General features: G+C 39.1%; 2 protein-coding genes and 2 long non-coding RNA genes across 5 annotated transcripts; 1 reads left to right on the top strand and 3 right to left on the bottom strand.

The window, feature by feature from the left end:
* Positions 1-14026: 14026 nt before the first annotated feature.
* Positions 14027-30219, bottom strand: LOC121389039. Of its 2 annotated transcripts, none has more exons than XR_005960039.1 (3): positions 30058-30219; positions 14827-14920; positions 14027-14180 (listed from the first exon to the last, which is right to left on the bottom strand). It is a non-coding gene; the product is annotated as an uncharacterized LOC121389039 (long non-coding RNA). The 2 variants fall into 2 exon arrangements; XR_005960038.1 differs by lacking the exon at positions 30058-30219 and adding an exon at positions 17563-17695.
* On the top strand, positions 23241-27230 carry LOC121389038. The gene is made up of 4 exons (XM_041520647.1): positions 23241-24365; positions 24821-24938; positions 25862-26016; positions 26896-27230. The coding sequence occupies exons 1-4, from the start codon at positions 23377-23379 to the stop codon at positions 27008-27010; spliced, it is 1377 nt and encodes a 458-aa protein (XP_041376581.1). The 5' UTR covers positions 23241-23376; the 3' UTR covers positions 27011-27230.
* Positions 30220-39335: 9116 nt separating the features above from the next.
* LOC121389532 lies at positions 39336-40581 on the bottom strand. The gene is made up of 2 exons (XR_005960079.1): positions 40240-40581; positions 39336-40013 (listed from the first exon to the last, which is right to left on the bottom strand). It is a non-coding gene; the product is annotated as an uncharacterized LOC121389532 (long non-coding RNA).
* Positions 40582-41196: 615 nt separating this feature from the next.
* On the bottom strand, positions 41197-45213 carry LOC121389271. Its single transcript, XM_041520869.1, has 4 exons — positions 44522-45213; positions 43622-43739; positions 41707-41861; positions 41197-41350 (listed from the first exon to the last, which is right to left on the bottom strand). Exons 1-4 carry the CDS (start codon positions 45211-45213, stop codon positions 41197-41199), a joined length of 1119 nt encoding a protein of 372 aa, XP_041376803.1.
* Between the last annotated feature and the right edge of the window lie 26876 nt (positions 45214-72089).

The raw sequence follows: 72089 nt of genomic DNA, 5'->3' as shown, positions 1-72089 counted from the left end.
AGCTTCTATTGGTTAAGCATCTTAGCTATAGAAACGCTGAAAAAGGCGTATGGCGGGAAATTCGCTTGGCAGAAATATGACGCTTTTGATGAAGTCAACGATTGGATAATTGCTGTGGATTCAGACAACTGTCGGTCTAAGTCTAGGGACGAGCTGTTGTTAAGGAAGGACACGGTGACCCAGATCCCCAAATACAATCGTCTGCTCTCCACGGTGTGGTATAAAAACCGGACGTCGCTCGTGCACCTTCACAACATGGCGCTGAACCGCGCCTTCTTCTACAGCTACATCTTACAGAAAATGAACGACACCTACTCCTACCGTCTCAGCCCCAACTGGATGTACATGTACATGTCCACCACGGCAGACGTCAACGCCAACCCCAACATGATCAACGGCAGCGCCATCTACTTCGACACCAACTGCAGCTACCCCAACTGGTACACCACGATGACCTTTAACAGAACGCTCAACCTGTTTGCACCGAAGGCGTGGAGGTGGGATGATTACAACGACCAGGACAACTACCTTAGAGAAGCCACCAAAAAGGTCGTCATGGTAACGGATATGGGGGCGGGCCGTAGCTCCAATTACACACATCCGGGCTACAAGATGAATCCTTGGTATATAAAATGGCTTCCTGATCTGGCAGCTGATGCGGATTCGTTAACAAAATTCGCATACACTATCGGCATAAAGTATTCCAACGAAACGGGACGATTCACCCATCAAGCATTTCTCAATTCTCATTTCTTTGGTCCATCGTCTCCAAGCCAATCGGAGAAGGACGAGAGGATGCTTCCGGTTCAGTTCACGCAGCCGTACTTCGACTGCAGCGCCGCCCAGAAATGGGTGCTGAGTGCCGTGTCTCCAGTTGTAGACTACATGCCTCGCTACTCTAACTGGACGCATCTACGTCGACAGAGGTAAGTTACCAGACACCCGAGGTGAGGGGTAGATCATAACAAACTTGTATTATCAAATTCACTTCAAGAGGAATAGATGCTAGACCTCTTAATTAGCCTAAAATGTGGACACGGGGTGGGTGCAGTGAAAACAAAAGAATCATGTCACGGTAATATATTTTGTCTCATTCTCAGGTATATAGGACAGAGCTACCCCATGAAAGAAAGCTATTTAAGAAATTTCTATCATATGTATCATTAATATGATGTCGTTGGTAATATATGACGTCATATTAATGTGAGATGGTGACGTGAGGTCATTAGACACATTTATAAATTAATATTTTGTTATTAAAACCTTCATTTTAAAAGATATCTAGTTAATTTGTTGTGTTAAAGGGACATTCCCGAGTTTGCCGCATTGTAAGATGTTTCCGACTAATAAACTATTTCTACGATTAAACTTACATATTAAATATATTTTTCTTGTTTAGAATATCAGTGTCAGTATATTCAATGTGTTTCTGGTCCTCTCAATATTTGTAAGAAGCCTCAACTGGATTTTGTCTTCAAATAATTTCGTAGGTACTAAAAGATCTTGTTTAGGAAATAAAATGAAATTTAACCTAGTACAGATATTAGAACGATCAGAAACACTTTTAATATACAGCCAGTAATATATGTCATTACAGTCGTCAAATTACATCTTTAAAATTGCATCAAACTCAGGAATGTCCCTTTAAATTTTATTTCACACATAAAACAAACAGCAAATACGATAATGTAGTTTATCTATGATAAAATGGTCAAATAAAAAAGTTACTTGTTCAGCCATCTTTTTCTTTTTGTGTAAAATAATGTTTTATTTACTTGAAGTCTAATCATGAAAATTATATATATATATATATATATATATATATATATATATATATATGTTATTACCAGAGTGTTTTTCGGTATCGTCAATATCATATATTAGGAATAACAATTGGATTATGCGAGCCTCTGGCGAGCATAATACATTGTTTTTATTCCTAATATATGATATTGACGATACCAAAATACACGAGGGTAATAATCTCTTTATCATATAAGCTCAAGCTTAATACAACGTTTTTTGTAAACTGTACACGCAACTTTAATTCCAGTCTGCCATTACTAGATACTCAAATGACGTAAGAATATGTGGCGTGGTGTATTTTTGAATGGAAATGACGTCAAACTCGAATGACGTCATTTTGGATGTCCTTACATTAAAATATAATTATGCCTAACGTTTTTTGTTTTCTGAACGCTGGACAGCTTTCAGTGTCAAATTGCCTTTGAAATGTTTTTATTTGATGACTATGAATGCATACGTCAATCATGGAGTGTCACCCAAGTACGTTTGCTTAAATGTCAATAAACCTAGTGCCGATACCTCGACTGATTTACTTCTAATTTGCAAAGTTATCAAATTCTTAAAGTATGTGATCTGAAAAATATCACATACTTTGATTGCACTGAAAATGTAAGATATTATATCTACCCTATTTTCCGACGTTTATTTTCGCCACAGTTGCTCAGACTCCAGTTCATATTTTCTTGGTACTTGTCTGAATATATAGCTAGGCTTCTATGGGTTAACCCCTGCGCGTGCTGTAACCTCACCGTGGTGCAGGGGTGTAACATTATCTTTGAGAATGGCCAATACAGCACAAAATTGAAGTTTTGAGTAAAATTCAGTATCCGTAAAATTCTGTGATATTTGTGTTTTTGCACAGTTCTTTACACTGTTTTTATTTAAGTCTTGAATTTTTATATTGATGTTGATCATCACTTTATTTATTTGCATTACCATAGTTTGACACCCAATAGCCGATGTATTTTTCGTGCTGGGGTGTCGTTAAACATTCATTCATTCATATTCATTCTATGGGTTAATTTCCTCAGGAAAACTTTGAGTTTCCCTCGAATACAGTCCATTACTGCTCATTGCCTTTGTTTTTAAAATATATTTTGTTTTGATTCATGAGCACAGTAGACCCAGTGATTTTCCGCGATCGCGGAAAACGGACGGAATTCCCAATGTAAAACGGAATTTACATTTGGAAACGGAATTACGATTTTCCGCGAAGTTAAACAAATTAAAGGGACATTCCCGAATTTGCTGCATTGTAAGATGTTTCCGACTAATAAAATATTTCTACGATTAAACTTGCATATTAAACATATTTTCTTGTTTAGAATATCAGTTTCTGTATATTCAATGTGTTTCTGGTCGTCATAATATTTGTAGGAAGCCCAAACTGGATTTTGTCTTCAAATAATTTCATACGTACGAAAAAATAGTAGGAAATAAAATGAAATGTAACCTGGTACATATATTAGAACGATCAGAAACACGTTTAATATACAGCCACTAATATTGTATGCAGAAAAATATATTTGATATTTAATTACAGTCGTTAAAAAGTCTCTGTTAGTCGATAACATCTTAAACATTGCAGCAAACTCGGGAGTGTCCCTTTAATTACATACAGTAATCTGAAACGGAAATGAAATGGAATTTACAAAAACATGAAACTGAAAATAGTTTTTTTTTAAAAACGGAAAACCACCGTTCTTGGGCCAACAATTTCATCAACTTTATGCATTACAAGTGGACTACATTGCACACTTCTGTGGTAACAGACTCCGGCCCATATAGCCCCCCCCCCCCCCCCCCCCCGCGTGCCCCCATTATTGAGTGTCTGTAGCTCTCGATAAACCCCCCCCCCCCAACTCCTACTCTGTCAGTTCCAACGCCTACTAGTACTTCATTTTGCAACCGCTGATATACATATATATATACATATATATATATATATATACATATATATATATATATATATATATATATATATATATACATATATATATATATATATGTATATGTATATGTATATGTATATGTATATGTATATGTATATGTATCTGTATCTGTATCTGTATATATATATCTATATATATATATATATATATATATATATATATATACATATACATATACATATACATATACATATACATATACATATACATACATACATACATACATACATACATACATATATATATATGTATGTATGTATGTATGTATGTATGTATGTATGTATGTATGTATATGTATATGTATATGTATATGTATATGTATATGTATATATATATATATATATATATATATATATATATATATATATAGATACAGATACAGATACATATACATATACATATACATATACATATACATATATATATATATATATATATATATATATATATATATATATATATATATTGTGTAACCATTTCCTTCCATATTCCAGAGGTGTTCTGTCAGTTGTCAAGGTCAAGGTCAAAGGGTTTTACGTGCACATTCAGAGCAAGCTGTTGTAGCGCACGCCTGTCGTGGGCACAGGTGCCGGCCTCTCTGTCCAAGACAGGAAAGTGTCAGTTGTACGTGATATTCACGTTTTATACGCTCAGCTTCCGTGTGCGCATTTCGGGTCACGTGATCCTATTTGACGTCATTTTTCTTATCAAAACGATTGTATGGCTCCTCATCATTCAGAAAAAACACTTTTGGTAGTATCTGATTGTCATCAACGTGATGCCACGCCTCTCAGAAAATTTACATTTTAGAGCGTTGGTACGCTTGAAGTTGCAATGACGCAAAATATTGTTGTTAGACGATGTGGTGCTCGTTGATGATCATCAGAACGTCATACGGTGTCTGCGTAGATGTTATCAACGGTTAGGAGTACTAGAGGTCTTCTGTACTTAGGGAGCCTACGTGTGACGTCACGTTTGCACAATGCCTATACTAGGTCTGACATCCTGAAACATCCCTGAATTAAGACCAATTAGTGGAAGAACGGTACGCAACCGAGTACGTGATTACAAACCCCCCCCCCCCCCCCCCCCCCCATACATGGTGTAGACTACATTTTAAGGTTCTGAACTGACGACTGGTTCACAAATAATACATGTATTGCAAACAAAAGGTTTTGATTTGTTACTGAAGTCTTACTGAGATTTTAATGATGCACGGGAACCTTTTTTTCCGTTGGCATGTATTATTAAAATAAGCCAGACAACAGGTTCTAGGTGGAAAGTATTTCTTGTGGGTTTTGTGTTGTTGGGGCGAGCGAAGCGGGGGGAAGGAGATTGTTCACAATATACCCACAAGCTAAACCAACCAGATTTGTGTTATTGGTACCAACCGTATGTGCGTATGGGTGGAGGGGGGGGGGGGGGGGGGGACGGGGACTAAACAACATGGTGTATTCAAGAAGCTGAACATTTCAGTGATATATTCTAATATGATGGACATCCAAAAAGAGCCATTTTGATAAATTGTTATGGTCAAATAAAGGTCACCATTAGTGAAGACTTTTATGCCGTTAATCATACAAATCATTTGGGGTCATAAGTAGAACAATTAACTTTTACTCTTTATATCTCCAATTCTAGTTGTAAAAAATGTTTCAGTTCGTTTTCCTTTTCATTAACATATAATAAATAGATAATATATATTTTAATATATATGCAAATTATGGGGAATCCTCATTTTAAAAATCGAGTTTTTAATTTTAGAAAGGTGTTAATATACTAGTATTAATAAAAAATTATGGGGAATCCTGATTTTAAAAATCGATTTTTTAATTTAAAAAAGGTGTTAATTTACTAGTATTAATAAATATTATGGGGAATCCTGATTTTAAAAATCGATTTTTTAATTTAAAAAAGGTGTTAATATACTAGTATTAATAAAAATTATAGGGAATCCTGATTTTAAAAATCGATTTTTTAATTTAAAAAAGGTGTTAATATACTAGTATTAATAAAAATTGTCCAAAAGATTTCTAAAAACAAATTAGGTTAGTATTCAGATGTAGGTGGAGGGTTTGGTTTACTGTGATGGTAAATATTTATGCAATTTTTTATTCAATCGAGAGTATATAAGCAACATCCTAACGTCTTAGCGGATTCGCAATAGGTCCACTATCTAGAAATGACAAGGGCACTGTTGCATGAAATGTAAAAGAAACTGGTGCTCTACTTCTATTTATGGAATGCTATTTATATCAATAATTTGGCAAAATTATATTTTCTTTTTCCCTCCAGTTTTCCTTTTTATTAGTGCCTACATGAATATGCACTTCAACGATAGAAACTATATTGAGAAATGTGTGTGCAAGTTCCTCATCTATTTGGTTCGTTAAATGTTTGAATCAGAGCATGGCCATCAGACACGTACTATGGCCCACGTTTATCATTTTGGGTGTAAATAACAGTAATCTCGCTTTCTTGTCGATTCATACATTATGGAACAAAGGGTTAAATTAGTTTGTTAGTATGAGTTCTCAACTGGATGTGGCTTTGAGTATAAACATATGGCATATTCAAACAGACAAGTAATTGACATACCCTGAACCTACGAGAAAGTAGATATACACAATTTCCTTTATGCATGTGATGCAATTGAAAGATAGTATTTAAAGGAGGGGACAATTAAGGCATTTGGCCTGGTATGCATAGTCATCGATATATAATGCACATTATTGCTTAATATCAACAAGTATAATCGTATAGTTAATTAATAAAACGTTTAATGTGACGGCTATTATATATAACGGGCGCAGCCATTTTGTACCATCCCAGTGAATACGCCCTCTGGCGAGCTGGTGGTTACGTAATACCTAACGTGTCACGTCAAGAATTACTGAAGAAAAACACACCTGATCTTTGCGGATGCATCGCAATGTCCTGTAATAATGTCCATCCCAGGAAGCCAGCACACAGTATATATTATGTTTCAATACAAAATAAACCACCATTGTCAAAGTGTTGAAATAACTGTTATGTTTTATACATAAATTAACCCACGTACTGAAGTAATAATCGGAGTGTTTTCTTGGTGAACTGGTCTTTTCTTTCCGTGGCCTGTACCTGTGGTTCCTGATTGGCAGGTGTATATGTAGACGGTCCTCAGACACTGTGTCTAGACACACTAGAAATACGAGCTTCTTTTATTAAGATCGCAGGGTATTGTGTGATAACCGCGCGGACACCCCTCAAATCGTAATGGAAATTATCAGCCGTCCTGCTTTATTACTGTAAGTAATTCTGTACAACCCTTGATTAAGTAGACTTTTCCATCTAAAATCACAAAACTGACCAATTACTTAGTCCCAAAGAAACGAAAATTATCATTTAGGTATCGTGAGTGGTCGTTTTTTTTCGAACGAAAGAAAGAAAGAAATGTTTTATTTAACGATGCACTCAACACATTTTATGTACGGTTATATGGCATCAGACATATGGTTAAGGACCACACATATATTGAGAGAGGAAACCTGCTGTCGCCACTTCATGGGCTACTCTTTTCGATTAGCAGCAAGGGATCTTTTATATGCACCATCCCACAGACAGGGTAGTACATACCACGGCCATTGATATACCAGTCGTGGTGCACTGGCTGGAACGAGGAATAGCCCAATGGACACACCGACGGGGATCGATCCCACACCGACCGCGCATCGAGCGAGCGCTGTACCACTGGGCTACGTCCCGCCCCTTTGCTCGAACGTACCCTACCAACAGGCCTAATAATATGCATTGTTTTCTTTAGATTTTTTAAGAGTAAAATGCTATAATTCCAGTTAAATAGTTTATTATACTATCAATTCATTTATGTCAGGTTGATGAAAGCGAAGCGCCTTGTCGTAAATTAGAGCGTTTATTTACACTGGGCATATAGGCGTTGGACGGAGCTGACGTCACTTCGATTGATTGATTTGATTTGATTTCAACTTATTTTCGTGCTTATATCCAATTAAGGTTCAAGCACGCTGTCCTGGGCACACACCTCAGCTATTTGGGCTGCCTGTCCAGGACAGTGGGTTAGTTGTTAGTTTGTTAGTGGTTAGGGAGAGAAAAGAGGGTGTACCCCTACCAATTGAGCCCTTAAGAACTCGCTCTGGGTTGGAGCCGGTACCGGGCTGCGAACCCTGTACCTACCAGCCTGTAGTCCAGTGGCTTAACCACTGCGCCACTGAGGCCGGTAAATTATAAGATCACTTCGCCCGAAGCTATACCACCGGACGTCACAGAAACGAAAAAAAATGGCTGCCCCCAGTTAGCAGGAATAATCACGTTTTTTTATCAACTCTAAAATTACGCGTTTTTCATTTCTTAAGGTGTCAGTATGTGTTGGTCGCCCGGGTATGCATCTTTCCAACACATCAGGCTCATATTTGAGTTGATCCTCCCTTTAAAGAATTCTTGTGGAATGCAAACATATACATAATTCTATTGATGGAATTACTTGAAAGTTGTTACAGCATTTGGATTTTCATGATTTACTGACAACAAGATCAACTTGTCACACACTGTTCTACTTGAAAAAGAAAGAAATGTTTTATTTAACACATTTTATTTACGGTTATATGGCGTCAGACATATGGTTAAGGACCACACAGATTTTGAGAGGAAACCCGCTGTCGCCACTACATCGGCTACTCTTTACGATTAGCAGCAAGGGATCTTTTATTTGCGCTTCCCACAGGCAGGATAGCACAAACCATCGTCTTTGTTGAACCAGTTATGAATCACTGGTCGGTGCAAGTGGTTTACAGCTACCCATTGAGCCTTGCGGAGCACTCACTCAGGGTTTTGAGTCGGTATCTGGATTAAAAATCCCATGCCTCGACTGGGATCCGAACCCAGTACCTACCAGCCTGTAGACCGATGGCCTAACCACGACGCCACCGAGTCCGGTATGTTCTACTTGAAGGCATTGGACATTGTGGATCTCCTGAACCACCTTAGCGATTTGTATGTCGCTTGTTTGCTGTTACTCAATCACATAATCAAGGATTTATTATTTTATTTTTTTTCAAAGAAAGAAGAAAGAACTCATTGACAGGGATAGATTTATTAATCTGTCAAGGAGAATGGATCCTCTGTGTTTGTGTAATTTTTGTAATATGAAAGAATTCCAACCCACTTACCACCATTAAAAATCAATCCTTTGACATAAATGCTGTATTCATCTGAAAGTTAACTCGATTTATGTGTAATAGACACATCTTTAAAACAGTGTAATGTTAACTACTGCAGTTAACTCGATGTATGTGTAATAGACACATCTTTAAAACAGTGTAATGTAAACTATGTTGGTTGAAGGAATCTGAAGTGGAACTGATTTGTGTGATTAACAACATAAATGTCTTCACGGATGGTAATCTGTATTTGACCGTAAAAGTTTGGGTTATATGTCCATCATCATATTGGAATATATCAGTGGGATGGTCACCTTTGTGAAAAACACTACGACGTTTAGTCAATCTAATTAAAATTAGCTCCACTATTACATCTAACAGCAGCCCGTTGGAGCTCATGTTCAGTTGACCTTTCATTCGACCAATTAAAACCTTACTTGCAAAATCATGCCAGTGATTTGAATAGAATTTGAAAACATTCGGAATTATACCGAGGGTGTACGAAATGATTCGGGTGAATTACGAAGTATGCCGGAAACTAATTTCAATATAAAATGTTATATAAAATTCGTTTCAAGACGAAAAACAAAACCGTGATGGTATAGCCATAAGATCTGTTTATACTAGTATACAATCCAGAGTTTATTACTAAACATTTCCCCCTGTTTTTTCAATGTTGAAATAGACCAACAAGTTCGCCTATTGCATAAACAGTCTCGCCCGATATTTTTAGAATGTGTATGCTCCCGAATATCGCTATAAAAGGCGAAGTGTAATTGGTCGATATTTAAATTGTTATTTATAGATGAAATGTCACCTGAACATGGGAGTCTACGCAATGCTGTTAGATATACTGGTGAAGGAAACAGCTATCATTTTGGGGTTTTTGGAGGTGGGGGGGGGGGGGGGGGGGGGGGGGTGTCAAGTTCAAGTTTGGTATATATACATTACGTATAACGGGTATAATGTAATAGATGAACTTATTTAAACTCTAATAGGTAAGACATGTTAAATTGTGGTTTAAGCAGCTTTAAGATTGGTCAACTCGAGTTTCGTACTTGAAATAGTAAGTTACTTTTTTTGTGTGTACAACGGATACGACCACACAGATTAGTGACTATTACAAAAATGATTCATTATTGGTACACGTATATTTTGTAATGTTTTTATTTTGATGACTGTATTTGTCAGGTTTGTCGCGGTTATTGTGATGGACATCGATTTCGACATGATAGATTTCAACCCGTGTCGAGTGAGCGCGGGTAACCCTGGACCCAGCTACCTGGCGGGTATTGACAGGTGTAAGAAAGGAACCAGCGTGAGTTCTAATACCATGTCCATAGCATTGTCTTAAGCGTACTCTCGCCCTATTCGCTTTACGTTTGCGTATGGGGCTAGCGAACGTTTAGTGTTAAATAAACTGACAATTTCGAAATTTTCCATCAGTCGACAACTATGGGGCCGAAATTACAACGCCTGTTTGTGTCTTACACGCGTGTAACTACAGACATTTACATGAATGAATGAAGGAAGGAAGGAAGGAAGGAAGGAAGGAAGGAAGGAAGGAAGGAAGGAAGGAATGTTTAACAACACCCCAGCACGAAAAATACATCGGCTATTGGGAGTCAAAAGTACGGTAATTCAAAACATGAATCAGACATTTACCATGCTTAAACAGGTCTGCGTTTAAGAAAAGCAGGCTTCGTAAATTCGGCCCATCGTATTTAACCCTTTGACCAGTCATTCTGCCAGAAAGACATTTGTGGGTAATGCACTATGAAAATGAATGCAACCACAGTCAACAGGGGGTATGGGGGACCTCCCCAGAAAGAAAATGGGCTAGGGTTAAAAGGACATTGCTGACTTTGCTGCATTGTAAGATGTTTCTGACTAATAAAATAGTTCTACGATTAAACTTACAAATGAAATATATTTTGTTATTTAGAATATCAGTGTCTGTATATTCAATGTGTTTCTGGTCGTCTTAATATTTGTAAGAAGCCCAAACTGGATTTTGTCTTCAAATAATTTCGTAAATAAAATGAAATTTAACCTAATACAGATATTAGAACGATCAGAAACACGTTGAATATAAAGCCACTAATATTTTATACAGAAAAATATATTTGATATGTAATTACAATCGTTAAAAAGTCTCTGTTAGTCGACAACATCTTAAAAATTGCAGCAAACTCTGGAATGTCCCTTTAAGAAAATCATACAGTAACGATGAGAGTATTTAATTTTGTCAAAAGGTTAACTTAAAAAAAAATCAAAAAAATCTGCAAAGTTGTTTGGGTATGGCGCGATACCCGTTTTACTCTCTGGCAAAAACTCTGTTGACCCCCTAGGTTTCTTTACTGTGTTATGCATCGTGTTGAGGTTGTTTGGACAGAGTTGGTCTTACATGGTTGAGAGGGTTAACATCCACAAGCCATTATATGTCACCCTAGACCTTCAGTCTGTTTATTTATATAAGTTAAGTCGTGACGATAAACTTACATCCATGCATTCATTCAGTTAGTTATTTTCGTGTGTATATCCAATTGAAGTTCAAACACGCTGTCCTGGGCACACACAGTGACAGTGGGTTAGTGGTTAGTGAGAAAGAAATCAGTGCTGTGGCCTTATACCTACCCACTGAGTCGTTAAACTCGATCTGCCAGCCTGATATCTGCTGGCTTAACCACTACACCACCGAGGACGGTATACAATTGACCCCTCCGCATGACGAGTTAACCACGCCCCCCGTCACACGTGATGCAAGGTTAGACAGGTTAGACAAACTTTCAATAATGGATGCCGATTCGCATAGGTCGATAGCAAAATCAACCGATCTGCCGATTACGTTTTCGCCTTAATGTATTTAGAAATATCGTTTAATTAAAAAGCTGACAAGAGGAGACATTCAAGTTCACTACAGGGTACATTTACGATGACAACGTGATTTAAATCGACGAAAATTTTTTTACTTAAGTAAATCGAAGCACAAGAACCCGGAAGTGACGAACGTCGAATGCAAGCAAATGAAGATTTAAAACATCCTATGCTAACTTTTGTGAGGACTGACAAATTAAAATGTCTTGTTTGTTTCATTTTTATTCTTCTTTTTCATCTTAATTTTTGTTGTTGTTGTTGTTCGACTTTAATATTATGCTGAGGAACAAGAGAATAGAAGGCGCGGCGACGACCCGGTCTCGACTTGTTTAAAACCGTGGCGTCTTTATTTTCGGTCGGGTTGCGTTAAAATTAAAATGTTTGTTTTGTTTTTTTTTAAAGGGGGGTGGGGGGTGGGGGGGCGTGAGCAGTAACAATAAAATACAAGGCGTAGGGGAATGCTATCCGTGTATTATAATTTTATGTACGAAAAGTTAGAAAACTATAGCAGGATACAGTCGCATGTGCAAAAATTATGCAAGCAGTGGTTTAGATTGTGGGATTGCGAAGTTTATGGGGGTGTATTCTTACATAGCTGCACTGCTTGAACCAAATGATATACGGCACTTGCCCTTTTTATGAAACAAAGCCATACACGTAATTTAAAAATAAATAAATAATAAAAATAAAAAATCACAACTGGCATAGCCAGAGGGCGAGTTGGTGGGATCACATCTTTGGGCCTCCAGTTATGTATACTAACATATTGGCCCATCTTCGTTCTGACAAGACATATTAGGGCTGATTAGGTTTGGGTGCCCCATTCCCTCTATAAAATCAGGCTGTCCAGCCCACCCTTTTGAAAAAGTTGGACACAGTTAGGAATGAAAATATAGAAAAGTAGACAAAAGTAGGAAAACGTAAAACAAAAGTAGGACTGAAACAGTACGTAGCTACATTATTCATGCTCATATTGAGAAAACACCTTTTTATGTGGTGCTCAGTTTGTACATGCGTTTTGTGTTCTATCAAAAATAATGTAAATCTTATGTAACGGTCATGTTATACAGTTATTTCAAATTACTGTACACTATATAAATAAATATACATATTTACTTGCATAGGAATGCTGATGCACAGTAAAACCGAGTTAACATGATTATTTTAAGTTTTCCATAATGTATTATCGATTCTTAAGTCATACATACACATTGTACATTATAATCATGTTAATCATTGGAAAATATGTTGGCTTTGAGGGTGTAATTTTAATATGTTGAGATTATATGGTGCCACAAATGGGGAGATATATCTTGCTGCCAAGAAAAATAAAAATAATTCCCATAACTGATGAATTTTATAATAACACAAGGAATATGCACACTTTAACAGCAATTTGTGGCATTTTCAAACAAAAAATTAAGAAAAAGTAAGTATTTTGAAGAAAAAGTAGGAAAAATAGGACAAAGACCAAAATGTACGAAAAAGTAGGATCGTTGTACAGCCTGTAAAATATTTACCAATTAAGCCAGTACAACACAGTGTTTAAATAAATTATAAACTCATGACTTGTGGCAACAACTGCTGGGAATCAAACTTGAAGCTCCTGGCCCCCACAACCCAATCTCACCCCCACCATTAGTTATCCTACTGTCACACAAAATGTACTCGCAAAGATTTATCTGTTCTAGAAGCATAGGCAGATAAAAAATAGTACTAAATATTATAGGACAACCCATGCCTACAGAACAATGATAATAATACAAAATAATTTTTTTATTAAAAAAATGTATGTAAAAAAAAAGAAGAAAAAAAAGCAAAATGATATATTACACTAGTTTAACATGAAACTAAACCACAGATTGCAGTTCACACAATTTGTTCAATATTTATTATGAGAATACTTTCTAACATTTTCTTTTTTCTCTCAAAGAGAGGATCTTTACATATTAATCCCCATGCAGTCTGGTACCGGTAAATATATTTATTCAAAAATGTATCTTTCTGTGGCATCCATCTCCAAATCCTCAAAACTTGTACAGTCAACTGAGCAATCAAGGATTACCATTTGATGGGTGGTGTCAAACTGAATCCCAAGTCTTGGAAGTCTGAATTACTCCTTAGCAAGCAACATGTCAAACACAAAAAAACAATAAATATTGTATTAAATGAAATTGTTGAAAGTGTTTCATTTTCAGCAGCAATTTCACCCCCTGCCCCAGTTTTTCTTTAACATATCAGTTGAAACTGTTCTATTATTTCTATCATTCTGTTCTCAATATCAAGATGCAATGTAATTTGTTTAATAGTTTGTCTTCAGAATCTCATTTTCGACATCTAATCAATGACTCCACATCCGTTGGTTCAGTTGCTGAAATATATAAAAACAAACGTGAAGTATTTCACATCCATTTGAAGAAGTATATTGTCTGTAACTTAATTGCATATCATTGTATTAATGTAAAGTTTAATTTAATTTCATGAATTGTTTTTTTTAACAGGAAACAAAATCAGTTAAAATTAAAAGTATAGTAGTACATTAACAAAAGTAGTAAACAATGTATTTAACTTTGATGATGTTATTTGATTTCTATTAGAAAGTTACACAAAGCTACATATAAGATGACATGCAGAAGAATAAAAATGCCTATGCTTTGCTACAATTTGGGGTATAAAATAATGATGAAAAGCAAAACTACTGTCTCCAAAAGAAAATCATATTTAGGGTAGGTAATAAAAACAAAACAGATGGGTTTGAAATGTTTTGAAATTATGGTTAAGACATTACATTTCAAGCACATGACCATTTATAAACAGCAGTTCTTTTACTATCATTTATCTAAACATTAAAAAAATATATCTATTAATTTCCAAGATTTTAGGGTACGTAATTTTAACCTTGGTACCCTCTGGCAGAAACCATTAAGTTGAAAATTCTAAGAATATCAAAGGGCTGGTCAGAGATCACAAACACTTGAACATAATGCGATAACTGAGGAGCATGAAACAAGTCTTACCCATGAATGTCCAAATTTACTTTTGTTCTTTTGGTGTGGGGCTTCCTTGCAAATGTTAACAGAATAAGTGTGGGACTCTCTTGGTGACAATACACTGAAACAGAAAACCCCCCACACCAATACATGTAGTACCTGCTTAATTACCATAGTAAACAGAAATGTCATTAAGGTTAATAATACTTATACAATAAACAGAAGGTGCATGTAAATATTTTAGAATTTGTTCAAAATAAAATCCATTCTGTACAAATACAAACAATAAAGGAATAATAAAATGTCTTAGCAGTATTTATTATAAATCACCCAAGATTGGTAATTTATCTGCTGTTAGGCGAGGAATTGTTTTAATATATATTATGGTAAAATTGGGTTGTTTTAATTGAGGGATGGGGTGGAGGGGGACTAATGGATAAGTTAAGGTTTGTTTTGTTTAAAGACACCACTAGAGCACATTGAATTATTAATCATCAGCTATTGGATGTCAAACATTTTGTACTTTTGACATGTATAGTCTCGAGTGCTACCCTGCTACATTTTCCTATTAGTAGCCAGGTATCTTTTATATACACCACCCAATAGACAGAATAGCACATACTACAGCCTTTGATATGCTAGTCGTGATGCACTGGCTTAAATCAAATCAAACCGAGAAACAGATCTGTTCCGATTGCAAAAAATCACAAATCTTTTTTCTTTCTTTCTTTTTTGCTTCAAAACATTTCAGGGTCCCTACATAAAATTTGCCTAATTTATAACTTTCCAGACAATACTTCCTTATCCCCTAAAGCTCACAACCATATAGGTTACTCCCTCACCCCCCCCCCCCCCCCCCACCACACACACACAAGAACACTCACACACACGCCTACACACATGCAAACAAAACCAAAAAAAAGAAGAGAAAAAAGCTAAGACTTTCAAACGTTCCAGCATGCTTAATACTATCACCTAACCCTAAACCTAACTTAAGCCTGAATTAACTGAATGCTGGAACGATCGGAAGTCTTGCCTGCACTTTATTTGTTGGCCATTCCTCTGTATGCAGTTTAACGACAATATACACATCGAAGACTGATTAAATGAGTCAATAAATTCCATTACATTGGAGGGAAAGTGATTTTTAAACTCTTACCTTCGTAGAATTTATATATCATTTGAATTTTCATGGATTTCGGCAAAATTTCACTTTCAATACTATGTGACGGTTTCGCAGGAAAGAAAGAAATGTTTTATTTAACGACGCACTCAAAACATTTTATTTACGGTTATATGGCATCAGACATATGGTTAAGGACCACACAGATTTTGAGAGGAAACCCGCTGTCGCCACTACATGGGCTACTCTTTCCGATTAGCAGTAAGGGATCTTTTATTTGCGCTTCCCACAGGCAGGATAACACAAACCATGACCTTTGTTGAACCAGTTATGGATCACTGGTCGGTACAAGTGGTTTACACCTACCCATTGAGCCTTGCGGAGCACTCACTCAGGGTTTGGAGTTGGTATCTGGATTAAAAATCCGGTTACTAGTCATTTCGTACCATAGTTTATGGTCATTTCGTACCATAGTGTTTTGGTCATTTCGTACCACAGTCATTTCGCACCATAGCCATTTCGTACCTACGTTTTACCATCTCGTACCATAATGTTTGGTCATTTCGTACCATAGTGGTTTCGTACTCGGTATCTTATTTTTTTCATGGTATGCCACTTCTTATTTTTATTGTTGACGAATAAACGTTGACGTGTAAACATACCTTGTAAAGTATGCAAATGTTTAAATGAACATATGTATATTGCCACTGATGATCATTTCATATGAAACGAGACTCCCCCCACACCCCATCTTATATAGGCTTACGTCCTTAGCCCACTGTCGACAGATTCTCTACCTATGCTTGCCTTATTGTTGTTGGATAAACAATCGTTATAATCAACAGTCGCGTCAGTAGCGATGTAGAATATCACTGTGTGGTCTAGTCTATGATTAAGTATAGCAAAATATACACGATCTTGAAATCATTATAACTTTATTTCACATTTTATAACAAAAAAAAAACTAATCTCAAGCTACAGTTAAAACACTTTTGAAATCACTAGCGTTAAGGTGTCAGTCATCAGCGACATGCACCAATCTGGAACAGATTTTCAACAGGCGACCGACACTGATTTTCTCATCACTATAAAGTGCCCAATTTTCGAAGAGCACCTTTTGCGTGACTCTGGCAACCTTCCTCTTCGTGGGTAATTAAGGTTTTTCTGAGATCAGCTTGTCTTAGAAGATATTCTAACACAAAGTGCTAGCTGGTAATTAATATAATGATGAACGGAAACGTTTGAAGATAAAAGTAATAAAAGTAATATATCACCTTTTTCTTGTTATTTGTTTGTTTCTTTCTTTCTTAAGGGTGGGGATTCAATATAGCTGCATTAGCCTAATGTTTATTTTTTAAATCAGTAATTCGACATTTTACTATCAGTCAACTAAGCTGCACAATAAATGATTGAGGTACGAAATGACTTTGGTACGAAATGACCAGACAAACATGGTACGAAATAACCATGGTACGAAATGACTATGGTACGAAATGACCAAATAACTATGGTACGAAATGACCAGGGTACGAAATGACTTGGGTACGAAATGGTAAAATTGGGTACGAAATGACTATGGTACGAATTGACTGGTTACCAAAACTCCCATGCCTCGACTGGGATCCGAACCCAGTACCTACCAGCCTGTAGACCGATGGCCTAACCACGACGCCACCAAGGCCAGTTTCGCAGGAAAACACTGATTTTACGTCAATCGTAGGCTCCGCATAGCTGTCGTCGCTGTTAACACATGTCAACAGAAGTGTATGTTTACTGTGATTATAATTCAGTTGGAGGAGACAATTATTTTAACTAATTTTAATGCTAACTATACAAAAAAGTTACACACCGAAAACATTATGTTGTCTAACCTAATGGCGTCCAAGCAAAGTTGGGCAACGTGGTCTTTGAACCGCGAAACATGATTGGTCCAGCGAGGTTGTCAATCACGCCGTACGGAGGGGTCAATTACAAGCAGGTCAGGTCAGGTCATAGGTCTTTACGTGCACATTCAGAACAAGCTGTTGTAGCGCACGCCTGTCCTGGGCTCAAGAGCCGGACTCGGCCGGCTCCTCCATCCAGGACAGGAAAGATGGGGGGGGGGGGGGGGGAGAGAGGAGGGACCTCCTGCACTGGCAGGTACAAGGGAGCACCAGCAACCCGACCAAGGTCGGTAGCAGGTGGGGGTGGGGGTGATGGTGCTATGGAATTTTGAATGGCGCAAAGTATTATGCCAAAGAGAAAAAGTGCGCAAATTTGGTTGAGGAAATTGGGCGCACATTGATTTATTAATCATCGGCTATTGGATGTCAAACATTTAGTAACTATGACATCATAGTCCAAGAGAAGAAATCCGCTATATTTGTCCATCAGGAGCAAAGGATTTTTTATATCCATCATGACACAGACAGGATAGCATATACCACGTCCTTAGATAAATCATTCGTGGTGTACTGCCTGGTGTATGGAACGAGAGATATCCCAATGGGCCCACCGACGAGGATCGAGCACTTTACCACTGGTCTTCGTCCCGCCACGACAGAGACAGTAAAGTTTGTTTTATTTATCGACGCCACTAGAGCACATTGGGTTTTTTTATCTTATCACCGGCTATTGGACGTCAAACATATGGTCATTCTGATACTGTTGTTTTTTTTTAGAGGAAACCCGCTGTCGCCACATAGGCTACTCTTTTACGACAGGCAGCAAGGGATCTTTTATTTGCGCTTCCCACAGGCAGGATAGCACAAATCATGGCCTTTGTTACCAGTTATGGATCACTGGTCGGTGCAAGTGGTTTACACCTACCCATTGAGCCTTGCGGTACCTACCAGCCTTTAGACCGATGGCCTAACCACGACGCCACCGAGGCCGGTCGACAGAGACAGAGATAGACCTTCACAGTGTTTCTTCCAGAATATTTATTTATTTTTTTAGAGGGGGGGGGGGGGGGGGGTATGACGCTTTGGAATTGAATGCAACAGGGGATCAACATAGGGTATTGGGGGAGGGGGTGGGGGCTCTTCCAGACAGAAAATGGGTTACGTTTAGGGTTAGGGTTAAGAACATCATACAGTAATTAATTTTGTCAAAACTTAATAAAGGTGAACTTAAAAAATAAAATTGCTAAAACATTTTGGGTATGGCGCCATACCCGTTTCACGACTGGTATATCAAAAACCGTGGTATGTGCTATCCTGTCTGTGCGATGGTGCATATAAAATATCCCTTGCTGCTAATCGAAAAGAGTAGCCCATTAAGTGGCGTCAGCGGGTTTCCTCTCTCAATATCTTTGTGGTCCTTAACCATATGTCCGACGCTATATATCTGTAAATAAAATGTGTTGAGTGCGTCGTTAAATAAAACATTTCTTTCTGTGTTTTTTTCCATACCCGTTTTACCCTCTAGCAATATATTATCATAATACGTATTGTGTGCAAACAAACTGGATAGCCCTGTCGTAACAAACACCAGTAGCTGGCAGGAAATATGGGGTCGGGTTACCGTATTCCAGCGCCGCCGTGTAAAGTGTTATTTCACAGTGTGTGCGGTCGTTCCCTCAGTGGCAGTACACTGCACAGGTATGCTATTAACGTGAACACGACATCGATATGCGACATTCCGTGTCGAGATGACATGGCAGAACAGGATCGTACGATGTTGGTGTGTGTGTGTGGTGGGGGGGGGGGGGGGGCGGCGCTAATTTGCATTTGATATATTGAGTGGTAAAGCGCTCGCTTGATGCGCAGTCGATCTAGGATCGATCCCCGTCGGTGAGCCAGTTGGGCAATTTCTGGTTCCAGCCAGTGCACCACGATTGGTATATCAAAGGCCGTGGTATGTGCTATCCTGTCTGTGGGATGGTGCATATAAAATATCCCTTGCTGCTAATGGAAAAATGTAGCGGGTTTTCTCTTTAAGCTTAAATGTCAGAATTACCCAATGTTTGAAATCCAATAGCCGACGGTTAATGAATGAGTGTGATGTAGTAGTGTCGTTACCCCCTCCTCCCCCCAATGTAGAAATTATGTCGGAATGAATGCATGTTTAACCCCATCACAAAAATACACATCGCCTATTGGGTGTTCACAAATTGTGTTGGACTGCAATGCTAGCCTCAGAGGCCCGAAATTTAACTGTTCTTCTTAGGGGCGGAACGTAGCTCAGTAGTACAGTGCTCGCCTGATGCGCAATCGATCTAGGATCGATTCTCGTCGGTGGGTCCATTGGGCTATTTCTCAATAATCGCTATATTCGGTGCTTGTGGCCACCAAATAACTTCCGGTCGGGTCAAAGTTCGAAGTGCACCACTGTGTCAAGTAACCTTGTGCTAGAAACATGTATGGGGTACCGGTAAAAAAAAGGTACTCAAATTTTGTGCGGAACTAGGGTAGTCATAGACGCTACCCGTTATCTCAGAAATGAGCAGCTTGACCCCAATTTTTTTTATGATTCACTTTAAGGGTGAGGGGTGGTAGTATTTATATCCGTGACGTTTATGTCGATTGATACGCTTCAGGTAGGAGTTTTAGCCACATATGTTACTATTGTCGTCTAGGGGATTTGATTTGGTAGTATACACCCTAGATGCCATGTCCTACTTTACTGAAGTACTAGCGTAGTAGTGACGTTTTCCTTCCCGAATTTCTCCGAACTACATAACGTTGAACTTTCGGATATCGAAAATAAGCGATAAGTTGATTTTCGGTAGTTTCAATAGCGTAAATGGTAAAGGATTATTAACTAATAACATGCGCGTATGCAGCTATTTATTGCAGGAGGGGATCTAGACTGTGAAGGACGAACGAGGTTTATAGAGGGTCGAGTCATGCTTCCCTTGAAATTATATTTAAAACAAAAACATTGCTTGAGCGGGAGTGGGTTGGGTTCGACCCCCAAAACCTGCCCCTCACTCTACCCTAAAAACGCTCCTGGCTAGAACAGAATAAGAAACCAAAATATTTTTACCACCACGAAAATTAGTAAAACAAAAGTGTGGACATGAACCCTAGCCCCCCCCCCCCCCCCCCTTGCCTCCACGGGGTCCTGGGGTACGGAGTGGATCTATTACACTGACCACCTCGCTGTACGCTCGACCTCCCAGCGTGTATAGGGAGGATCTAGTAGCGGGTTTCCATTACACACCCCACTGCGTTGCACGAGCTCGGTGAATGAAGTGTCCGGGTAACACGGAGGTCGGGGTGACACGGAGTTCGGGGTGACATGAACTTGGCTAAACTTAGAGTTTGTTTTGTTTAACGACGCAGGAAACTCAAAATACCGCATACTAAGGCGTTACGGTCACAGTTTGTACTACTGTATTAAGACTGAAATAAAACATTTCATTTTGTTTAACGACAACACTGGAGTACAATCATTAGACTGGTCAATCATTGACATTTGGTAATGCTGACATATTGTTTAGAGTCTTAGAGGAAACGTGCACTACATTGTTCCATTAACAGGGGATCCTTTATATGCACCTTTCCCACAGACAGCACAGCACATACCACGGCCTTTGATATACCAATCGCGGGGCACTGAATTTGCAAGGACGAAATCTCCAGTAAAGGATCTCGGGAATGGCTGTCCTCTTATAGACGATTCAACCACTATTTTGCGAAATGCCCATTCGACCATAGGGTTTAACGAGCATATTCAGAACAAGCTGTTGTAGCGCACGCACGTCATGGGCGCAGGTGTCGGCATGGGTCGGCTCCTTTGTCCAGGACAGAAAAGGGGTTGGGGTAGGTGGGAGGAAGGGACCGCCCGCAATGGAAAGTTCAAGAGAGCACCAGCAGCGGGGGGGGGGGGGGGGGGGGGGGGGGTATGTTTTGATGCTAATGAACTTTGAATATTCCGTAGGAGTAAGTCAAACAGGTAAAGTTGTGCGCAAATTTCTTTAATTTTGGTGCATTTTGGAACGGTTCATCGAAAGAGATAGAGGAGCTACTACTTAATTTTGAATTCGATTGCCGAATGGTAGCTCATATAGGAACCTAGATGTCCTCTGGAATGGCTGTCCTCTTATAGACGAGACACAAGACCGAGATTCATAGAATCAACCCCTGTTTTGCCAAATACCCGTTCGACTCTGCATTGTGCAGATATATGGCTTTGATCACGCATTACAGTTTTGTCGCTGATATTAAATGTATTTTATGTTCCAGTGCAAGCAGGTAAGTGGGTTCGGTCTTACACGTGGTGGCTACAAGTGTAAGTGTAAGAGCCGCCACCACTACCCGAAATGGATCAAGCCGGTCTACCAGGGAGTCTACGTCGAACAGGCCACGGAGGACGAGTACAAGAATGGATTCAACTGCTTAAAAACTGGATGTAAGTTAGTTATACAGTTTCCAGGGCATACGAATTAAACATAAGTTAGTTGTACAGTTCCAGCGAATATGAACTGAACGTAAGTTAGTTATACAGTTTCCAAGGCATACGAACTGAACGTAAGTTAGTTATACAGTTGCCAGGGCATAAGAACTGAACGTAAGTTAGTTATACAGTTTCCAGCGCATACGCACTAGATGTAAGTTAGTTATACAGTTGACAGCACATACGCACTGGTTGTATGTTAGTTATACAGTGTTCAGCGAAAACGAACTGGTCGTACAATGTAGTCAGTAATACAGTTTCAGCACATACGTATGTTAGTTATATCAAAGTTTCCAGAGTAAATTCGTTTTATTGTTTCCGATGATACGCATTGCTAGTACGTTTTGCTATATAGTTTTCACGCACAGGTCGTAATTTAATTGTATGGTTTATCAGGTTTCGTAAGTTAGTTTTATGGCTTATAATGTGTACATACTCGTCAGTTGTCTTATATCTTCAGATCCATATTAAATGGTCGTAAGTTACGTTGTCGGTGTGGGTGTCACTGGGTAATGTGTGGCATGCATTCGTCAGAGAACTGTTTAATAGTGTGTATTTAATAGTGGATCATGAACGCAATCACGACTTTGTCTAACGTTCTTTCGACTGCCTTGTGCAGAGATGCGATTCTGACATGAGAATTCGGTTTTGTATTATAAAGTATCATGTCCACGTCTGCTCACCAGTAGTATGAATACTATATCGGCTTGCTAACCTCCTACGCGCGAGCAGATCCTGAGTTTTACATCAACACATTGTAAGATGTGCGAGTAGCAGATAACGAGATCTACAGCATGAGGTTAATAATAAGGGCTGCACATTGTCAAGCTACATATTGATATACTCTGTTATCAACTTGTCCTACATGTTTAAGTTAATTCATTTATTACACCTTATTTTCAGACCTTCAAGTGCACCCGCAGATAGATGCCCTAGATGGGGTCACGCTCGAGGGTGGATCCACAACACGTACGACTGGCGGAGGAGAAAGCAAACCCTTAACGAGAAATGCTCATTCCAGGAGGACACGCTCTGTAAATGCAACAGAGGAAGATGTTTATCCAACCAATCAGATGCACAGAGCCTTTATTCCACCCAATCGGAAAACAAGAAAGTTGGTTTCTCGGCTTCCAGATGACAAACACAAGACAGTGCTACGTCAGATGGTCGATTCGCCAAAGAAAGAAACACACAAACGTAAGAATAAAGATACGTGGGCTAAATACGTTCACGGTAAAGTAAAATACATCAGTAGGAGACAGATTAAAATTTTGAGGAAGAAGTGGCTTAAGGTGAAGAATGTGACAGAACACAGACGACAGAAGAGAGCTTTTAGAGGTCCATTTGACCAGGTGGCCTTCGACTCTATGAAGCGGATCTTCCGGCAAAAGACAAGCGTTACACCGCAGAACTGTCACACCAAACCAAAGACCTTGTTGTACTTGCCGGGAGACGTGGGTTACGGGTTCGACAACCAGTTTGAAGCAGAAGGAAGAACAGCTTTACGACTGGCTCACTTTGTGAGTAACTTTCTTCAGAACACGTCGCCAAACGATAACTTTGGGATTCTGCTGGGAGGTGGGCGTCTGCACATGGAACATCTGTTTGGAGAAGTGCTTGCTAACGTCATGGCCAACCACAAGATCCTCTCCAGCGGCATATTCTGGGACACACATCAGTTTGTAAACCAAGATGACTCTACCAGAGAATTCTTTGGTCCTTTGGCGTACAAGAAGCAAGGCAGCTTCTACGTCATCGACTCTGCAGGACTACCACTGCGCTACGCAGATGAAGACTGGTACAGCATATCAAAATCCAGATGGTCCACCAACGTGAATACTCTAGAAACGTACAAGATGAGACCCATGGTCAGGTCCAATCCAGAGGGAGCCAGTTCCGTCCAGTTTGAGTATTTTCCAATGAGCTACAAGGCCCCTGCATACAAAGATGGCTTCTGGACTCGGCCGACATTTAAATGTGATGGTCGCGTTGACGAGTGGGTTCTCACCTACGTCGTTCCCTTCTTTGGTCTGGATGGGCTGAGAAAGAAGATCCAGTTTAAGTACGAACAAAGTATTGCTTCTTTTACGTTTTAGGTGAAAACCATAGTAACTTAGAAAATAATCTAAATCAATATTTATGTAGCTTAAACTTCATTAACACTTTCATAGATATATCTCTGACTCGAAACAGGATAATGGTAATCATGTTTAGTTTGTCTATTTGTTGTTTGGAGTTATTGGTTATTGTTATTACAATGAATAAACATTCCAATATATATATTGGAGACAAAGAGTACCACATTCTACTAAAATACCATATCGAAACACTCAATCAATTAATATTAATAACTTTTTTGTTTAAAGACACCTCTTGAGCACATTGATTTATTAAACAGCGGCTATTGAAATGTGGGTTTTTGCTCTAAGACTTCAAGTAACAAAAATTACTTATAGCCAACGAATGAATGTTGAATGACCCAAAACACAGTTAATAAAGAGGACGTCTTATTTCTAGGGGTGTGGTAACGGTGGACGTCCCTCTGGACTTGTTGGAGATCGACCAGTGTCCGAGTCCATTCTACGTGGCAAACGCCTTCAAGAACACCGCAAGGTGCGACCAGATTTCTACATCGGTAAGCATCAATGTCTACATGGTGTGCGACATTTATTTTTTAATATTCAGTATATCATCTTACTTACTTTGTTCTTCAAGAACACCGCGAGATGCGACCAGATCTCTACAACGGTAAGCTTCTATGTCTACATTGTGCGTGGCATTGTTCTAACATTCAGCATATCATCTTTCTCACTTTGTTCTTCAAGAACACCGCGAGCTGCGACCAATCTCTACAACGGTAAGGATCTATGGCTACATGGTGCACGACATTGTTCTAATTTTCAATATATCATCTTTCTCACTTTGTTCTTCAAGAACACCGCAATATGTGACCAGATCTCTACAACAGTATTAATACCAATGTCTACATTGTGCGTGACATTGTTCTAATATTCAGTATATCATTACTCACTTTATTCTTCAAGAAATTCGTTCGAAGTTCTTACAACACGATTGATTGGCTATTGAAAATATTTTCTTTTTCACTTTTCAATTTTTCATTAAAGAAATCCATAATAATTTTGGTTTCGTATTTGTTTTGTTTTGTTTGTTGGTTTTTTTTTTTGTTCGTTTTTTTTTTTTTTTTTTTTTTTTTTCCTGGTCTGTTGTTTGTTTTTTGTTGGGTTTTTTCCTGGGGGGTTGGGGGGAGTTTGTTTGGTGTTGGGTTTTTTTTTTTCAGTCTTTGTTGTTGTTGGGGGGGTTGGGGGGGGGTCCCTTCTTTTTTTTAGGGTTGGGTTTTTTTCAGTTTGATTCTTGTTTGTTTTGTTGTTTTGAACTAAAAACAACTCTTTTATACTAAATTAAACTCCTTTTTCGTATTTTCGGATAGGGGTGTAACTGGCCCTGCCTTTCTTTCTGTAGATACCGTTTTGATGTAAAGAGATATTGTTCTGGGGATTCACGTTTCAAAACATTAATGTGGTTTTGAATCGTTCACAGTGCAGGAAGCAGAAAGGATTTCCGTTCCTGCGCGGTGCCTATCGCTGCACGTGTCGTCAGGGCTTCGAGTTCCCACACAAATACGGCAAGTTCCGGTTCGATGGCTCGTTAATGGAGTTGGAATGGGAAAAGAAAGAAAAGGGTTTATTCAGCAGGTAAGCGCTACATGTAGTTTGATTGTGGACGGTACACTTTCACAAAGTGTCGCTGTTTAAACCATGTGCGCTGACTGGCGCGTAGCCAGAGAGGAAAAAAATCGCCAAGGCCTGTAAAATAAATAGCAGTGTCATGGGAAAAATAAAATAAATCTGGGGAAATTCCGTTGGCAGATGCCAGTTTTGATTGTTGTATCATTATCAATGTCTGAATTTGGTTATTGTTGTTGTTTATTTGGTTGAGTTATTGCTGTTGTAGTACCTTTGGGGTTGCTCTTTTTTTTTAAAGTTGTTTTCGCTTGTTTTTATTTCATTTGGTTTGGGGGTGGGGGGACGGCGTAGGGGGGTGGACGTTGGAAGGAGGTTTGTGCTTGTTTCTTTGGGGTTTCTGTGGTCTTTTGTCTGTTGTTTTGGGAGGCATTATTGGGTGGGGTGTTTATTTTCTTGTTGGGTTTTGTTTTTGTTTTGTGGGGGTTTTCTTTTTCGATTGGGTGGAAGGCTCGTTTTTGTCAGTTGTTTAGTGTACGTGCGTGCGCGTGTGGAGAAGATTGTTTGTTTGTAGTTTATTTATTTATTTTACATTTTTGGTTGTTGTTATTTATTGTCGTTGTTCAACACAAAGTAGATATTATTAAAGATTTTATTATTTGCAGATAGTGGTCTTTTCTTAGGATGGTTTCCGTTATGGTGCAATGATCCGTTTTCAAAATATATAACATAATAATAACTACCTGTCTCGCACACTAGACGAATTGCGGTCTTTCTTATTATTTTTAATGGGTGGAAGGTTTATGAACAGTAAGTGTTTACTTTGGATGCGATGTTTTGTCTGGAATTTTCTCCATGATTTTAGCATTAATTTGTATTTTTCTTTTTCAGATTCGACCAGCTGAAATGTCGCATAGCTGGTTCTGAAACGGTTGTTATTCATCGGATGCTCCTAATACTGAGCACAGGAATTTCCTTCGCGTTCAGATACGTTCTGACACCATAGATGTCATCTTTTATAATTCAGAATTCAGAATTCGATTCTGAATCGAGTACTAGCGATTGTTTCACCTCCTGAACATGCTAAAATGTAAATTCCATTTGTTTTGTATGTTTTGGGGGTTTTTCTTCTGATCTTATTTTATGTTTTATATTTGTGAACATCTGTAAATATGATTTTTCAGTTATACGGAAATATTTTAGGAAAATTGTGATTGTAGTGTAGCAGGCCAGTAGCCAGGAATTTTAGAGGGGGGCTTTTAGGCTTATGGTGAGGCACGAAGTTGCTTGGGGGGGGTGGGGGAGGGGGGGATCGGGGTCATATTGAGAAAAAAATTCACCGGTCCCCCATTGGCTACGGGCCTGTGTAGTGTGACACTATTCCTGATGACGTGTTAACATGAACTGCAACGTCACTGTTCTTGCCAGGTGCGCTGTCTGCTATAGCAACCAGAGGATTGTGTTGCAAGAGAACCTGATGAAAATATACAGTTGAAATCAGCCATCACAAACAGATGGTCATTCTGCACTCGCTCGAAGTCAATGTGGCTTTTGTTCTGAATCGTGTACCTGGAGGAGGCCACCGCATCAAGAATATATTTTATAATCATTTTTAATATGCGGAGACAACATTAAAACGTGAATGGCGTGTAGATGAGAACATATAGACAATCATTGTGTTTAATTAAAATGTTTAAGTTGATGTTATGCTAGTGTATTTCTGGACTTTGTAGTCACAGCGTGGGTTTACGGCGAGCGTATCTGTTCTTATCTTGAACGCACAAAAATTGTTAATGCCAGGTTAGCAGCTTTTTGGTTTCCGTACGTTGGTTCTGTTTATTTCTTATTGAATTTTATTTATTCCCAGCTTTGTTAAACATACAGTTAAGTTTTGGTTTGGTTTATTTTGGGGGTTGTGGGGGTTGCAGGATTTGGTTGGTGTGTGTGTTGATTGTTTTTTGTTGTGCTATTTTTTCTCCCTTTTTCGGGATGTGTGTGTGTGTGTGTGTGTGTGTGTTTGTTTTGGTTTTGGGTGTTTTTTTTTTGGGGGGGTGGGTTTTGTTTGTGGGGTGGGTGGGTGGGTGGGGGGGGGGGGGCTTGCTATTACAATGAATATAGGCTTAATCTAACATTATCTATATGTTGTAGTGGAAAGTAAAAATATATATCTGCTTGCTTCTGTTTTGATTTAATTAGATCACATAATCATACTGATTCGTGTATAAACATAAATTAGTGACCCATAGGAATACGTGACACACAAACCCACAAACACATCCGTCCGTCCGTCCGTCCGTCCGTCCGTCCGCTCGTCCGTCCGCCCATAACTGCATCTATGCATCTCTGAATGTCCGTCTAGCTCTTGATGGCAGAGTAATCGGGCTAACATCCACCCATGCATACATGCATTCATGCGTGCATATGTACGTACATGCAGGATGCAGGCAAGAATGAGTGAATGAATGAATGAATGTTTAACGACACCCCAGCACGAAAAATACATCGGCTATTGGGTGTCAAACTATGGTAATGCAAACAAATACAGTGATGATCAACATCAATATACAAATTCAAGATTTAAATAAAAAATAGTGTAAAGAACTGCAAAAATACAAATATCACAGATAGATACTGACTTTTACTCAAAATTTCAATTGCATCTGGAAGAAAACAAGGGGATTTGTGCTGTATTGGCCATTCTCAAAGAGAATGTTACACCCCTGCACCACGGTGAGGTGACAGCACGCGCAGGGGAATGCAGGCAGGAAGGCATGTGTCATACAGCATGCATCATACAGTATGCATACAAACAAGAACACACACACACACACACACACACACACACACATTCACACATACACACACTCACACAGACACGCACACACACACACACACACTCACATACACCCAGAAACATACACACACACACACTCACACACAGATACAGACACATACCCACAGACACAAACACACTCACAAACACGCACAGACGCATTCACAGACACACACACTCACACAGACACACACAGACAGACAGACACTCACATACACACTCACAGACACATACTCACAAAGACACACACAGAGACACACTCACAGAGACACACTCACAAAGACACTCACACAGACACACACACACTCACACAGACAGACACACATTCACACGCACACACTCACACACTCACACACGCATACAGAGAGAGAGAGAGAGAGAGAGAGAGAGAGAGAGAGAGAGAGAGAGAGAGAGAGAGAGAGAGAGAGAGAGAGAGAGAGAGAGAGAGAGAGAGAGAGAGAGAGAGAGAGAGAGAGAGAAACACATATATATCTATATAGTGAGATTGAGCGACATAGCGAGTGACATGATGTATACCTATAGGTGTAAAACTTTTGTTTTGTTTGCATTTGTCTGTGCTTTCCTTTTCAGTTTATATTGAAATAATCGACAGAAAAATAATGATACAGTTTACAATAACTTTCAAAATGCGGGAAAAGTATTTTAAGACTGGTTTTAACATCCTTAATATCAATAAGGCTGACCTACTTCGCGTTTATATACACGAAAGCAAGTGAATGATTTATTTTGAAATTATGATATAATTATTGATAATTCGAATTTGTTTTTTAATTGCAGCCTAAACAATAAATATGTTGATACTTGATTAACCATTGAAAAAGGAATTGAACTTCAATTCGCTAAAAACACCGACAACATGACAACTTCCTAAGCATACTTAAGCATAATACCAAGTGCGCCGAATCACCGGACGCGCCGATACACCGAACACTGCTGTATTTTAAACATATGAATCCAGGCTCTGTGTGTGTGTTTTGTGTGTGTGTGTGTGTGTGTGTGTGTGTACCTAGGCCTATTCGTGTTTTTTTTCCGTTAGCAGTTTGGGACGTCGATGGTACTTGTAGATCAGTAGACTGATAGACAAAATAAGCGAAATATTAGTAATACCCCCCTCTCCCCCTAATAAAAAGCACACAAATAACACAAAATCAAACAAACAGACAAAATGATAAACAAAGGTTGTTTTGTGATCGATTTACCTGTTAGATACTCGCACTTTCCAAAGAACACGACACTGTTGAAAATTAGCTTTTATAAAACTTCGCAATTCATGAACCATATCATTCCACTCGAATATACATCGCAGAAATACAACAGTATGCAACAGAACACAAATAAAGACCGTACGCAAAATAAGTATGCAAATGTTCCGAAGGGCCAATGCAGACGACAACTCGACTTCCCCCAAGGGAAACAACTCGTATACTCTTTACGCACGGTTACCGAGTATAGCCTAAATAAATATACAGTTATCGTAGTGAGATCGGTTTCAGTGAGCATTTAGCATTCGGTTCTAAAGCATATCAATATTTATAAACAGACAGTTGTTCTTCAAATATCTACCTTTTTATTAGTATGTTTAGGCTTCAAATGAGCATTAAACTGGTCGCTATGTAACAAAGTTTACCGCACGTGCATCAAAAACTGTAGTTTGCATAAGCCGTAAATATTATTAACTACGTAATCTGTTTCGATGAGTGAAACGTTTAGTGGTATAGCTTATAGCCAAAACGTTCCAACACAAACCTTTTCAGTGTTTTATCAAAACAGATATGTTGTTCAACAAAACATGTACTTATAATATATATATATATATATAGATAGATAGATAGATAGATAGATAGATAGATAGATAGATAGATAGACATACATACATACATACATACATACATACATACATACATACATACATACATACATACATATATATATAGTTTTAATATTTTAAGGCAAATTACAAAATGGAGACCTCGAGAACCAGTGTTAGGTCTCACTACACAGATGTCATCTGCCATTGAAACCCATGTTAAATTGCCCAATTTCAAATGAAGTTTGCCAATAGAACGGGTTCTCGTTGGCACTAAGAACAAACATAATCTAATTAAAATTAGGTCCACTATTACATGTGGATCTAACAGCAGCCCATTGGAGCTCATGTCCAGTTGACCTTTCATTCGACCAATCAAACAAAACCTTACTTGCAAAATCATGCCAGTGATTTGAAAAGAAATTGAATACACTCGGGATTATGCCGAGGGTATACGAAATGATTCGGATGAATTACGAAGTATGCCGGAAACTAATTGCAATATAAAATTTTATATAAAATTCGTTTCAAGACGAAAAAAAAAACGTGATGGTATAGCCATAAAATCTGTTTATACTAGCATACAATCCAGAGTTTATTACTACACTTTTCTCCCTGTTTTTTCAATGTGGAAATAAACCAACAAGTTCACCTATTGCATAAATAGTCTCGCCCGATATTTTTAGAATTTGTATGCTCCCAAGTAACGCTATAAAAGGCGAAGTGTAATTGGTCGATATTTAAATTGTTATTTATAGATGAAATGTCACCTGGCCGCACAATGCTGTTAGATCTACTGGTAGACCCAGTAGAGCTAATTTTAATCAGAATTGCAACAAACACCACTGCGAATATACATTATATAAGCATTTATTTTCACTCCAAAATTGAGAACATTTCCGTCTCAGTTTGTGTGCTATATGACCGCATCCGGCTGTAGTACCGGTTCGAACAGGTGGTTGATTAACCGATTCACTTCGGCTGTCTCTTGCGCTATACACCCATGTTCCAAAAGGTCAATGCACAATATTTAAGAATTGAACGTTATATTTTTGACGTTCATGCGATGATAAACACCAAAACCGTTTTACACACTGTATGAATGGCGTATTAATATGGCCATTATACAAAACTATATTAAAAATACCCAATCGAACTCTATTCCACAATAATTTACAACTGTATCAATACACAAATAAGGGAATTCCCTTAGAAAGTTACATTCGTTTTTCCCCGTCAAATCTCCGATTCATTATAATGATTTAGGTTTTATAAATTTTAATTAAAGTTGAATTAGTGAAAAGTGAATGTGAACACTGACTTGAAAGGGATAATGTAGTTTCAGTGTTACTGTGTGTGGATTTCAGAGGAAGTTTGTGATTGTGTGATATTATTCTCGGAAAGGACAGGTCGCGTAATTGTGCACGAAGGCGTATGGGTTTTCGCGCGTGTAAGTTGTCGATTTGGTGTTTTTATCAAATGTGACAGAGCTACGCTCATGTCTCTCTTTTGATTTGTTGAGCATTTTCTGCTATAACTTCTAATAAGAAGCTTCGTTTTTGTGGCCTGTCATATACATTACGTGTCTCAGTTCAAAACCGGAGTCGTTTAAAGCCTTAATTGTCACTATCAGTTACAGTGCAGACGATATTGGGATAAAAATAGAAATCAGCGGGGATTCCGTTGTTGACGTAATTGATAAAAAGTAGTTACGGTAATAACATTGTGTTTTTATTTGTCTACCGAAAAAGTGCAGCTTTCGCGTTCATGGAAGAATGAACGGGTTTTTTTTTTAGATCACGTGATAACGTTTTAACCAATCCAGACGCCTATTACAAAACAGTAATTATAAAATTGAATTATTACAAAATAACATTAGGCAAAATACAGCCAGAAGGCTTACCATTAAACATAGATATTGTTTTAATTCTTCACCATTTCCTAAAAGTGAATATGTGACCCATAACATGTGTCACAATTAGGAACTGAAGTGATGAATGAACTCTCACCCGGAAGTGAACTGTGTAGTGAGACCTTAACAGACAACATTTTAGGCAAACGAATATAATGATTCTGATGTCTTGCAATCGTATTATCAGTTGAGCAAATAAATGGTTATAATGGTAAAATTGTTTGGTTAAAAACATATATGCTGCATTCTGAGTTTTAATAAATATATATACAGATATCCAGAAAGATATTTATATTAAAACATACAAGTACCAGACCTTCGTCTTTGACGGGCGCGAGCACTATCACGCCCGTGAACCCCCGTCATCTTAATCTGACGGGCGCGAAATCACGCGCCCCTAAATTGAACAAATCACGCTTGTATGTTTTTTACCTCTGCCATTTTAATTGTTTATTGAATCCAATCCACAACGTCACAAACCTTTCCATTCTGTTCACAATGAACTTCATAGAATACTTTTTATAAACTGAAACATGATTGGTTGGTTATCTTTACACTGAGTCAATCAGCTAGGAGTTCACTTATTATTAAGATCTCGTCGGTTTTGTTTTGTTTAATTTCGTACAATGCAGGTAATGGTCGCGAAATTTATTTTACACTGTCGTCGTTTTGATCACGTACAGAAAAAATAATAGGTGCGTTGTCCAATAATTCTATGATGTGTATAATGTTTATACATGTTGATATCACAGTAAACGCGTACACCAACAAAAGACTAATTTAGTAAAGCAGGTTTTGTTATCGTTAATAGCATAGCAACATACTCCAGATATTTCTACTTTCTGTTTCACGATCCTGCCACGTGATTTAAAGGCAAGGATATTGACCTTGGTAGAATCAGATTTCTAGAATATGTGATCGATTGACATACACTGATTTAATTTCAACTCAGTAATTTGAATTTACCGAGTGTAAATCAAATATATTTTAAAATTAAATTTACAGTAGGGTGGGTTTTTGTGTGTTTGTTTTGAATGGGTTGCTATGATTCGAGTTAATAGTATAATACATGACGTGTTAACTACAGTACACCATATATTTATAAAGATAGTAAGATATATTTGGGTAGAAAACAATAGATGTTGACATTTTCTCTGTTATGACATTATTATTAATTTGTTTTAATAGAGAATTTGCAGATACATACTATGAATATAATGATATCATGATAAATGTGATAACCCTGTGCCATGTGGTTGTTACACTTAATTTCTTTTTAGTTTAAATGATTTAAAAATAGGCCTACTGACATTATTTTTTGTGAGAGTTTTATTAAACCTTTCACAGTTAGAATTGTTAATAACACTACCATAGTTGTTACAATGTCATTTCACATTCAGTTCACAGGTTTGTGTCCATGAAGAAAACATATTATTCTGCGATGAAGACTAAATTATTGTATTTGTTTTAAATAAAGCAGAATAAGCACAGACAAATCAGTTTCAATTCTTTATTCATAAATAGTCAACAGATTATCATGATTCAAAGTTTTAATGCAACATGATACGCATATAATACATACGAAATCGATAAATGTTGTGTTCATGGTGTTTCGTTTTCTTGTGTAAGACTGCAATAGCCCATTCCTTCATATTTGAGAACAACCATCATATTAGTTAAATTAGGATATTTATTTTGAAAGCACAAAACATTAACTCTTAAGATATTTAATTTTGAAATCATTACTCCTCAAAGTTAATCATGTTCATGGGTGCAATATCTCTCGGTCTCTTGCCTCTAATTCTGATTATTTTGAGGGTTGCGATTTTTCCCTCCTCTGCATTTTGAGAAGTGCGATTTCCACCCCCTTCGTAAGCATTTTGAGCACTCCTAGGTTTTCCAAAACGAAGATCTGTTATACCCCACTTCCGGTCTCGTTGTCATGGTTTCTTTTGTTAAAAGTGTAGGTGTATTGTAATATCCTTGAATGTATACATGTAGTTTATATTTACAGCTATGTAATACAGGTCGCCAAGTATATTGTATGCATATAGAAGAGGGCCTCGTAAGTTGTCAAACTTGTGCCCAATTCTTTTGTTCTTTGTAAAATAAAATATGTTTGCAAATAAAATAAAAAGACACATACACTTTTCATTTAACTACACCTGTATTTATAACAAAACAAAAAACAAACAATAATTATGAATAATACAATGAACTTTTATTGTCATAATTTACATTGAAATCCGGAAGATTTTTCGTTGTTTCTCTTATATTTTGATGAGCACGTTCACATTTGGAGAAGCGCACGACTGCGCGACCGTTACTAACACTTTCCATCTCGTTCACACTTGCGATGTTCGGTTGCGACGCATTGTCTTTCAAATCCTTCAAGACTTGACTAAAGTCTTTAGGTAACCATATTGGGGGGGGGGGGGGGGGGGAGGGGGGGGGGGGTAGACGAATTTTCCCCTTGTGGTACACGTCCTGCGGTCATAACCAGTATTATACAACACCAAATGTTCTTAGACGTTCCTGAGGGAATCAGCAGCGTAACTGTCTCCAAAAACATTTCTCCTCCTGCAGTTAGAATTTAAAATCTTCTTGATTGTCCAAATTAAAATACACAGAAATTGAAATCCATTTAACTAAACAAAAACATCTCCATTCTGGCCTTCTTTTTGTACTCGCTGGCTTATTTTCATATGCACGACAGCGTGTTTCACAATTCGCCGTTACAAAATAAGACAAAAATGGTTTTGCTTGGTGACACTTATCACTTGCACATAATAAAGTTCAAATTATGTTTTCGTAATATTTCAACCAATAGAAAGAGCCTTCTAATTACACATGCGGACTTATTCACAATAGTTCCCTTAAGATATTTACAGCACTATACGCCTGTTAAAATCATTAAATACTATTTCTAGTTCTTCATATCATAAAAGGGTTTTTTAGACGATCTAAATATAAAAATGTTCTCGGAAATAGCATTATAGTACTTAGTTCTGCATACTATTCCCATCTCGAGACATATAAACTACGTCCCAGAGTTTTAATATATCCCGATACCAGTGTAGCCCTACCGACACGAACAACCGAAATAGACAGTTTCACTGCTCCAGAACAAAATGTGAGGCTCACGACGTCTGGTCCACGTTATTTTTATTTCGTTATTTACTACTTTCTAGTTATTGATTTTATTTGCCATAGAACTAATATAATAATTAACTCGACCTTAAGTGGGGTATAAGTCAGTTATCCCAACAGTTTTGGTCGTGATAATATATATATATATATATACTCTTCAAAAGAAGAAACGCAAAACCACATTGTCGTAACATTTGGAGAATTGATTTAATTATTGAATGGTGAGTCCGATAATTACCAAATGTTGCAGGATTGTTCACAATTCACTCTAGTCCATTGTGGGTAAGTGATAGGACACACCACCAAGGTCAAGGTCATCTGGAGTCAATACCGGGTGTGGCCTCCGCGTGTGTTGACAACTGCCTGGCACCGCCTGCCCATTGAAGCAACCAGAGTACGGATGACGTCCCGGGGGATGGTGGCCCACTCGGCCTGCAAGGCTGCTGCCAGCTCGGGCAGGGTCTGGGGCTGTGGTTGTCGCTGTCGGAGGCGTCGGTCCAACTCGTCCCATAGATGCTCAATTGGGTTCAAATCCGGTGATATCGATGGCCAAGGAAGGACATTAATGTTGTTGTTCTGTAGGAAAGCCGTTGTGAGACGTGCTGTGTGAGGCCTGGCGTTGTCATGTTGGAACACTGCGTTGGCGTTGGCCATAACTGGAACGATGTGTGGCCGGAGGATCTGGTCAATGTAGCCCTGTGCATTCAGGTTGCCCTGCACGTGGACCAGGTCAGTTCTGCCAGTGTGTGAGATGGCTGCCCACACCATGACACTACCCCCCGCCGAATCTGTCCACTTCCTGCACGCAGTTTGCCGCATAACGTTCACCACGACGCCTATACACGCGACATCTTCCATCATGACGTCGGAGCAGAAATCGGGACTCGTCACTGAACCACACCTGTCTCCATCGCAGTTGAGGCCATTGTCGATGAATCTGGCACCACTGCAGTCGGAGTCGACGGTGTTGTGGTGTTAAGATGACACCTCTAACTGGACGTCTGGCACGAATTCCTACCTCACGTAGGCGGTTCCGTACGGTCTGGTCGGATATCCTGCGCAAACTTGGTATTGCTGCGGCTGTGGAGGTGGCAGTAGTCAATCGTTCCCGAAGGTGGCGTACCCGGATGTAGCGGTCCTGCCCGGGGGTAGTGACCCGTGGTCGACCGGATCTAGGGAGGTCACGTGTTGATCCATGTTGCTGGTAACGGTCCCACAGTCTGGAGATGGTGCTTGGGGACACATGGAATGCCCTGGCAACGGCCGTTCTGGATTCGCCTGCGTCTAGTCGGCCGATGGCATTGTTTCTCTGCGGTTCACTGAGACGTGGCATGTCCTGGATTGTCAACTGTCGGCCAGATACAGAGGCCAGGCAAGCGAACACCCTGCACTTTTATACTGTCGGTGTTCATGTTGCACGTGCAGACAACGCACGTGCAGTGTTGACATGGTTTGCACGTGGCTGCGTTTTTGCGAATATTCACATTTTGGAACTTTATTGTACAGTAGCTGCGTTTTATCGAATGTAACCGTGGGAATGTGTTTGGGACATGCAATGACCTTATATTCACAAAGCATGAACCGGTAGGAAACATAAAATCGGAGTTATAACCCATTTGTACCCTTTTGCGTTTCTTTTTTTGAAGAGTATATATATATATATATATATATATATATATATATATATATATATATATATATATATATACTCTGTGAAAAAAGAAACGCATAGGTAATAGGGAAAGAAGAAAAGTGTTTGATTTTACAAAATATCGCGGTTTTTTTTTTACAATGTTGCAGAATGACCATGTTTGTTAATGTTCTTGGAATGGGGCAGCATGTCCAAATGCAACCTAAAACAAATTTAACGCACGTAGTGGCACGTTATGCAACAATTGCAGGAAATCGGCGTGAAATGGTCAGATTTTGGCGAATGCACGTGAAACTCGAGGAAAAGATTGGGGTAGTGATGGGTATTTAAAGCTACAATGCTCGCAATAATGCCTCATTTCCATTTCAACGTTGATGAGTTATAAGATGCCAAGACTAAGCCTACCAAATCGAAACATTGCAATAATCCGTCTCCAGTTAGGTGAATCGCAGTCAGAAGTCGCACGCCACATGAACGTCCATCAGAGCACCATTTCACGTCTCTGGGACAGATACCAGCAGTTTCAATCAGCTGAAGACCGGCCCAGAAATGGAAGACCTCGCATAGCAACTGCAGCATAAGATCGCTACATCCGGGTTCTGCACTTGAGTCACCGAACTGCCACAGCAACCAATACTGCTGGACGCATACCTCGTTTGAGAAGTGTGTCTGCACAAACCATTCGGAACCGACTTCGAGAAGCTGGTTTACGGGCTAGGAGCCGTATGTTGGCCCCGTCCTGCGACGTCAACATCGATATTTACGTGTTCGCTGGTGCACGAATGTACATGGGTGGAACTTGGGGAAACTGGCGTCGAGTATGGTTCAGCGACGAGTCACGTTTCCTTCTACAACGACGTGATGGACGACAACGTGTTTACAGACGCCGCAATGAACGTTTTGCCAACAACTGCGTCGCCCAAGTTGACAGATTCGGTGGAGGGAGTGTCATGATGTGGGGATCCATCTCATGCACCGGCAGAAGTGAGCTTGTGTTCGTACAAGGCAACCTGGCAGTTGTACACTACCGTGATGAAATTCTTCGCGGTCACATGCTTCCCATTTTGGATCGACAGAGGGAACTCTTTTAGCAGGACAATGACGTGTAACAATGGATTTCCTACATAATGAGAACATTAATGTGCTGCCATGGCCATCAAGCTCGCCAGATCTCAACCCCATTGAACATCTATGGGACGAACTGGACAGACATGTACGCCAGTGTGATCCGGAGCCTCAGACGCTCACGCAACTGTCACATGCACTGCAGAAAGAATGGGCTAGGATTCCACGTGCCCTGATTCAGAGACTCATTCAGTCTATGCCAAGGAGATGTCGCGCAGCGATTGCTGCTGCTGGTGGTCACAAGGTACTGATTTCAGCGCCTCGTGCGACGCTGTTTGGTGACGAAAACGCTTCCACTGCCGTCAGTCCATAGGAAGAACATTATCACATATCCATGTCAAATTTGACTTTGATACGATCATAAATAACGAAATTATGCCACTTTGTATTAAAGAGATAATTCCATGACTATTTCGCCTATGCGTTTCTTTTTTGACAGAGTATATATATATACACGCACGCACACATACACTCACACACACACAGATATATACACATATATGTGTGTGTGTGTGTGTGTGTGTGTGTGTGTGTGTGTGTGTGTAACATAGCATTCAGATGAAGAGCAACAGTTTCTGGGATCGAACCCATCATTATACCCAACAGGCCATTTTCCCTCTCGCCGGTGGTATGTGAAGCTCTGTTTGGAAGTGCATATAAACACTGCTAGCAATCGAAAAGTGTAACATGTGTGGTGATATCGTGTTTCCTTTGTAAACGACTCTCGAATTCCATAGGACCGGCCTCAGTGGCGTCGTGGTTAGGCCATCGGTCAACAGGCTGGTAGGTACTGGGTTCGGATCCCAAAAGAAACAAGACGACAACTCAGGAATCATTCATACACATTTATTTACATAACACTTCCCTCCCAACCAATACATATTGCACTATCACGCATGTAACATATATCACATGTAAATTAAACTATGAATCAATATTAAATAGAGTAAAAATCTTTTAACCACAAAATAATACTAAAATGTCTGTCTTCCACTATTCATCACATTTCACAATTCATCATCATAAGTCACCCTCATCGTCATCCTTGTCATGATCATTCACTGATCATCTTCACCATTCCCCATTATCATTATTATCATTCACTAGAATCATCACACCTCATAATGATCATTCACTGATCACCGTTGTCGTTTACTATTAATACCCCTGTCGTTCACCAGAATCACTAACCCCCTCGTCACGGTCATTCACTGATCATCTCAGTTCACCATAATCATTGGTACCCTCATCACGATCCTTCACTGATCATCTCCTCCATTCACCAGTATTACCACCATCATTCACCCGAATCATCAACACTCTTTGTCAGGATCATTCACAGATCACCTTCGTCGTTCGCCAAAATCATTGACACCGTCGTCACGATCATTCACTGATCATCTTCTCTGTTCACCATTATCACCACCGCCATTCACCAGACTCACTCTTCGCCAACTCCCAGAATACATCATCTACGTTCGTCATCACCAGGACCCAATACACAAATACACTGAAATACAATATACCCTAATCAAAACCATGTAATATTTATATTACCATATCAGATGTTAGACAAGTTTCTCTTAATATAATGTCCGCACTTCACAAGTGTCTTAAATATTACATAAATCAGATTTACTTAAGACTTTTGTTTTGCAATGACGTTACATACAACTACTAACACATATACACAATAGTATACCACAGTTATACAACAAACAAACAAATCTACTTACGGTTGTCATCAACCCAGAGTTATACAGAATAAAATATTTCACAATATCTTAACACACAGTTTCTCTCTCAAGAACGTTATGTGACTGCCCACAACTCATTACATCTCCCAACTATATCCCCACTATGCATTCTTCACTCACAACCAAAAGTGTTCACCAATGTAAGCCCAAGCCCAAGTTCTTTACAAACACCTCTGCTAGTGATTACAGTATAAAAATATAGTTTGCCTTAGCAAGCTATGACACACAGTTCAACAATATATTCTCAATTACCCAAGTATTTACAATAAATGTTCTAAAATATAATATGGTTCTTATTTTAGTACCCTTGACTTGTGACACACCCCCGTACTTAAAATTTTACTTCACCGAATCCAGATACCGACACCAAACCCTGAGTGAGTGCTCCGCAAGGCTCAATGGGTAGGTGTAAACCACTTGCACCGACCAGTCATCCATAACTGGTTCAACAAAGGTCATGGTTTGTGCTATCCTGGCTGTGGGAAGCGCAAATAAAAGATCCCTTGCTGCTAATCGGAAATAGTAGCCCATGTGGCGACAGCGGGTTTCCTCTCAAAATCTGTGTGGTCCTTAACCATATGTCTGACGCCATATAACAATAAATAAAATGTGTTGAGTGCGTCGTTAAATAAAACATTTCTTTCTTTCTTTCTCAAATTCCACAGAGAAATACCATATGCCCGTTTGGGAATTGACTATCTGTTACCTATGTTTGAAACCCAGTAGCCGAATCGAGAGAAATACAACGCTACTCACTGCGGTGAGTTCAAATCCCATCAGTTGACACATTGAGTTTTTATTGCACCTAATGGATGCTGATGTGGTGAAATGGTGTAAAACTGACATCCCTTTGTTTTATTCAGGATAGACTTTATTAAACGTAAAATCAAAGATTACAATTCAGGACACTACATATCGACATGCATTATGAGATCTTCAAAACGTCCACGTTTGCCAGGTGATATAAAGTAACACTGGTGACGTCATAACGTAGGGCAACGTTAACGAAATCCACGTGCTTAATAACATGATAATCAGATGTACGGAAGGACTTCCAGCACCAGATATCCGACATTTTAATAAGTCAAATCTGCAAATATAAAGCAAAGCATAATAATTATTATATTATTATTATTATTAATAGAGACCGCACAGGAAGACATATAAACAAAATAAAAAACAAACAACCCCAACCTACCCTACCTAGTTTTTTCAGCACGTTGCCGGAAACAGACAGGATTAATGATAATAGCAAACGGTTGTTTCCTAGATATTAATGTGCTTATGTCTCAATGATTCAAAGCACTGCCTACGACTCTACGCCAATAATTGTTTCCATAATAATTAGAAATAACTTTTATACTAGTTTGAACTCACTTTGTGAGGTCAGGTTTGCAGTTTATTACTGAAGGATCTAGGTGCGTAATATCAACGAAATGTACTGACCTGCTGTATAAACCTCTTTGCTGTTTTTCCCATTCCAACTCTAACAGAGATCCCTCGATCCAGAACTTGCCGTCTGCGTGTGGATACTCAAACCCCTGACGACAGTCGCAGCGATACGCACCGCGCATGAACAGGAAACCGTTCTGCTTCCGGCACTGAAAATCAATTCAGAACTGTATTTATATTTTGATGTGGAATACTCTATAATCATTCGTGGGGCGGGACGTAGCCCAGTGGCAAAGCGCTCGCCCGATGCGCGGTCGGTCTGGGATCGATCCCCGTCGGTGGGTCCATTGGGCTATTTCTCGTTCCAGCCACTGCACCACGACTGGTATATAAAAGGCCGTGGTATGTACTACCCTGTCTGTGGGATGGTGCATATAAAAGAGCCCTTGCTGCTAATCGAAAAGAGTAGCCCATGAAGTGGCGACAGCGGGTTTCCTCTCTTAATATTTATGTGATCCATAACCATATGTCTGACGCCATATAACCAGTAAATAAAATGTGTTGAGTGCGTTGTTAAATAAAACATTTCTTTCTTTCTTTCCATATAACCGTAAATAAAAAAAATTGAGTTTGTCGTTAAATAAAACACTTCTTTCTTTCTATAATCATTCACCCAGGGAGCGCTCGCTCGATGCTCGGTCGGTGTGGGATCGATCCCCGTCGGTGGGCCCATTGGGCTATTTCTCGTTCCAGCCAGTGCACCACGACTTGTGTAACAAAGGCCGTGGTATGTACGAACCTGTCTGCGGGATGATGCATATAAAAGATCCCATGCTGCTAATCGAAACAGAGTAACCCATGAAGTGACGACAGCGGGTTTCCTCTCTCAATATCTGTGTGGTTCTTAACCATATGTCCGACGCCATATAACCGTAAATGAAACGTGTTGAGTGCGTCGTTAAATTAAACCTTTCTTTCTGTAAAGTTTGCTGCATTGTAAGATATTTCCGACTAATAAAATAGTTCTACGATTAAACTTACATATTAAATATATTTTCTTGTTTAGAATATCAGTGTCTGTATATTCAATGTGTTTCTGGTCGTCTTAATATTTCTCAGAAGCCCAAACTAGATTTTGTCATCAAATAATTTCGTACGTACGAAAAAACAATATTTTAGGAAATAAAATAAAATTTAACCTAGCAGAAATATTATTACGATCAGAAACACATTTTATATACAGCGACTAATATTTTACGCAGAAAAATATATTTGATATGTAATTACAAGCGTTAAAAAGTCTGTTAGTCGATACTATCTTAAAAATTGCAGCAAACTCAGGAATGTCCCTTTAAGAAGACTGCGGATTAATAAATCAATGTTACATTGTAAATACAGCCCGTAATTAACGGGTATATCTGGAGAAACACTCTGTTTTACTGCCTACCAATTGTCTAATCATTTCCGACTAGATACGGTCTTGGAATTCAACAATTATTTGCTGACAACGAAAATGTGACACACGTTTTAGCGCACATTTCAATGTTACATTTTAAACATACGTTTATAAGTATATCTTTTTGATGTGTGTGGAATTTAATGTTAAACTGAAACGTTTTATATATTCTGATATACATCTGTATTTGATCTGAAAGCCGTGGTGTAAAGACTTTATTTATGGAGGGCGGGGTTTAGTGCAAAGGACATAGCGCATGCGTGAGGTGTGTGGGCCCCGTTATCACCTATGTCCCACGACTGGTATATCAAATGTCTAGGTATATGTTGTCCTACCTGTGGGAGTGTGGATATAATTAAGCACCTTGGTGCTAATGAAACAAAATTGACCGGGTTTTAATCAAGGACTAGATCAATGTGTTCTAGTTGAGTCATTAAACAAAACAAAACAAAACGAACTTTCCACGTATATGTAAAGGGATAATCTAAATCTCAAAGTTATTCATTGTTTCACCTTTGTGGAGAGCTGGTCGCACCTCGCGGTGTTCTTGAAGGCGTTTGCCATGTAGAAGGGACTCGGACACTGGTCAATCTCCAACAAGTTCAGAGGAACATCCACCGTTACCACACCCCTAGAAATAAGATGAATGCATGAATGGATGAATGTTTAACGACACCCCAGCACAAACTTACACATCGGCTACTGGGTGTCAAAAAAGGTAAGTACATGAATATGATTATTTATAATAAAAAGTATATAATTATGTGAAACCACAGTGTAAGGAGATGTGGAAAAAAGTACAATACAACATAAAAATCAAGGTAAATATATTTTAAAACTGTATAGAAATCAATTTTTTTTTTTTAAATTTTTAATTAATTCTGGGTGGAATATAAAAGACTCCACCACACTTTTGTCACCAAAATATATATTTTGTCGTCGACTCCAGATGATTACATAGAAATATGACGAAGACTAAGAATAAGTATCTGTGTTATTTATGTTTATTGTATTAGTGTTTATACCGATGTAATCCCCAAAATTCACAAGTATTTCACTAGTCCCTCTCTGGTAAGAAATAGAATAACAAACGTATGTTCATTCTGATGGTAAGCACGCGTGACTGAAAAACAGAATGACAGGGTTTACAAACATACGGAGTCATCCATGTACATATTGCTAAGCATGCTTCTTGAAAACATCAGTGTCTTTTTACATTTATATCGTCTTGTTATTTGTTATACATTTATTTTTGTGCGTTTGTTTTTTCGGGGTTTTTGGGGGGATTTTGCTGTTGTTTTTTAATTTCTAATTATTATTTTTCAGTTTATCGGTTACTTATTGTCGAATAATATAGTAAAGCTACTTAACACAAAAAGGTAATAACGTGCAACAAAAAATGTGTAGCCATACTTAAACTGGATCTTCTTTTTGAGCCCATCCAGACCAAAGAAGGGAACGACGTAGGTGAGAACCCACTCGTCCACGCGACCATCACATTTAAATGTCGGTCGAGTCCAGAAGCCATCTTTGTATGCTGGTGCCTTGTAGCTCATTGGGAAATACTCAAACTGGACGGAACTGGTTCCTTCTGGATTAGACCTAACTAGAGGTCTCAGCTTGTAAGTATCCAGCTTTTCAATGTTTGTGGACCATCTGGATTTAGACCTTGTATACCAATCTTCATCTATATAACGAGAGGATAGTCCAGCAGAATCTATGGTGTAGAAACTGCCTTTTTGTTTATAAGCCAAAGGACCAAAGAATTCCCTGGTAGAATCATCTTGGTTTACAAACTGATGAGTGTCCCAGAATATGCCGCTAGATACAATCTTGTGGTTGGCCATGACATTAGCGAGCACTTCTCCAAACAGATGTTCCATATGCAGACGCCCACCTCCCCGCAGAGTCCCAAAGTTGTCATTTGGCGACGTATTCTGAAGAAAGTTACTCACAAAGTGAGCCAGTCGTAAAGCTGTTCTTCCTTCTGCCTCAAACTGGCTGTCGAACCCGTAACCCACATCTCCCGCCAGGTACAACAAGTTCTTTGGTTTGGTGAGGCAGTTCTGCGCCGTAACGCTTGCCTTGTGCCGGAATATCCGCATTATGGAATCAAAGGAAACCTGATCATATGGACCCTTAATCGGAGATCTCTTTAGTCGTTTCTGTTTGGATATATTCTTTATTCTAAGCCAGTTTTTCTTTAACCTCTTAATTGTTTTTCTGTTAATATATTTTACTTGACCATGAGCATATTTAGCCCACGTGAGTGTATTTGCACGTTCATAGTTTTTTGGTTTAGGCGAGGCAAGCATAGGCTGAAGTTTTGGTTTTTGCTGATCCTTCGGCATTCGAGAAATCAACTTTCTCCCACTTCGATTGGTTGGATACGTAATTCCCTGTGTCGCGTTAGCAGAACGTTTTTTCCTGGAACTGAAATGTCTTGCTAATAATCCACTGTCTGCACCTCCACTTGTTCGAGTTGTGGACCCTCCTTCAATAGTCACCCCTTCCAGTTGATCCACCTGTGGCAGCACTTGGCGGTCTAATAAAAAAACAAGATTTAAGAATTTGGAATTATCCGAAGTCGAAACAAGACTTAAGAATCAATTCGTTTAAGTATGTAATAAAACATAAGTCGAATACTTTAAACAAGCCTGCCCTTTTATTTCCTTCCCAACCAATTCCTATGTCCCACGACTTGTTCATCAAAGACCGTGGTATGTGCTGCTCTATTTTTAGGAAAATACATATAAAATATCCCATGCTACTATTTGATAAGAGTAGCCTGTGAGGTGACAGGGAGGTTTCTCTCAATCTCTCTACGAAGTGTCAAAATAACTATATGTTTGTCGGAAAACAGCAAAAGTTTAATCTATGATGAGATATCGTTAAACACAGATTCCTGTTTCATGTTAAAAAGCTTAACACTGCAATTAGTGGAATGTTTTACTGAAAATGTTTTCTCTGTTTAATTAGAAAACACTGATATATCAGTCATCTGTTTGGATGTTAAACATAAATGTGACAGATAATCGTGAAAGAAGGTTGCTAGAGTAACGTCCCTTACTATGCAATATACTGCACATTATGTCGGAATGTTTTGATTTCAGATATTAGATAAAGCATATCCTACCTTGTAATTAACACAATACTTTCTTATGCAAACAAAACAAACAACTATAAAAACATCAATAACAACTATAAAGGAGAACAAAAAAACCCACACACCTCCCTTCACAAAACACACACACACCAAAACTACAAAACAACTACAAAACAAAAACAACAACAAACAAAAGCAAATAAAATCCCCAACAAACAATGCATTTAAGATAGTAGTTGTCTTTAAAGAAAACATGTTATCTTGTATAACCCAAGACACTACAACTTTTCTACTTCATCGTTACGTGGACTGCCACTGTACAACATTATCCACCTTAGTTCATCTTTAGAAAGAATGTGAAACCCCAGGACGATACATCGTAATTCAGCAATAGAAAGACTGTCATTGCACAAGACAGAGCACTCTACCTCGTCTACAACTCTCCAGGACAATATAATTATTTCCCCCACTGCCGTAGAGGCATAATGATTTTGCCAAAACGTGAACAATGATGTAAAATTCGTAGTCAAACAGTGAGAATATATTTATAATGTGGAACTCACGATCAGTGCGCGTGCACTCGAATCCATTCTTGTATTCGTCGACTGTCGCCCTCTCAATGTCGTCTCCTTGGTAGGGCGGGTCGATCCACTTCGGGTAGTGGTAGCCACTCTTACACACACACACGTACCCTCCTCTTCTGAACCCATAGCCCATTTTGTGTTTGCACTGAAACGAAATATCATGTTCAGACAGTCAAAGCAGTATTTGGAGTTATAAGTTGAAATTATTAAATTATGCCACCAATTAACATAACAGAACTAGCAACAATTTACCACAAACTAAACATTTTAGAAACGATAAAGATTATAATTAATGCTTAAATAAATTATTGTATCATTTCTAAGAGATACCAGAGAATGTGTAAGAGAAAACATTGAGAATATTGCCAGACATTCACCCCACTGAAAACCACAGGAAGGGTGAATCATGAAACAAATATGCTGAAATACGAATGGTCCCTTCTGCAAGGCTATAAAGAGCCAATGGAATGATATGATTTTAATCACGGCCCAGTTTATCATCACTGGATATTTGGTGAGATGAGCTTTTATAAATCTAAGTACATGTACATTAAAAAAATATCTCTTACATCTTTATTTATTATTTCAAAGATGTTTCATATGGACAGAATACACTCTTTGACATAAAGTACTCCCTGTAATTTGACGGACACGTGAATTACTTATATACCTAAGGCTATTATATTTAATAACGTTAAAGGTATTGCAATTTAAAGGGACATTCCTGAGTTTGCTGCACGTTTTAAGATCTTACCGACTAACAGAGACTTTTTAACAATTATAATTATATATCAAATATATTTTTCTGCATAAAATATTAGTGGCTGTATATTAAACGTGTTTCTGATCGTTCAAATATTTATATTAGGTTAAATTTCGTTTTAGTTCCTAAAAAAATTTTTTTTTCGTACGTACGATATTATTGGAAGACAAAATTCAGTTTGGGCTTCTTACAAATATTACGATGACCAGAAACACATTGAATATGCAGACACTGATATTCTAAACAAGAAAATTTATTTAATATGTAAGTTTAATCGTAGAACTATTTCATTAGTCGGAAACATCTTATAATGCAGAAAACTCAGGAATGTCCCTTTAAACTTGCACCTGAATTACTTATCTAAGTCTATATTTAATAACGTTAAGGGTATTGCAATTTAAACTGGCATCTGAATTACTTTTCTAAGTCTATATTTAATAACGTTAAGGATATTGCATTTTGAACTGGCACTTGAATTACTTATCTACGTCTATATTTAATAACGTTAAGTGCATTGCAATTTAAACTGGTACTTGAATTACTTAACTAAGTCTATATTTAATGACGTAAAAGGTATTGCAATTTGAACTGGCACTTGAATTGCTTATCATGTGGAATACTTATCTAAATTTATATCCAACAAAGTACAGGTTATTGCATTTTAAACTGGCACCTGGATTGCTTGACTAAGTCTATATTTAATGACGTAAAAGGTATTGCAATTTAAACTGGCACTGTATTTACTTATCTAAGTCTATATTTAATAACGTTAAGGGCATTGCAATTTCAACTGGCATCTGAATTACTTAACTAAGTCTATATTTAATAACGTTAAAGGTATTGCAATTTCAACTGGCACTTGAATTACTTATCATGTGGAATACTTATCTAAATGTATATCCAATAAAGTACAGGTTATTGCAATTTGAACTAGAACATACATCCATTTGCAATTTGAACTAGAACATACATCTATTTGCAATTTGAACTAGAACATACATCCATTTGCAATTTGAACTAGAACATACATCTATTTGCAATTTGAACTAGAACATACATCCATTTGCAATTTTAACTAGAACATACATCCATTTGCAATTTGAACTAGAACATACATCTATTTGCAATTTGAACTTACACGTAAGGGTTTTACTATATTTAACTTTATATTTAATGACGTAAATATTATAGAACTTTGAACTGACACACAAAGTACTTATCTAACTCCATGGCCAACAAGCAAAATGTTAATGTAATTCAAAATGGTTCGTGATACACTTATCTAAATGCAAATTCAGTACAATGAAAACCATTATAATTTGAACTCACTCCTGTAGTTTTGGGTTTGAGAACCATTATAATTTGAACTCACTCCTGTAGTCTTGGGTTTGAAAACCAATATAATTTGAACTCACCCCTGTAGTTTTGGACTTGCACCTGGCAACACCTGACAGGTAACTTGGACCAGGGTTTCCCATGCTGACACCACACGCGTTGTAATCTATTTGGTTGAAATCAATGTCCATCACAATAGCAGCGACAAATCTTGAACAATAGAAACACATTACAACATTTCGCATAAAATGCATTTTGATCTACTACAAAAATATAATAATAATAATAATAATAATATAATAATAATAATAATAAACAAAAGAAACACACACACACACACACACACACACACACACCCCTGGATTTGCCCAAATTGTTAACGAGAGAGAGAGAGAGAGAGAGAGAGAGAGAGAGAGAGAGAGAGAGAGAGAGAGAGAGAGAGAGAGAGACAGACAGACAGACAGGCAGAGACAGAGAGACAGAAAGACAGAGTGTGTATTTTTAACATGCCCATATACCACTAAGGTTTCATGCAAGTCTGTCGCGGGCCAAATATCTGGATAGCCAGTACCTACCAGCCTGTTGACCGATGGCCTAACCACGACGCCACCGAGGCCGGTCTGAGAAGACAAATGCAGCATCATAAAATAAGTTACACCAGCAATTGTTTCGTGAAAACGTTTAAACCTTTTACTGCTATATCTTGTAAACGTAGTTAAAGTAGAAAACAATATACTAAAGGCCAAAGACATCAGTAAAACAAGTAAAAACCAAGTAAAATGAACTTGATTATTAAATGACTTTAGTCTTAATTCCAGCGGTAAGTACATTTTCTGTATGGCACAAAATGCAATTCCAGTTATTATAGCCATGAGGACAACCACTGAATTTGCCCAAATTATGACAATTAACCAACAATTAAATAATGTGTATTGTGACCGTATTATGGCGGTGAAAGCTTGCAATAGTTTACTTTGTGTAATAGGCCTACCCAGAGGCAATGCTTTCGTATCATTTACTTCAACAACAGCGTTTTTACCTCTGTCGACGGAGATGCGTCCAGTTGGAGTAGCGAGGCATGTAGTCTACAACTGGAGACACGGCACTCAGCACCCATTTCTTGGCGGCGCTGCAGTCGAAGTACGGCTGCGTGAACTGAACCGGAAGCATCCGCTCGTCCTTTTCTGATTGGCTTGGAGACGATGGACCAAAGAAATGAGAATGCAGAAATTCTTTACGGGTGAATCGTCCAGTTTCGTTGGAATACTTTATGCCGATTGTATACGTAAATTTTGTTAATGAGTCCGCATCGCCTGCGATATCTGGAAGCCATTTTGTGTACCAAGGATTCATCTTATAACCCGAGTGGGTGTAATTGGCGCTACGTCCTGCCCCCATATCCGTTACCATGACGACCTTTTTGGTGGGTTCTCTAAGGTAGTTGTCCTGGTCGTTGTAATCATCCCACCGCCACGCCTTCGGTGCAAACAGGTTGAGTGTTTTGTTAAAGGGCATCGTCGTGTACCAGTTGGGGTAGCTGCAGTTAGTGTCGAAATAGATGGCGCTGCCGTTGATCATGTTGGGGTTGGCGTTGACATCTGCCGTGGTGGACATGTACATGTACATCCAGTTGGGGCTGACGTGGTAGGAGTGGGTGTCGTTCATCTTCTGTAAGATGTAGCTATAGAAGAAGGCGCGGTTCAGCGCCATGTTGTGAAGGTGCACGAGCGACGTCCGGTTTTTATACCACACCGTGGAGAGCAGACGATTGTATTTGGGGATCTGGGACACAGAGTCTTTTCTGAAAACCATTTCGTCTTTTGGCTTCGACTGGCAGTTACCGGCTTGGATGGCGATGAATCGATCATCGATGTCATCAAAGGCGTCATACTTTTGCCAGTCGTATTTTCCACCGTAGATGGTCCTCTCCTGAGAGGACTCCCGTAGCCAGAAGAAGCTGCAGGTGGTGGCTATAAATACGACGTATATGTTGTGCATCTTGGAGTGACTAGATGTCTGAGATGTTACTTGATAATTTCACTGGAGTTTGGTTTCTTGTGTGTGTTCATATTGCTATACCCACCATGTTCGTAACTGCTGCGCGAGAATAGCTGAAATGACAAAGACCGAAAAAACTAGCGTTAAAGGGACAGACCCTAGTTTGAACCCGTGAAAATTAACACTAAGTTTAGTTAATCTACAAACCTGTAACACATTTGGATAAAGTTACAATTGAGTGAAACATGAGTCTGTGACTTTGAAAATGGTGAAATACCCTCTAAAAATAGACTAAAACTAGACTCCATAACTGTTACTTCTCAGACGCACGTGCGTTTTTAAAAATATGATAAATGCATTTTGTGATATCAAAAACACCCGGATTACCCGAAACACTTCGAATGCACGGAAAGGGATAATCTAAACAATAAAATCTAAGTAAAGTATGAATTCAGTTATCAAAAACGGCTATAATAGTTTTAAAAATATTCCTTAGTGTTAAAAACTAGGGTATGTCCCTTTGAAGGAAAGGAATGTGTCTTTAGCGACATCAAAGTACATTTTAAGCTACAGGTATTTGATGTATGACAAAGATAAATAATTGAAACTCGCTAATACCACATAGGTTACACCTACTCTCAAATAGCAAGGGATCTTTTATATGCACTTTCCCCCAGATAGGACAGTACATACCACGGCCTTTGATATACCATTCGCGGAGCACTGGCTGGGACAGGAAAACACCAAGTCCCTCGAGGGCTATCGATCCCGCGACCCATCGCATCTCAGACAAGTAAGGAAGGAAGGAAGGAAATGTTTTATTTAACGACGCACTAAACACATTTTATATGGCGTCAGACATATGGTTAAGGACCACACAAATATTGAGAGAGGAAACCCGCTGTCGCCACTTCATGGGCTACTCATTTTCGATTAGCAGCAAGGGATCTTTTATACGCACCATCCCACAGACAGGGTAGTACATTCCACGGCCTTTGTGGTGCCCTGGCTGGAAAGAGAAATAGCCCAATGGGCCCACCAACGGGGATCGATCCCAGACTGATCGCGCATCGAGCGAGCGCTTTACCACTGGGACAGACAGACAGACAGATAGACAGAGATACAGACATAGATACGGAGACAGGAGGCGCACTACAGGCGCACGTGCATGAATTTTAACGGAGGGGGGAGGTCTAGACTGTGGCAAGCCAAGTTTATAGGAAGAACAAGTCTTGCTCCCCCCAAAAATAACATGAACAAAATTGCTTGAACTGGAGGGGGGTTTTCGACCCTCCCTACATCCCCTCCCCTTGACATGTACACGAGCCTGCACTACGGGAGTAATTTTCGTGCAAAACAGGCCTACGTGTCATAAATACGAGAAGAATGAGAGTAGTAACTGTGTGACAGAGGAACGCAATATGTCACAACAACGTAAACATTGCCAGCTTTTTATGACGGCAGTTGGCAATATATAAACAACTTCCTAGGTAACTGTGACGACAAACACGGTTATTAATTACCGACAATTCAGTATTTACTCAAATCACAAAACTACGCTAATCTCTATGTGAGAGTTGTCCCCAAACATATAAAGAAGAAATAAAGATATTTTTGTTGTCTCATAAACATGGATGATTATAGCATAGTATGTATGTATGTATGTATGTATGTATGTATGTATGTATGTATGTATATATATATATATATATATATATATATATATATATATATATAAATATATATTGTTACACTAAATAGTAAGAGTAACGTGTATATTAATTTAGCTTTCTGTAACTTATTATCAGTTATTCAGTTTGAATTTCCATTAATTGTTGAGTCTGTTAAATCTATCAATGCTTTGTGAATATTTAAGGCACATTTTTACGGTCTATTTTGATAATTAATTATTTTATCTTCAAGAAACAATTATATATAGTTATATACTCCTAAAAACAAGTAGGGAAACCTGAAATATTAATGTTAATATCAACTATTTGACCGAACATACGTTTTGACCACAGACATCTTAGTAAAGAACGTTCAGATCTGTTTATCAACACACTGAAACACATTCCATGTTTGCACGTACATCACGCAGTTGTCCCGAACACGTGCGTAAGGTGTCATTCTCGATTTTGACCATTTTCAGGAAGGTCGATTAATCACTGTGGAACATTATTTCTGTCAATCGTTTTCATTCTGTTGATCATACAGTTGTTATTGTTTTGTTTTTAGTCCTTTTTATTGTTTGAATTTGCGATTTATTGATAAAAAAAAATCAAATTTCAAATTTCACTTCTGACCTCAATCGTCCTTCAATATCTTTGGTGGTCATAAAACCTACTGTAATACTGAACTACCGGTTGTAATGTTAGCCCAATTAATTCACTATTATCATATAACGATTCCCCACAGCTAACATACCTTACAATTTTGCCAATTATAAATTCTTATTAGAGTTCCCCTCCTTTTTTTAAAGAATATAATATTACTCTTCAAAAAAAGAAACGCAAAAGGGTACAAATGGGTTATAACTCCGATTTTATGTTTCCTACCGGTTCATGCTTTGTGAATATAAGGTCATTGCATGTCCCAAACACATTCCCACGGTTACATTCGATAAAACGCAGCTACTGTACAATAAAGTTCCAAAATGTGAATATTCGCAAAAACGCAGCCACGTGCAAACCATGTCACCACTGCACGTGCGTTGTCTGCACGTGCAACATGAACACCGACAGTATAAAAGTGCAGGGTGTTCGCTTGCCTGGCCTCTGTATCTGGCCGACAGTTGACAATCCAGGACATGCCACGTCTCAGTGAACCGCAGAGAAACAATGCCATCGGCCGACTAGACGCAGGCGAATCCAGAACGGCCGTTGCCAGGGCATTCCATGTGTCCCCAAGCACCATATCCAGACTGTGGGACCGTTACCAGCAACATGGATCAACACGTGACCTCCCTAGATCCGGTCGACCACGGGTCACTACCCCCGGGCAGGACCGCTACATCCGGGTACGCCACCTTCGGGAACGATTGACTACTGCCACCTCCACAGCCGCAGCAATACCAGGTTTGCGCAGGATATCCGACCAGACCGTACGGAACCGCCTACGTGAGGTAGGAATTCGTGTCAGACGTCCAGTTCGAGGTGTCATCTTAACACCACAACACCGTCGACTCCGACTGCAGTGGTGCCAGATTCATCGACAATGGCCTCAACTGCGATGGAGACAGGTGTGGTTCAGTGACGAGTCCCGATTTCTGCTCCGACGTCATGATGGAAGATGTCGCGTGTATAGGCGTCGTGGTGAACGTTATGCGGCAAACTGCGTGCAGGAAGTGGACAGATTCGGCGGGGGTAGTGTCATGGTGTGGGCAGCCATCTCACACACTGGCAGAACTGACCTGGTCCACGTGCAGGGCAACCTGAATGCACAGGGCTACATTGACCAGATCCTTCGGCCACACATCGTTCCAGTTATGGCCAACGCCAACGCAGTGTTCCAACATGACAACGCCAGGCCTCACACAGCACGTCTCACAACGGCTTTCCTACAGAACAACAACATTAATGTCCTTCCTTGGCCATCGATATCACCGGATTTGAACCCAATTGAGCATCTATGGGACGAGTTGGACCGACGCCTCCGACAGCGACAACCATAGCCCCAGACCCTGCCCGAGCTGGCAGCAGCCTTGCAGGCCGAGTGGGCCACCATCCCCCGGGACGTCATCCGTACTCTGGTTGCTTCAATGGGCAGGCGGTGCCAGGCAGTTGTCAACACACGCGGAGGCCACACCCGGTATTGACTCCAGATGACCTTGACCTTGGTGGTGTGTCCTATCACTTACTCACAATGGACTAGAGTGAATTGTGAACAATCCTGCAACATTTGGTAATTATCGGACTCACCATTCAATAATTAAATCAATTCTCCAAATGTTACGACAATGTGGTTTTGCGTTTCTTCTTTTGAAGAGTATATATATGAATACACTGGCGTATATTTTGTTCAGCATATTTCCGTGTTCGTATGGATGCACCTAACAGTAGTATGACGTCCGCACTCCAGTATTAATTACTTGCAGATCTTGATATCACCCAGGGATATCAGGGCCGTACCTAGCCTAACATAACCGGGGGTCGTGGGTGGGGATGAGTTAGGGAATCAACAAAAAACAAGTTTTTTCCAGCTACAAAAAATAACACGAACTAAGCGGTGCATATTTTTCTTTCTGTTCACTGGTTGCAACAGGTGGTTCCACCTAGAAGGCTCGATTCTATGTGCTAACATCTATAAGACACAGACGGGGGCCCATGAGAGAGGCGGGTTTGCGCTCAGTCGGTTGAGTGCTCGCTTGGGGTGCTTTCGTCACAGGATCGAACCACATCGGTGGATCCATTCAGCTGATTGGGCTTCTTTTCTTTCTCGTTCCAATCAGTGCACCACAACTGGACAGAGTCCGTAGTGTGTGTTTAACTGGCTGTGGGGAAAGTACATATAAAAGACCCCTTGCTGCATTAGGAAAAATGTAGCGGGTTTCCTCTGATGACTATGAGTCAGAATTACCAAATGTTTGACATCCGATGTTTAATTAATCAATGTGCTCCAGTGGTGTCGTTAAACAAAACAAACAAACTTTTAATTGTGGCCACTGGGCTACGTCTCATCGTATGGCTCGCGGAGTGTACTTGAAAGGGGTGGAAGGAAGGCACTGTCAATGCAATGGTTCCAGGTGATGTAAATTTGAGGTCTGAACCTTCCAAGGAGCGGGACATACAATAGCCCAGTGATAAAGCGCTCGCTTGATGCGCGTTCGGTCTGGGATCGACCCTCGTCGATGAGCCCTTTGGGCTATTTCTCGTTCCAAACAGTGCACTACAACTGGTGTATCAAAGGCCGTGGTATATGCTATCCTGTCTGAGGGATGGTGCATAAATAAATTCCTTGCTACTAATGGAAGAAATGTAGCGGGTTTCGTCTCTAAGACTAATTGTCAAAATTACCAAATGTTTGACATAGCATAGCCTGAAAAAGCATTTGAATTTCAGGTGTTCAAATAAGGGACATCCAGCCTTCTGAGCACAACAGAAAAAACAGGGGCGTAGCGTTATCTGGACCTGGGGGATTCTGATATGAACCAAGTAGACTCATTTTCTATTTTGGTTTTGCACCACCAGAAACTCAATATGTATAAACCTGTATGTTTTTGTTCTGAAAGCGGACCATTTGCTTCAGCGGGGTGTTCGGACGAATCCGCCGAACCCCCCGCCCCCCCCCCCCCCACCCTTGAAAAAAAGGGAGCATGTGGGGGCATTTCTTCCGCCTCTTCCCCTGTTCCGCAGTCCCTGATTTAAATTGAAATAGTACTCAAACACTCGCGTACGTGTCCACACACGGAAGTCTTAGCAACACATTCCATCAGACAGGCCCTCACGTGGTCGCATACTTCACGTTCTTCCCGCCAGTCGTTGGACCGCGAACTCATCAAACGTTACGGCTTTACAGACGCCATACCGTCTTTCCGCTAATTCTGTAATCCTTAAAACTTAAAAAACAAATTAACGACTTGAAACGGAGTTGACCTCTCTAAACCAAGAAGACGCTAACCATTTTCATCACAGCCAGGTTTAGTCCCATGGTTTATTGGTCAGTCTGAGGCGTAGAGTTAAAAGTTTTTGTTTTGTTTAACGACACCACTAGAGCATTGTGATTTATTAATCATCAGCTATTGGATTTCAAACATTTTGGTAATTCTAACATATAGTCTTAGAGAGGAAACCTGCTACACTTTTCCATTAATATTAAGGGATCTTTTATATGCACCATCCCACAGACAGGATAACACATACCACGGATTTTGATATACCAGACATGGTGCACTGGGTCCACTGAGGTGGTTTGATCCTACAACGCCAGCACCCCACGCGTGCGCGTTATCGACTGATCCAGATCCCGCTCCGTGTCCCAACCAGTGCATGAATAAATGAATGAATGAATGTTTAACGACACCCCAGCACGAAAAATACATCGGCTATTGGGTGTCAAACTATGGTAAATGCAAATAAATAAAGTGATGATCAATATCAATATAAAAATTCAAGACTTAAACAAAAACAATGAATGAATGAATGAATGTTTAACGACACCCCAGCACGAAAAATACATCGGCTATTGGGTGTCAAACTATGGTAATGCAAATAAATAAAGTGATGATCAACATCAATATAAAAATTCAAGACTTAAACAAAAACAGTGTAAATAACTGTGCAAAAACACAAATATCACAGAATTTTACGGATACTGAATTTTACTCAAAACTGTATTGTGCTGTATTGGCCATTCTCAAAGAGAATGTTACACCCCTGCACCACGGTGAGGTTACAGCACACGCAGGGGCCCAACCAGTGCATGTTAGAATGTATTATTCCCGACTATAACAAAGCTTTATGTATTCATTCTTAAATGCAATATAACATCGGTGACATGTCTAATTCAAGGTGCATTTATTTTCTCTCTTGTATCCAAGTAAGGTTCAAGAAGGCTGTCCTGGACAAACACATCAGGGCCGTACCCAGATCAAAATCCTAGGGGGGGGGGGGGGCACATCTTTTTAAAAACAAATGAAACACAATACAAATTAAACCCTGAGATTGTTATGCTATTTTCTGAAGTAAAACAAAAAACGACAGAGAAAAAGTGACATTCTCCGGGGGCAATGACGTAAAAGGAAAGGAAAAAATATATAAAATAATGTGCTACCTGTTTGTCTCTAAGTGAAAGCGAAATAGATGCTTGTAACATAACTGAATTTATTTCTATGTCAAAAAGGTAAACGTTCTTAATAAAAAAGATTTTTTTTTTTCGGGAAATGTTATTTAAATTAAATTAAATTAAATGAGTACTTAATGAATTTACTTAATAACTTTAATAATAGTAAGTACTTTATTTATATATATACAATAGCTTCCTTAAGATGTCGGTAGCAAACATGTACCTGTAAATGTTATACTAGTAACTAGTGTTATTAATTAGACATTCCTGAGTTTACTGCATTGTAAGATATTTCCGACTAATAAAATAGTTCTACGATTAAACTTACGTGTTAAATATATTTTCTTTTTTAGAATATTAGTGTCTGTATATTCAATGTGTTTCTGGTCGTCTTAATATATTTGTAAGAAGCCCAAAAAATATTTTAGAAAATAAAATGAAATTTAACCTAGTACAAATATTAGAACGATCAGAAACACGTTTAGTGTACAGCCACTAATATTTTATTTAGAAAGATATATTTGATATGTAATTACAATCGTTAAAAAGTCTCTGTTAGTCAAACTCCTGAATGTCCCTTTAACAAATCTCACCTTTAACTGTTTCTTCTTTGTCGTGTAATTCCAACCCGACACGATCTCTAATGGCCGGGAACCCGTCTGGTGACGCCTGACCCAAACACCCGGTTTCAAAATGTCTCGCTTCTGCTTCGGTCAATATTCATGATGATTCAAAGGTATATCTAGCTTTTCTCTGTGTGTGGTTCCAGTTAGGATATTAAATAGTACAAATGAGCTACCAGCGTTTGTTATTATTCAGTGGCCCATTCGACATAATAAGAACATGATGTTAAGTTATTATGGACTTTAATGGACAATGTTATTAAGATGAGAAATATGTTTTATGCGTATGTTCCCAATCTGACTTTCGTACCAGAACAAGATTAATGCCATTGTTTCTGTGTCGCTGATGTGTTGTGGGTTTTTTGTTGTTGTCATTATTTGTTTCAAACTCAGATGATGATTAATAATCTAGCTTATAGGTATACTGAACATAAAAAGAAACGCACGCCTAGGAATCGCGTGTTAGCGTCACGGTTTGATGCTAGCAGTTACGACCTTGTCTGAACATCCAGCTGACTCTGCTTTGTGCAGAGATATGAATTTGGATTATGGTAACAGTTTTGTGTTCTAGATTTATTGTCAATGTGCTCTAGTGGTGTCTTTAAACAATGTTCTTTAAAATATATACACTTCCTTATTTGATATGTTCTATGCACATTCGTGTACGTATGTATCGATGTCCGCTGACCTACCTGGGCTTACAGTCCAGGACGCTCTCATTGATGCGCGATCGGTCTGGGATCGATCCCCGTCATGTCAGTGGGCCTATTGCGCTATTTCTCGCTCCAGCCAGTGCACCACGACTGGTACATCAAAGGCAGTGGTATGTACTATCCTGTCTATGGGATGGTGCATATAAAAGATCCCTTGCTACTAATTGAAAAGAGTAGCCCATGAAGTGGCGACAGCGGGTTTCCTCCCTCAATATCTGTATGGTCCTTAACCATATGTCTGACGCCATATAACCGTAAATAAAAGGTGTTGAGTGCGTCGTTAAATAAATCGTTTCCTTCCTCCCTTCCTCTCCTTGATGCCCACTTATTATTGTCAATGTTGTCGAGTGTGGGGTGGGGGTGGTTAGTCGGTGGCAATAATAAAAAAAAAATAACCTAACCCCTCACAAACACAAACAAAACACTCACCCACCCACCAACCGACCCCAGAAAACAAACAAACAAATAAACAACAACAAAAAAACCCTCCACAAAACCGCCACATTTCATTTCAACTTATTTTCGTGCTTATATCCAATTAAGGTTCAAGCACGCTGTCCTGGACATACCCACCTCAGCTATCTGGGCTGTATGTCCAGGACAGTAGGTTAGTTGTTAGTTGGTTAGTGGTTAGTGAAAGAGAAGAGGGTGTAGTGGCCTTTAAGAATTCGCTCTGGGTTGGAGCCGGTACCGGGCTGCGAACCCTGTACCTACCAGCCTGTAGTCCGATGGCTTAACCACTGCACCACCGAGGCTGGTTAAAAAATAAAAATAAAAAATAATAAAACAATCAACAACCCTGAAACAACAACAAGAAAAAAAAAAAACACTATGTTTAATTTGCGTTTCTCATAATATTCAGTATATTCTGTTTATTTATTATTACCGGCATTATTACGCAGGGAAGTTGGGTGATGTCTTTGCCTCTCCTGGTTTAACTAGGAAGAAAAACAACAACGATACAGCGGACTGGGGGTAATGACGTGAGAAAGCAAAGACGTAGGCCTAAAAGGAATTTATCACATACAACATAATATAACCGATTTCTTACAGTGTCATTAATACACGGAACTGAGCATACCGCAAACCAAGTCCCTTCAGTCACAGTTTAAAGTTTTTGTTTAACGACACCACTAGAACACATTGGATTTATTAACAAACGGCTATTGGATGTTGAACATTTGGTAAATTTGACATATAGTATAAGAGAGGAAACCCACTATATATTTTTTCCATTAGTTGCAAGGGATCCTTTATATGCACCATCCCATAGACAGGATAACACATACCACAGTCTTTGATGTACCAGTCGTGGAGCACTGGCTGGAGCGTAAATTAGCCCACTGACGAGGATCGATCCCAAACTGACGGCGCAACCAAGCGAGCACTTCACCACTGCGCTCGCTCCCTCTTTGGTACAATGCAACCAATAATATTTGTACCATGATCTACGATTGTTAATCCCCCCCCCCTCCCGTAAAATTCCCAGTGGCGGATCCAGGATATTGTAAAGAGGTGGATCCACAAAATTCTAAAAAGGGCAAGTCGGAGTTTGCCGAACGTAAATGAGCTTAGCTGTATGGAGATCCGGAGCATGTCCCCCAGAAAAATTCGAAATAAAAATGCTGAGACCGTTTTCTGGCATTTATTTGTATTATTATTTAATTGTTGTATATTGTAATTGATGATTTTATAAAATAAATAATTAATAAGGGCATTTCAAACGGAATTCATAAATACATAAATAAATATTTTTGAGCATTATGTAACTTTCAGACTGCTTCTATAGGTAGTACTAAACCAAATAACTTCCGGCTGGGTCAAAGTTCGAGATGCACCCGACTTTTGACAGAGAAGTGAAAATCACAAGTCCTGTGATTGGTGATAAATGTGAGTGCGTTGGTTGTAAAAAAAACAAAAAATCAAAAAACGTTTCATCTGAGCCAAAAATGTATGCAATTTTATTTCATCTAGTACCACTGTGTCAAGTAGCCTTGTGCTTGAAACATGTATGGAGTACCTGTAAAAAGGGCGGAATTTTATGCGGAACCAGGATAGTCACAGACGCTACCCGTTATCTCAGAAATGAGCAGCATGACCCCCAATGTTTTCTGATTCAATTTACGGATGAGGAGTGGTAGTATTTATATCCGTGGCGTTTATGTCGATTGATACACTGCAGATAGTTTTAGACACAATGTTACTATTGTTGTCTATGGAATTTGACTTGGTATGTGCTATCCTGTCTATGGGATGGTGCATATAAAAGATCCCTTGCTGTTAATCGAAAAGAGTAGCCCATGAAGTGGCGAAAGCGGGTTACCTTCATCAATATCTGTGTTGTCCTTAACCATATGTCTGATGCCAAATAACCGTAAATAAAATGTGTTGAGTGCGTCGTTAAATGAAACATTTCCTTCCTTCTCATATAGTTTTAGCCCTTCGGAGGGCTTGATCGATTGGGTGACTATTTTATTATTTTTCGGTTCTGCCCTTAAGCTTACACACCGCCATTAATTACTCGATGCAGTTTAATACTTCTTCTTCTTCTTCTTCTTCTGCGTTCAGTTTCTTTATGCTCCTTAAATTCAATTCGTGAGTTTTACCGCCTCCATGAACTCCACAGTCAGCAGCAGGTCGTCTCTTTCACCCCAAAGTTTTTCTCCGATTGTTCTGGGTTGTGGCCAGATGTTTTCTCTGATACTGTCATATGCTGGACATCTTTGTAGTACATGCTGTTCAATACAATTTCCATGTCAGAATATATTCTGTGAAAAATACAACACTGTCGAGAGGGTCATGTGACTACTAATTTTAGGGAGTGCTCTCAAATAACATGTACCGTGTAAGAAATCAACATAGGTCGACCATGATTTTGTTCAATTAATGACCTTATGCCTGACCACAGCATCGTATTTAAAAAGAACTGTAAAATTACGACTAGAAGATCAGTCTACTCAAAACTGGCATAGTAGCATTATCGAATCAGGAAAGTGTTCCACATACATGACGTTTAAAGAGAAAACAGAATTTGAAAGTTATTTTAACATCTTAAATAAGAAAAAATATATTACTTTTCTCCGATTTCGTCTATCTAGTCATTTCTCACCAATTGATAGCGGTAGATGGACAAGTGTACCGAGGGAAAAAAGGACATGTACATTATGTAATACAGACGATATCGGAGACGAGTTTCATTATCTATTTATGTCTAATAAACTCAAAGATGCGCGAATGAGACTGCTAAACAAATATTATTTTGTGAGACTTAATGTGATCAAAATGAAAGAACTCTTCAACTGCAAATGTGTCAGTACTCTTAAAGGGACATTCCTGAGTTTGCTGCAATTTTAAAGATGTTATCGATTAACAGAGACTTTTTAACGATTGTAATTACATATCAAATATATTTTTATGCATAAAACATTAGTGGCTGGATATTAAACGTGTTTCTGATCGTTCTAATATTTGTACTAGGTTAAATTTCATCTTGTTTCCTCAAAATATTGTTTTTTCATACGTACGAAATTATTTGAAGACAAAATCCAGTTTGGGCTTCTTACAAATATTAAGACGACCAAAAACACATCGAATATACAGACACTGATATTCTAAACAAGAAAATATATTTAATATGTAAGTTTAATCCTAGAAATATTTTATTAGTCGGAAATATCATACAATGCAGCAAACTCAGGAATGTCTCTTTAAAAAACTGTGAATTTATTAATATTATAAATAGTATCTTTTACTCCTGAAAACCTATTTCATTTTGCTTGGTCCTTGCTAATGTGTAAGGACTACACACACATGGTGGCAGATTGTCGGAAATGCTTGTCTGACTAGCAGCAATCACACACCTTGGGACACACTACCTGGCAGTGTTGACGAGTCGAATATATATGTAAGTTCAATTCAAGCCTTACTTCAACCAATAACAAGTCGCCTTGTAAATTAAATGACGGCACAGGTCAATGCATGTATATATCTTGTGACCGTTATGGCAAGTTCCACTGTCCATTTTGGACAAAAAAAGTAGTCACGGTAATTTTGTAGCCGTTTTTTTTTTTTTTTTTTTTGGGGGGGGGGGGGGTTCCAAAAATAGTGTCCGTTGGCCGCATTGACCAGGTGGCTGTTATACACAGGTAAAATAAAGAAGGAAATGCATTGGCTGGGATTATGGTGGCCGTTATTATATATATATATATATATATATATATATATAAATATATATATATAAAAGGGTATATAATATATATACTTAACTCCAAAAGAAACGCGAATGTTTTAAAATAATAAAAAACCCTTTTTGAATAAACTATGTACAAATCGATTAAGTTGACCAATAGCCATCTTGTCAGCGTATCCAATTCCATATAACGCATGAAAAAAAACGAGTACAGTGTGACGTCACGCACGTGCTGAATTGACGACCAAAATCGATCTGGAATGCAAAACGGGTGGATCATGAAAGATGCGAATTGCACGTGAAACACTACCAGGCCTGGGTATAAAAGAAACGCCAGACAGCAATGCCTTCAACTCATCTTTACGAGTAGCGATACAACGATGCCACGACTTAACGCTGATTCCAGACATAGAGCTTCGGGGAATTTGGAGGCCGGAATGGATGCCAGGCAGGTTGCACGTGCTTTCGGTGTCCATGTCTCGACAATCTACCGTCTCATAGACCGATTTCTACAGAACAACAAACGTCGTCGACCGTCCACGTAGCGGCCGTCCACGAGTGACGTCACAGCGCCAGGACCGTTACATCGTCCGAACTCACATGCGTGATCGGTTCGTACCAGCCACCACAACAGCCCGGCAGACAGTGGGAACCCACAACCGCCCCGTTTCCTACGGAACACGGTACGACGTCGTCTGATCGCCATCCATCTGAACTGCCGTCGACCGTACATTGGACAACGTCTCACACAGCGACACCGCCTTGCACGACACAACTGGGCTGTTCTTCATCGACAGTGGCGGAACCGACAGTGGGAGAACATCGTCTTCTCCGACGAAAGCCGCTACTGCTTAGACGGGCCGACGGAAGTATGTCGGGTGTGGAGGCGTCGAGGTGAGCGCTTCACAGATGCGTGTGTTAGGGAGTGGACCGTTGGGGAGGGCCTTCCGTCATGCTGTGGGGTGCCATATCCTGGGGACGTCGTGTACAACCTGTCAACTTCGACAACAACGGCCGAGGACGCGGCAGGGGCGTCACAGCACAGCGCTACATCGACGAAGTGCTCACGCCTGTGGTGGTGCCTTTTTTCGCGGGTCACCGTCAGATGGTTTACCAGCACGACAACGCCAGGCCACACACGGCACGGGCCACCCAGGCATTCCTGGCACAGCACAACATCATCACAATGGACTGGCCAGCTTTAAGCCCGGATCTGAACCCCATCGAGCACTTGTGGGACGAGGTTCAGCGCATGATGAACAACCACGCCCTGACCCTCCCGTGGTGACACAGCAGCAGCTCCGCCAGGCCGTCGTGGACACCTACAACAACGTGCCCCGGGCCTTCATCAGGAACCTCTTCCTCTCCATGGGTAGGAGGTGTGCGGCGGTCATGGCCAGCAATGGCGGGACACACCCGCTATTAGTGGACATGTTTGAGTGGCATGTGACGCCATTGAACTTAGCGCCATGGCCTGACATTTCAAATGAACAATGCGACCTCGATTTGGTAACATGTCAATCAACATGAAATCTCATCTTAAACGAATTCTTTAAGTTTTTCATAGAAACGATTATTTTAAGAACTTTGGGACGTATTTCAATGAGTGCACTCAAAACCTCCAATCTACGTATTCGCGTTTCATGTTTTTGGAGTTAAGTATATATATATATAAATATATATATATATATACTCTTCAAAAAAAGAAACGCAAAAGGGTACAAATGGGTTATAACTCCGATTTTATGTTTCCTACCGGTTCATGCTTTGTGAATATAAGGTCATTGCATGTCCCAAACACATTCCCACGGTTACATTCGATAAAACGCAGCTACTGTAAAATAAAGTTTCAAAATATGAATATTCGCAAAAACGCAGCCACGTGCAAACCGTCACCACTGCACGTGCGTTGTCTGCACGTGCAACATGAACACCGACAGTATAAAAGTGCAGGGTGTTCGCTTGCCTGGCCTCTGTATCTGGCCGACAGATCTGACAATGACCCAGGACATGCCACGTCTCAGTGAACCGCAGAGAAACGATGCCATCGGCCGACTAGACGCAGGCGAATCCAGAACGGCCGTTGCCAGGGCATTCCATGTGTCCCCAAGCACCATCTCCAGACTGTGGGACCGTTACACAGCAACATGGATCAACACGTGACCTCCCTAGATCCAATAGGTGTTCGGGGTCGACCACGGGTCACTACCCCCGGGCAGGACCGCTACATCCGGGTCACTAAACCTTCGGGAACGATTGACTACTGCCACCTCCACAGCCGCAGCAATACCAGGTTTGCGCAGGATATCCGACCAGACCGTACGGAACCGCCTACGTGAGGTAGGAATTCGTGCCAGACGTCCAGTTCGAGGTGTCATCTTAACAACACAACACCGTCGACTCCGACTGCAGTGGTGCCAGATTCATCGACAATGGCCTCAACTGCGATGGAGACAGGTGTGGTTCAGTGACGAGTCCCTTTTCTGCTCCGACGTCATGATGGAAGATGTCGCGTGTATAGGCGTCGTGGTGAACGTTATGCGGCAAACTGCGTGCAGGAAGTGGACAGATTCGGCGGGGGTAGTGTCATGGTGTGGGCAGCCATCTCACACACTGGCAGAACTGACCTGGTCCACGTGCAGGGCAACTTGAATGCACAGGGCTACATTGACCAGATCCTCCGGCCACACATCGTTCCAGTTATGGCCAACGCCAACGTAGTGTTCCAACATGACAACGCCAGGCCTCACACAGCACGTCTCACAACGGCTTTCCTACAGAACAACATTAATGTCCTTCCTTGGCCATCGATATCACCGGATTTGAACCCAATTGAGCATCTATGGGAAGAGTTGGACCGACGCCTCCGACAGCGACAACCACAGCCCCAGACCCTGCCCGAGCTGGCAGCAGCCTTGCAGGCCGAGTGGGCCACCATCCCCCGGGCCGTCATCCGTACTCTGGTTGCTTCAATGGGCAGGCGGTGCCAGGCAGTTGTCAACACACGCGGAAGCCACACCCGGTATTGACTCCAGATGACCTTGACCTTGGTGGTGTGTCCTATCACTTACTCACAATGGACTAGAGTGAATTGTGAACAATCCTGCAACATTTGGTAATTATCGGACTCACCATTCAATAATTAAATCAATTCTCCAAATGTTACGACAATGTGGTTTTGCGTTTCTTCTTTTGAAGTGTGGTGTGTATATATATATATATATATATATATATATGTATATATGTATATATGTATATATATATATATATGTATGTATATGTATGTATATATATGTATATATATGTATATATATCTATATATATCTATATGTATGTATATGTATGTATGTATATATATGTGTATATATATATGTGTATATGTGTATATATGTATGTGTATATATGTATGTGTATATATGTATGTGTATATATGTATGTGTATATATACCCCCAAAGGCGTACGTGGTCCCATTTTTATAGGGTGTGACAGCCTGGGTTTTGCCCGAATTAAACAAAAATGCCCGAATCTGGATAATAGCATTTAGTCATGTTAGCATTACTACCAAACAGCTATATAAGGTTGCAAACGAATCACTACGCATTTATACATGGATTACAGCTAATTTTGAGGGTCGAATGATGGAAATACATGGTAAAAAGGTCTCACGTTAGCACATTTTGCCAGAATATCTCTATAACTGAGATATTCTGGCAAAATGTGGGCGGGTGGGTGTTTTTTATTATTTATTTTGTTTACTAATAAAAAGGATGTGGGGTGAGCCTGGTTGAAAATCTAAAAATGATTTAATAATTGACTTACATGTTTAACAAAACAAAAACATCACAATACATACAGAAACATTCTGTTATAAAGATTTAGTAATTTTCACTAAAAGATCCACTATAAGATGAGCATCAATATGCATGAGTGTTATAATCTCTGCTTAAAATATGAAACATTAAAGGTCAAACAATGAAAACCACATTAAAAAAAAAACCCACACGGGTTAAATATATATTATGCTTCAGTTCATCATAAATATATATATATAAAATATAGGTGCATGTTACATAATATAATTAAACCCTGTATCATAATAAAGACTTCTTTAAAATGGGACACTTACAAGAAAGACTGGACTAAACCACACAAAAATTATACTGAGACAACTCCCAACAAATCCGAAGCAGGTCATCTTTAAAGGCACACTGTCACGGATTTATGGACCTTATTTGTTTAAAAATGGATAATAATTAAAAATTACATTAATTGTTGGAAACCAAATCTAGCTATTGCATCACCATAACTGAACCATGATGGAGTGAAATCCATGTCATCCCTCTTGGCAATTTTAGTTTTTGAATTATGGACCATTGCCATAATTCAATTATTTTTACAAAATGTCATTAATAAATGGAGTATGGTGGTTATGAAGATGGTTGAATAAAGTACATTTAGGGACAAATCAAATTATTTTTGTACAGGTAATACTTTGTTAGACCATTAAATAGGTCAGTGGTGTGTGACAATATGCCTTTAAGGGACAGTCCGGACTTTGTAATATCTAAAACAAACATTAGAAAAGTTAAAAGTTTGTTTTGTTTAACTAAACCTCTAGAGCACATTGATTTATTAATCATGGTCTATTAAACGTTAAAAATGTCATGATTCTGACATATAGCCTGAAAAGAAAAAAAATGCACCTACATTTTTTCCATTAGTAGCAATGTTTTATATGTATTTTTACAGATAGGACAACACATACCATGACCTTTGTGGCGGGACGTAGACCAGTGGTAAAATGTTCGCTTGATGCACGGTCGGTCTGCTATCCTGTTTGTGGAATGGTGCATGTAGAACATAATTTGTTGAAATAATCATATTAGACATAAACTAGTCACAGTTTAATATCTGTTAAAATGTTACTAAAATATTCCATCCCTTTCTTTCTAATATCTCAGGGGCGGGAAGTAGCCCAGTGGTAAAGTGTTCGCTTGATGCGCAGTTGGTCTACAAGAGATCACCGTCGGTTGACCCATTGAGCTATTTCTCATTCCAGCCAGTGCTCCACAATTGGTGTAACAAAGGCTGTGGTATGTAATATCCTGTATGTGGGATGGCGCATATAAAAGATCCTCTGCTTTTTCGAAAAGAGTAGCTCATTAAGTGACGACAGCAGGTTTCCTCTCTCAATACCTGTGTGGTCCTTAACCATATGTCTGACGCCATATAAGCGTAAATAAAATGTGTTGAGTGTGTCATTAAATAAAACATTCCCTTCCTTCTATTATCTCAATTTTCACATTATTGTGGCTTAGTACATTCTTGGAGTTAATTAAAATGTAAACAAACACAACAATGTTAATACTATCACATTCAAATATATATGTATCAATCATTTCATTAAAATACTTACAATAATATTAATAAGTAGGAAAAGAAGAAAAAAAGAAACCCTAACAACCCCTCTCCCCCACCCAAAATAAAAACGACCAAAAAAAAAAAAAGAAAAAAAAAAGAACCCAAAAAAACAAAAAACTAAATTTGTTACAAGATACCCCTGGCCCCTGACTTTCAAGAATGCTTGAGATACAGCCTTAGTTATGGATACTGCTTCTGAAATGTATGTAACGTTGCTCAGGTAACAAGTAAATTTACCACGAGTAGCTCATGATGGTGCTAGAAAAGACGTGGAATGACCGGCCTCGGTGGTGTCGTGCTTAAGCCATCGGACATAAGATACTGGGTAGGCAGCCCTGTACCGGCTCCCACCCAGAGTGAGTTTTAATGACTCAGTGGGTAGGTGTAAGACCACTATACCCTCTTCTCTATCACTAACAATTAACAACTAAACCACTGCCCTGGGCAGACAGCCCAGATAGCTGAGGTATGTGCCCATGATAGCGTGCTTGAACCTCAATTGGATGTAAGCACAAAAATCAGTTGAAATGAAATGAGGTGGTATGTTTTCGATGTGGTAGAAAACATAATCCTGATGTTTGTTGGTTTGAAGACGCAACTTGTCATCATTGTGGCAAAAGAGGACCAGTGTGCATGTAGAGCACAACAGAATGGTTCGATAAAGTCAGGTAGTGTGCGTCAAACTTCCATAATGAGATCTCAGTTGAAATGTCAACAGAAAGTTCATGTTTTTCAACATGGGGAGGAAGAGGATGAACAGGGTGGCCATCTTGGATTTTGAATCAGCCCAAACAATACCAACACTTGGTCATGTGCCCCCACTTTTTAAAGATATTTTGCTTTATATTTGGCTTTATAATAGTGTAAAAGTGTGTAAATATAAAAGTGTGCCGCCCCCCTTTTGGCACTTTCCTACAAAATTGTTCTGCATTACCTGTATTTGGGGGTAAACCCCCTTCCTAGTTTTTCATAAAATCTCTCAATAAATAAATCATTACAATACAACAAAATTTCCACATTTGCTTTTGCACCAAATTTAAGGCATACATGTATATTGCACAGGAACCATTATAAATCAAAAAGAAAGAGTTCTGCCTCTTTTTCTTCACTGAGATTAATTACATTGGAGTAAATTAATGTATTACATGGTTACATTACATTCCTGAATACATCACTGAATCTTAGAAAATAAAACAGCATGTTAATTATAATTACATCCTACAAAAATATCTGTACAAAAATATTTTGATTGTGTTTCTACTATTCTGACTTCTACCTACAATGTATGTACATGTACATATATTCAGACTATACTGTAAGACACAACAAACTGGCACAATATGTTTATGGCACTGAATTGGCAATTCACCTTAAAATCTATAAATCTGTGATTAGACGAAAACAACTTGAAATGTAAATGTCTAAATATGTATTAAAGGGACATTCCTGAGTTTGCTGCAATTTTAAAGATGTTATTGACTAACAGAGACCGTTTAACAATTGTAATTACATATCAAGTAGATTTTTCTGCATAAAATATTAGTGGCTGTATATTAAACATGTTTCTGATCAATCTAAAATTTGTACTAGGTTAAATTTCATTTTATTTCTCTTTTTTTTCGTACGTACGAAATTATTTGAAGACAAAATCCAGATTGGGCTTCTTACAAATAATATACAGACACTGATATTCTAAACAAGAAAACATATTTAATATGTAAGTTTAATCGAAGAAATATTTTATTAGTCGGAAGCATCTTACAATGCTGCAAACTCAGGAATGTCCCTTTAACATTATGGCACTAAAAAAACCGTGGTATTCTCAAAACGGACAACAAGCCTGTTGTGTCCAAATTAGTGAGATCTAAAGCCCTGTACGTGTACCGGGGTATCATACATTATTGCTGAAATAACACAAATGATAGCTTTTTCACTTAATTGTTACGGACTGTAGGACAAAAATAATAACTAGTTACTGACGTAGAATATCAGCTTTATCCTGCTTAGGATAAAGCCGATATTCTATGTCATCAACTAGTCATTCTCTATGCATGCCAATACAAGGTTCTAATTTGACTAAAACTATGTGACCTATTTTGTAAATAACATCTAAATAAAAGTTAAAAAAAGAAGAAAAAAAAGACATCATCTACAGTAACCTACATTATAAATGCTTAAATATTACATCATGGGGAAAAACATAAAAATCAATAATCTACCTACATCCTAAATACTTAAACAATCTTCACCATGAGCAAAGTCAAGGTGAGCTCGCCGTGAGCAAAGTCAAGGTGAGCTGAAGATCCCTCTCCTGAAGAGTTGCTAGGTGAGTACTCAATGGAGTTTCAAATAAAATAATATCAATTTTTTTTTTTCAAGGTGAGCAATTTGTCACCCTCCTAACACTTCCCAGGTGAGTTAGGCGAGGAGAGCAGGAGTGATCACTCACCTTTCCTGGTGAAGACTGTTAAATATTAAAAATATACATGTACTACAATTGCACCTCTAATAGTTTAAACATATGACACATGTACTTCAAAAAACTCTCCACGCAGTGAGCCTGCTATACAGTGGAAAACCAATTCTGGCCATTACAAATATTATTAGCAAGACCCAAAACACACTGAATATTATACAGACAGATCGATATTCTAAATAAGAAAATCTAATTAATGTGTACGGTAATTTTAGTGGTTAAAAAGTTGGTATAGGCCAAAAACAAGATACAGTGTCAGAAAACTCGGTACTTTTATTGTTAATGATGTTCTGCTAAATGTGTCTTTAAGTAGTCCAAGGGTTTTAGGTGGCGACGTCTGCTCAGGCCATCATCACAAGAAAAACAATGGAAGACTTCATATAGGCATATAACATTCAAATAAAACTGTCATTAAAACCCATAAAACATAAGTAAATTGGCAATAAATATATATTTTTATATGCTTAAGGGTGTTAACTTTAAGCTATAAAAAAACCCTTAGTTTAACGATCATTTTGAAATTTCCACACCCATGTACAAAATACCATGGACCATATACCATGGAACACACCCATGGACAAAATACCAAGGACTACACTCGATGCTGGATTTTTAAGGGGGCAAAGGGGGCAATTGACCTGGGCCTCCTTGCCACAGGGGCACCCCTGATTAAAGCCTTCGCTTATAAAACAATGTAATAATTATAAAATTAGTTGATTTTTTTTATTTGTCATGTAATTTAGTTTCCATGTTGAGGGGCCCCCGAACCTGAAGTGCCCTGGACCCCTGCGCCAGGCCCCCCAAAGTCTAAATCTGGCTCTGACCACACTCATGGAACAAATACCATACCATAGATGAGCAGATTTACAGCAGGCATTCAGAAAATATTTTAAAGATTTTAAAAATAAAACAGAAATTCTGCAGAATGAAACCCTCGCCTACCATAAATGTTTTCGGTGTGATGAAAATCCACAGGTGCAACTATAAAC

This window comes from Gigantopelta aegis, chromosome 14 (genome assembly GCF_016097555.1).
Source record: "Gigantopelta aegis isolate Gae_Host chromosome 14, Gae_host_genome, whole genome shotgun sequence".
Classification (NCBI taxonomy): domain Eukaryota; kingdom Metazoa; phylum Mollusca; class Gastropoda; order Neomphalida; family Peltospiridae; genus Gigantopelta; species Gigantopelta aegis.
The sequence above is the reverse complement of the archived record's forward strand: the minus strand, read 5'-3'. Positions and strand labels throughout refer to the sequence as shown.

Bases quoted from the DNA above. Each gene is read 5' to 3' on its own strand.
- LOC121389038 (XM_041520647.1), top strand. From the start codon at position 23,377: ATGCACAGAGCCTTTATTCCACCCAATCGGAAAACAAGAAAGTTGGTT. The intron at 24,939-25,861 runs GTAAGCATCAAT...AATCGTTCACAG, and splicing joins GCGACCAGATTTCTACATCG to TGCAGGAAGCAGAAAGGATT. The intron at 26,017-26,895 runs GTAAGCGCTACA...TTTCTTTTTCAG, and splicing joins GAAAAGGGTTTATTCAGCAG to ATTCGACCAGCTGAAATGTC.
- LOC121389271 (XM_041520869.1), bottom strand. From the start codon at position 45,213: ATGCGGATATTCCGGCACAAGGCAAGCGTTACGGCGCAGAACTGCCTC. The intron at 43,740-44,521 runs GTATGGCTACAC...TCTTATTTCTAG, and splicing joins AAAAAGAAGATCCAGTTTAA to GGGTGTGGTAACGGTGGATG. The intron at 41,351-41,706 runs GTCAGTACATTT...TTATATTTGCAG, and splicing joins CAAAGAGGTTTATACAGCAG to ATTTGACTTATTAAAATGTC.